General features: G+C 54.7%; 3 protein-coding genes across 3 annotated transcripts; 2 read left to right on the forward strand and 1 right to left on the reverse strand.

The window, feature by feature from the left end:
- The first annotated feature begins 6712 nt into the window (after positions 1-6712).
- Positions 6713-13083, forward strand: Sirt6 (sirtuin 6). Its single transcript, XM_090340860.1, has 8 exons — positions 6713-6835; positions 8192-8319; positions 9237-9419; positions 9615-9674; positions 11681-11776; positions 11852-11932; positions 12313-12436; positions 12522-13083. Exons 1-8 carry the CDS (start codon positions 6770-6772, stop codon positions 12840-12842), a joined length of 1059 nt encoding a protein of 352 aa, XP_090196986.1. The 5' UTR covers positions 6713-6769; the 3' UTR covers positions 12843-13083.
- A 1106-nt stretch (positions 13084-14189) lies between these two features.
- Creb3l3 (cAMP responsive element binding protein 3 like 3) lies at positions 14190-22078 on the reverse strand. Its single transcript, XM_090340887.1, has 10 exons — positions 21885-22078; positions 21205-21336; positions 20565-20859; positions 19290-19396; positions 17617-17754; positions 16547-16653; positions 15898-15966; positions 15042-15126; positions 14859-14955; positions 14190-14775 (listed from the first exon to the last, which is right to left on the reverse strand). Exons 1-10 carry the CDS (start codon positions 21909-21911, stop codon positions 14462-14464), a joined length of 1371 nt encoding a protein of 456 aa, XP_090197013.1. The 5' UTR covers positions 21912-22078; the 3' UTR covers positions 14190-14461.
- A 15820-nt stretch (positions 22079-37898) lies between these two features.
- Positions 37899-58075, forward strand: Map2k2 (mitogen-activated protein kinase kinase 2). Its single transcript, XM_090340901.1, has 11 exons — positions 37899-38257; positions 41526-41736; positions 48326-48472; positions 51402-51479; positions 52079-52130; positions 52214-52338; positions 52460-52673; positions 53854-53918; positions 56299-56360; positions 57045-57090; positions 57833-58075. The coding sequence occupies exons 1-11, from the start codon at positions 38166-38168 to the stop codon at positions 57941-57943; spliced, it is 1203 nt and encodes a 400-aa protein (XP_090197027.1). The 5' UTR covers positions 37899-38165; the 3' UTR covers positions 57944-58075.
- The last annotated feature ends 9888 nt before the right edge of the window (positions 58076-67963 follow it).

The following is a 67963-nucleotide window of genomic DNA, read 5'->3' on the forward strand; positions in this document are numbered from 1 at the left end:
GTCACAGGAATCGATGAGAAATGAGGGATCCATGAAAGACAGAAATCGGGTGTGATCTAAACACCCTACTACAGCAGAGTGACAAGGTATGTCACCCAGCAGGGAGCCTGGGGAGTCTGCACCAAGAAACCCCACCTGGCTGTGTGACCTTGAACAGGTCGCTTGACCTCCCTGAGCCAGCCATACTTCCCTCTTCTGTGAACCCAGGGCAAAATTCCAGTAGGAAGCCAAGCGCAGTGGCAGCTCAGGCACAAAAGAACCTGAGACTCTTAACTCCAATTAACCTCTAGAAAATGGGAAGTGGGGCTTGGCTCCAGGGGTAGGGCGGTAGCCTTGAGCTGAAGAGCTCAGGGACAGCGCCCAGGCTGAGTTCAAGATCCATGAGCTACAAAATAAATAAGTAAGTAATTGCATAGGGGTGATGGCTGGTTAATGGCAAGGTCTCCCCGAGGCTCTGTGCACATGGGAGCTAGGTTGTCTGTCCTCTGTGTGTTTGTGTGACCATGGCCTTGTAGGGTTCTCACCACTCAGCTCAGGCCTCAGATTCCCCACTGCCCCCTTACCTTGTGCCCCTGGACACTGTATGGCTTACACAGAACCCACCAAACTCACCAGCTGTGAGCCCACCACAGCCAGGGCTGGCCCCCAGAAGGTTCCGATCAAGTCACCCCAATCTGTTACCCCACACCCCATATAGATGCCACCCTGCCATCCTATAGAGGTCGCCTTGCCCTTCCCTATGAACCCCAGGGTTGGACATGTCCCCACCCCCGCCCCGGTCCCCACCTCTGTCCTTGGCCTTCTCCAGCCCCTCACGCAGTCTCTAGGGACTCAACTCACCATAATGAACCCGGCTCACAGACCTGCCGCCCGTTCTGGCCCAGCTCAAGAGCTACGAATGGCTCCGAGCAATCGAGGGCAGGGTGAGCAAAGGAAAGAAGACTTTAAGAGGTGTGCACACCAAGGCAGATGCTCATGTCACACCCCCAGAAAGCCCGGCAGGGTCAGAGCTGGGCCCCGACACCGCAGCTCACTCAGTGACTGATCTCCACAGCTGAAATGGAAAGCGGATGCTACGGCCCCAAACCAAAAATATCCCCAGCCTGCGCCTTTGTGAGAAGCGCTCAGCCTTTGCTTTAATCCATCCTCTGCCCCCACCCCACCCCAACGCCCACATGTGTCCCCTTTTGATCAAAGCCATCCCAACCCTGAGAATCCTTTTTAGTGCTTAAATTGCCTCTTGGTGCCTCCTCCAACTGGGCAGAATTGGGTCCTGAGGTTCCAGCTGTGTCCTTCTGTCCTCTCCAGATGTCCTCACACCCTTCCTCCTCTCTCTCCCTCCCTCAGTCTCTCTGTCTCTGCTTCTCATGTTTTTTTTTTTTTTTAAGCCCAGTCCTGGGGCTTGAACTCAGGGCCTGAGCGCTGTCCCTGAGCTCCTCTTGCTCAAGGCTAGCCCTCTACCACGTGAGCCACTTCCGGCTTTTCTGAGGAATGGAACCCAGGGCTTCATGCATGCTAGGCAAGCACTCTACCACTAAGCCACATTCCCGGGCCCTGTTCATTTAGTTTTGAAACCCAGCAGTGGTAGCTCATGTCTGTATTCCCTACTACTCAGAAGGCTGAGAAGATCTGAGAATCACAGTTCAAAGCCAGCCCAGGCAGAAAAGCCTGTGAGACGCTTATCTCTAATTAACCATCAAGATGCCAGAAGTGGAGCTGTGGCTCAAGTGGTAAAGCATCAGCCTTGAGCAAAAAAGCTCGTGGACAGCTCACAGGGCCTGAGTTCAAGTCTCAGGATACACACACACACATACACACACACAAATTGATTTTGTTTTTTAGCAATACCAGGGTTTTAATTCAGAGCCTCCAAGCTTGACCAGCACTCTATCTACCATTTGAGTCAGGCATCCAGTCTTACTGTTTTGTTGTCTAATGGAAATGGAGTCTCTCTTGGACTTCCCTGTCTGGGCTTGATTTGGGGCCTCAGTCCTCCAGATCTCAGCCTTCCTGATAGCTGTGATTCAGGTGTGAGCTCACAGTGCTTTTGAGAACTTGCCGGACGTGGATGCAGTGGCTCATGCCTGTAATCCTAGCTACTCAGGAGGCTGAGATCTGAGGATCAAGGTTCAAAGCCAGCCGGGGGTACAAAAGAACCTGAGATGTAGCTCCAATTAACCTCTAGAAAATGGGAAGTGGGGCTTAGCTCAAGGGTAGGGCAGTAGCCTTGAGCTGAAGAGCTCAGGGACAGCGCCCAGGCCGAGTTCAAGCCCCAAGACCCCACCGCACACACACACACACACACACACACACACACACACACACACACAAAAGAACTTTAAAAACTGGGGTGTTGTTCAGTGGTGAGCATTAACTTAGCATAGTGATGCTCTGGGCTGCATATTCAGCATTAATAATAGTAACAATAATTAATTAAAAAGGAATCATAGATAGACACACCCACAGACATGAAGACACACAGGGATATCCTTGAAGTTTCCCAAACTCTATAAGATTCAGCCTTTCCACCAGTGGGATTTTCTGACATCTGAATTAAGTGCAAAGGTCGACCAGGGTGTGGATCTCACCAGACCAGGTAAGTCCCACCTGTGAGGATGAGGAAGGCAGGATGCGTCATCCGCTCACCAGCGCCACCTAGCTGAGATCGCAGGGCACTGCCATAGGCCCGGCTTGCTCACGCCCGCCACCTGGTGGAGCTGGATGGTCATGGCGGGTGGCCCTGCTGCTCCCTAGCCCCACCTGGTGGTCATTGGGAGCCACACAGGCTCAGTGGTGGCCGCAACCTGGGACTTAGAGGCCTTGGGAGCTGCGGCGTTGGTGTTCGCTTTCTTCCCTCGGGGCTGCTGTACAAAAGCTGAACTTGACTCTGTCTGAGGCTTGGAAACCAGAGAAGGGCAAGGAAGGGAAAGGAGGGGATGGACAGGTGCAGGGCGAGGGGGGGACAGAGGACCAGGCCTCCCGCTGAGCCCCCCTGCCCACCTTGACTTTGATCTTGCATCAGAGCTGCATCACTCCATCTTGTAGGCAGTTACTTTTCCAGTTTCTCCTCTCCCTCTTCTGTTGTTCTGTCTCCCCTCCCTCCTCCCTCTCAACTCCCAAGGCAGCTGTTTGACCTTGGGGAACTTCCTTCACCTCTCTGAGCCTCCCTTCTTCACCTAATAAAGACTCTCAGAAGGCCAGGAGTGTGGCCTAGTGGTAGAGTGTTTGCCTGGCATGCACGAAGACCCAGGTTTGATTCCTCAGTGCCACACACACAGAAAAAAGCAGGAAGTGGTGCTGTGGCTCAAGTGGTGGAGTGCTAGCCTGCTAGCCTAGAGAAAGCCTAAGGACAGTGCCAAGGCTCTGAGTTCAAGGCCCAGGACTGGTGGAGAGGAGAGAGAGACAGAGACAGAGAGAGACAGAGACAGAGACAGACAGACAGAGACAGAGAGACAGAGAGAGGGGGGAGGGAGGGAGTGGGGCGGGGAGGGTGTTCCAGGCACAGAGGCTCCTGGGTCAACAGCTGAGGGTTAGGGAGGCAGTGTGAGGATGGGTGGCCAGCAGAGGGCAACAGAGAGCTAGGGACAGAGGACAGAGACCCATGTGGCTACTTCCTCCTTTCAAAGTTAACAAAAGTTGAACCTGGTGAGAGTTGGGGGAAGGGGGGTCACTGAGGAAAGCTCTGTGCCCTCAGTCACCCTGAGACTCACCTCCGGCTTCTTAAAGCGTGCCCTGAGGGTCTTCATAGCCCGGGCTTGGTGTTTCTCTATACCCCAGGGCACCTGGGGAGGGTGGGGAGAGGAGATGACACCCCAGCTGGTGGGCCAGCTGATCCATCCACTGCCCTCCCCTCCTGTAAAACACCACCTCCTTCTCCCTGGCACTGGGGAGACACAAGCCACCCCCCCTCCACCTACCCACACCGCATGAAACGTACTTCACCGGGATGCGAAACTTTACTCTGTGCAGTTATGACTGCCAACCCCGCCTTAAATCATGTGTGCCAGGCACTGGTGGCTCATGCCTGAGTCCTAGCTACTCAGGAGGTTGAGATCTGAGGATCGCAGTTCAAAGTCAGCCAGGGCAGGAAAGTCTGTGAGGATCTACTGCCAGTGAACCACCAAAACACAACAACAACAACAAAAAACAGATGTGGAGCTGTGGCTCAAGTGATGGAGGGCTAGTGTTGAATGGAAAAGCTCTGGGACAGCGCCTGGGCCGTGAGTTCAAGCCCCAATACCAACACACACACACACACACACACACACACACACACACACACACACACACACACACACACACTTCCCTGGTGAACTCCTACTCATCCTTCACATCCCAGGTCCTAAAATCCTAGGCCTGGTGCTCTACACTGAACCCCTCCCCCCTCCCTGCACCCTGCTCTGTTCTCCTGGTCCCCAGGGCCCAGGCAGTGTCTGTTGGGTCTTTGGAGAGAACAGGACGACCACAGCACCTTTCCCACTCTAGGGTAAAGGTGGGGCAGCTGCGTGACCACATGGGTCCAGAGCACTCGCCCTCACACACCGTGCTGGGTTGTGTCCAGTGCCCTGTGGGTGTGGTACCTGGCACAGCAGCCCTGGGGAGCGGCTCTGTATGACTCCCAGCTCTGAATGGGGGGAGGAATGGCTCACCCACCCCGCTGAGGAACGGGGATCACCTTCCCCTGTTCACCAGCCTCCACCCTGTCTTCCTCCCCAACTCAGTCCCCACCCACACCCACCACCACCAATTCCACTAAGGCCAGCCTCACTCTCCCATCTCCTACCTGCCCATCCACACATCCACTCCCCCCCATGCTTCCACCCATTCACCCACCCACCTATCCATCCACCCACCCATCATCCATCTACCCATCCTTCCATCCATCCACCCTCCCATCCATTCACCCTCCCATCCATTCACCCACCCACCCATCCATCCATCCACCCACCCACCCATCATCCACCCACCCATTCACCCACCCATCTATTCATCCACCAACTCAGCCAGCCACCAACCCACTCATTCATTCATCCAACCCATCCACCCACCCACCCATTCACCCACCCATCATCCATCTACCCAGCCACCCACCCAGCCACCAGCTCATTCAGCATCCATCCACCCATTCATTCATCCTCCCACCATCCACCCACCCACCCACCTATCCATCCACCCATTAACCATCCATCCATCCATTTCTCCTACCGCCATCTCTTTCCTCCCACCTAGCTTTCTCTTCCCCCTTCCCTGTCAGCTCAATCACACCTAGAGCTATTCAGAAAGACACTTGTGAGAAGAGCCCCCCAGTTTTCTGGGCAGGAGGAACGTGGGTGGGATCGAGGTGAGGGCTGAGGGCAGTGGTGGGGGAGGTGCGGGCTGGCAGGCAGGAGGTGGGGGCTGCACGCAGGCAGGACGAGGACTGGGGTGTGGACAGTGTGTGAGTGCATGTGTCTGGGGGTTGGGGTGCTGGGGTCTCCCCAGGAGCCAGGGTCCAGTGTGCCCTTCCTGCCAGAGAGGGGGACGACCCGACCCCAGCCTCCCTCCACCTGTCCTACCTCCTGCAGCACGGGCCCCTGGTGCCCACAACAGGCTCCAGTTACCAGCACCAGCTCACACCAGCAGCGCCCAGAGCTGACATCCGATCAGCCATGGACAGGCTGGCGGGCGGCAGCCCCAGGGGGCCGGGAGGAGCCAAGGGAGGAGACAGGCTGGCCATGGCAGCCTTGGGCTGGAAGGCCCAGGGGAGGAGTGGGGTTCACCTGAACTCTTCTTCTCATCTCTGGACTGTTTTCCCTGTCTGGACAGCTCCCAACTCTGCCTTCTTCCTGTCACCCCAGTTCCTTCTTCCAACTCATTCTGACTCCTCCAGGAAGCCTTCCAGGATGAGCACAGCCCAGACCAGGGGCCTTCTTTGACCTACACACTTGGTGCTCCTTCCCATCCTCAAATCTCACTGTGGCACTGTAGCCAAACCCCAGGGTAAGGATGGCTGGAGTCCTAGACATGTCTCCAGCTGGCAGCAGGGCCTCTCGGCACATGCCTAACCTCTGGGTGTTGCTAGCTAGCTAGGTAGACGCTCCACTGCTAACACACCCCCCCAGCCCTTGAGGGTGTTCAAGACAGGGTCTCACTTCCTGCCCAAGTGTCTGTCCTGGACTCTGTCCACCTCCTTGAGGCTTCTCCACACACCCGGGGTGACACCCAGCTGTGGATGGTGGGGGGGGTTCCCGTGAATTTTTCTGTCAGGTCTGGATTAGAACCTCAGGCGCCCAATCTCCACCTAACCCAGTAGTTGACAGGTAACAGGGTTGAGCCAAGGGTGCTGGCCTCACGCAGGCCTCTTGGAGGGAGGTCTAGTGACCGCCAGCCGCTTCCCTGGGCTCTTGATGGGCTCAGGGAGCTGCGTGGCGTTCCCCACCCTGCTTGGATTGCGGTCCTGGGTCCCTGCTCTATAGCATAATCCTCCATAAAGTTCCCAGATAGCCGGAGACCTCTCAACACCATTTTTTTTCCCGCCCGCCCGGATCCCCATCGTGATCATTCTCCCAAGCCCCAGAAACCTAAGAAAGCAGAGCTCGCCGGGCTCTGCCAACACTGAAGATGGCGCGCCGGGCGTCGGCCTGGCGCGTGCGCATGCGCGCGAGCGTGCGCAGAGGGAAAGGCACGTTGGCTCCTCCCACCTCGCCGTCCCGCCCGACTTCCGGCGGAAGCGGCCGCAACAAGAGAAACTTTATTGTTCCCCGTCGCCGGGGCGGCGGCTGCGGCGGCGATGTCGGTGAATTATGCAGCGGGGCTGTCGCCCTATGCGGACAAGGGGAAATGTGGGCTGCCGGAGGTGAGCGTGTCGGGGCGCGGGGGGTGGGGGTCTCAGGAGCCGGAGGGGAGCGGCGGGAGGCGGCGCCCCGGGCCCGGGGTGGGGGACGGGGCGGGCGGCGAGCGTCCCTGGGCGGTGGCACCCCAGGGGGACGCGGGGATGGGGAGGCCGCGGAGCCCGGCCGGGAGGGCGGGGGCCGCCCTCCCCACAGACGGTGGGACGTGGGGTCCCCATCTGTACCTGGAGGGGCGGGGCGGGGTGAGGGCTGGCTGCCTGCGGCCCGGCCCAGGGGCTGCTCCTCGGCTTCTTCCACGGCCGGCCGGTGCTCTCCTACCTACTTAAGCCTCGGCTCCAGTCCGGCTTTGGGGTGGTGAAGTGGAGCTGAGGGTCTCTAGGAAGCCAGCGGCGGGTGACTCACTCCTGTCATCCTAACGACTCTGGAGGTTGAGATCTCACTCAGATCGCGGCTCGAAGCCAGCCAAGCCCCCATGAGGCTCTATGAAAAAAAAAAAGCCACAAGTGGGGCTCTGGGTCAAGTGGTAGAGCCCTAGCCTTGAGCACAAAGAGGCTCAGGGACAGGGCCCAGGCCCTGAGTTCAAACCCCAGGACTGGCAAAAAAGAAAGAAAAAGAAAAAAAAAGTCTCATGGAGTTTATTCCCCAGCTGGGTTCCAACCCCAGTCCTCAGATCTCAGCCTCCTGAGTAGCTAGGATTATAAGTGTGAGTTCTGGAGCTTGTTCTCAGGTCCTGAGCACTGTCCTTGGACTTTCTCAAGGCTAGAGCTCTACCTCTTGAGCCTCAGCACCACTTCTGGTTTTTTCTATGTATGTGGCACCGAGGAATCAAACCTGGGTCTTTGTGCATGCCCGGCAAGCACTCTACCACTAGGCTAAACTCCCAGCCCGACAAACTTTTATTAAAACATCTATTGCTGATTGAATCTCCTCCCCTCCCCACACAAATGTCAGAGACCTAAGGGATGCATTGAAACCAGGAGTCTGAGAGGCACCAGGAAGGTGATACAGGAATCCATACCTAAAAGAGTGAGGGAGCTATACAGGTGTCTGTGGGGAAAGCATCTGGTGCAAAGGCCCTGAGACAGGAGGGAAGCTGGAATGTTGAAGGAGCAGAGTGAGAGGAAGAGGGAGGGAGGGAACAGGATGGGTCCTGCTGGGACCTGTGGGCTTCCAGGGGTTCTTGGGCTGTGACCCGGAGGGAGCTGGGTACCATGCAGGACTCTGGCTGAGGGGTGCCAGGACAGCAAGCCACCCTGTCCAGTCCTTGTCCTCCCATGAATAAGGTGGGCACAGTGTGGCTTCCGCCTGTGGCCCTGGAGGACGCACCTGGACCAGACCCTCTCCCTTCTCTCTCTCCATAGATCTTTGACCCCCCGGAGGAGCTGGAGCGTAAGGTGTGGGAGCTGGCACAGCTGATGCGCCAATCTTCCAATGTGGTCTTCCACACGGGCGCCGGCATCAGCACCGCCTCTGGCATCCCTGACTTCAGGTCTTTGGGTTGGGAGGGGAAACTGAGGCAGGACCTAATGTACCACCAGGGACTTCCCTGGGACCCACAGACACCCAGTCTAGGAAGTTCATCCTGTTGTCATCCTCTTAGGTTTCAGGGGTGAGGGTGAGGGGGGGAGCCCTCTGATTCCCCAAAAGTCCATTAAAATCACAGCTTTCACTTGGCCCTACTTCACTGGCTAGAGCCTGGTCAGGTGCCCAGAGTTGGCTGCAAAGTAGACTGGGAAATGTAATCTTTAGGGCGTGTATGCAGGCCTATCCTGCTGTCTTCCTCCTGGGAAGCACTGGGTCCTGGAAAAGCGGGACAAACGTGGATCCCCCACATTCTGGCCCACTCCATGGTCCAGAGCATGATCACCCGACTACAGCTAGCTGCAAGGGATGCTGGGAAGTGTAGTCTTTAAGTGGGCATGTCTGGCCGCCACACCTGGGAAGGAGACTTCTTAGGGACAGTTTGCTTCAGAACCACTTGCAAATAGTTTTCTGTCCCTAGGGTGTGAGAACAGCCACTGTCTCTAAATTCCATTATGTCCCTTGGCCTGTAGGAGATAAATCTTGTTCCCCCAAAAGCCAGGGTCTTTCACTGGTGGCCTAGGTGGTTCCTACAGATAGCACAATACATTGTATTTCTTTCTTTTCCTGCGGCCTCTTGCCCCACAGCCCAGGGGCTTACTGTGTCTGATTCCTCTTTGAAGGAGGAATGTAAAAATTCTCCAGCACAGCCGCCTCCCCCTGTAGGGCCTCCTACTACCACCCAGTACAGCGTTCAGAGTGACAGAAACAGTCTGCCAAGTCTCTCCCTTTATCCTCTGCCTTTCTCCATTGCTGATTCTTTCTTTCTTTTCCGGTGCCCCCCCCACCCTGCCCTGGTTTCTCCCCACCTGCTGCCCCACCCAGAGGTCCCCACGGCGTGTGGACCATGGAGGAGAAGGGCCTGGCCCCCAAGTTTGACACCACCTTTGAGAGCGCGAGGCCCACCAAGACACATATGGCCTTGGTGCAGCTGGAGCGCGTGGGCTACCTGAACTTCCTCGTCAGCCAGAATGTGGACGGGCTGCACGTGCGCTCCGGCTTCCCCAGGTACCCGCTGGCCTGGCCCACCAGGATTTGGGCCACTGCCTGAGGATGGCTACCCACTCAGTGGAAGCCGCAGGCCTTGGAGAGGTCATGGGTGCTGTAGACAAGATGGCCTTTGGGAGGGCGGGGGGGATCTCAGGACCCGGCTCACAACCTGGGGACCCAGGGAGGGGCCCCCAACCTCTTCTCCTCCCACAGGGACAAGCTGGCAGAGCTTCACGGGAACATGTTTGTAGAAGAGTGCAGCAAGTGCAAGACGTGAGTGCGGGTGTAACCTTCCCCCCCCCAGTGGGAGTGAGCTGGACTCGTGTGTATGAGGGTCTAGGTGTGTGGGTGGGGCCTGTGGTTGTGGGTGGGACAGGACTGTGTGTGGGGACTGAGTGTAGCTGGGGCCTGGGTGTGAGCAGGACCCATGTGGGTGGGGCCTGTGGTTGTGGGTGGGGCTCCAGGTGGAAGGTGGTGGTGGGGATTTGTGGGTGGAGGCTCCTGTGTGTGAGGGCTTGGGTGGGTGACCTTTGGCTGTGGGTGTGGCTGTGGGTGTGGGTGGGGATGTTTGTAGGCAGGGATTCCTATGTGAGGGCTCTGGTGTGGACCTGGCCTGTGACTTAGGGCACGGCCCAACCCTCTGCCCCAGGCTCTCCCCTGCTGTCTCAAGTTCCCAAAGGCCCAGGCAGCACAGGGAGGCCTTCAGGGGTATAGACCTGTTCCCTGGGGTGGGGGGCCCTCATCACACAGAAGCACGAACAGGTGATGTCACACCGCAGGGTTACCCTCCACAGTCTTGGAGACCAAAAGTCTCACACCACAGGGCCTGAGCGCCCCTCCTGGCTGCTGCAGGTGCTCCTGGGCCTGTGGCGGCCTCATGCAGCCCATGTCATTGCCCTTCTCTCTGTATCCTACATTGTTTCTCTCTCTCTTATATGTGAGGGAAGGCTTGAACTTAGAGCCTTGTGCTGTGGTAGGCAGATGCTGTAGCACGTCAGGGTCTTATTGTTTTGCCTGGCCTGGACCTGGACCTTCCCCCCCCCCTTGTTTTTTTTTTTAAGTAGGTTGTAGGGCTTGAACTCTGGGCCTGAGCTTTGTCCCTGAGCTCTTCAGCTCAAGGCCACCGTCCTACCCCTTGAGCCTCAGCGCCACTTCCAGTTTTCTAGTGGTGAATTAGAGAGTCTCAAGGATTTTTAGTGCCCAGGCTACCTTTGAACCGCTGTCCTCAGATCTCAGTGGCATGAATCCTCCCGTTTATACCTCCAGGCAGGCATCACCATACCTGACTGGATGATTGAGATGGGGCTGGGGGAGGCTCACTAATCCTTTATCAAGGCTGTTCTTGAACCCAAATCCTCCCATCTCTTAACCTCTCAGTGCTGAGATTACAGGTGTGACCCACCACGCAGCACAATGCCTGCATTTCCAAATCAAGTCACCTTTGAGTTGATATGGGCTGAAAACTTCTACTTTGTGGGGGAAGTGCCTAATTTAACAAACAGCATTGGGGAACCCCCCCTAACTTCCCTCTTCTGACTTCTGGGTGCTTTCGGACCAGGGTGCAATGATGCCACATCGTTTTCTTGTCATTTTTCTCTTTTTACTGTACGGAAAAGTCACAAGAACCATCAGCTAATGCTTTTCCTGCACCAGGCCAGGGCCACCTCACATTCTGTAAGGACCAGAGTCAGTGTTCCCAGGCCTGTGAAAACCTCCATAGACAACATGTAAACCAGTAAGATCGCTCTGTGCCAATAAAGCTTTATAGATAACACAAGCAAGGGCCAGATATGACCCAGTGATTGTGGTTTGGCCTGTATTTGTCTATTGTTAAAATTTCATACCAATTTCCCTCCTTCCTTTCTTTCCTTCTTTCTTTTTTTTACTTTGTAAGTCATGGGGCTTGAACTCTGGGCCTAAGCGCTGTCCCCAAGCTCTTCAGCTCAAGGCTAGCGCCCTACCCTTGGAAGCACAGCCCACTTCCAGTTTTCTGGTGGTTAATTGGAGATGAGTCTCACATTCTTTAGTGCCCAGGCTGGCTTTGAACCATGATCCTCAGATCTCAACCTCCTGAGTAGCTAGGATGACAGGCGTGAGCCTTTTTCTTTTATTGCCAGTACCAACCTTTGAACTCAGGTTCTCTGCCACTCAGCTCATTTGCTCATCTGGCCCTCCCTTCCCCCTCACCCTCCCCCCTCCCTCCTCCCTCCTTCTTTCCTCCTTTCCCCCCTCCCACCCTCCCTCCCTTCCTCCCTCTTCCCTCTCTCTTCCCCACACAGGCAGTATGTTCGGGACACAGTCGTGGGTACCATGGGCCTCAAGGCCACGGGCCGGCTCTGCACTGTGGCCAAGGCAAGGGGGCTTCGGGCCTGCAGGTGAGCGCCCCATCCCACCCCGTCCCGCCCCCAGGGCCTGACCCCTCTGCTGACCCTGCAACCTCTGGTCCACAGGGGCGAGTTGAGGGACACCATCCTAGACTGGGAAGACTCTCTGCCGGACCGGGACCTGGCTTTTGCTGATGAGGCCAGCAGGTGTGACCCCTCCGGAGGACTCAGCGTGGGGGGCAAGCATGGGAGCCAGGCAGAAATGTACAGCGCCCCCCCACACACACACACAGGACAGGGAGAAATCCAAAAGGCTCCTGGAAGAGGTGGCAGGGCTTCGTGGCTCTGGTCAGTTCTGTGGAGGAAGGCATAAGTGGGGAGACTGAGTCCATGTTCAGTGCCTCCCATCCTGAGGGTGACGGAGCCCAGATCCAACCCCAGTCTGGCTCCAGGTCAACGCTGGCTCTGCCTCTGGGGCCTGGGAGCGGGTGCAGAGGTGGGCAGCTGGGCCCTGGGGACGTCTGGACAGGAAAGGAGGGCTGCCATGGGACCGGCCTTAGCTCCTGTGCTCCCCGCTGCCGTCCCAGGAACGCTGACCTGTCCATCACCCTGGGGACCTCTTTGCAAATCCGGCCCAGTGGAAACCTGCCCCTGGTCACCAAGCGCCGCGGGGGCCGGCTGGTCATCGTGAACCTGCAGCCCACCAAGCACGTAGGTGGCCCCTGCCCCGTCCCCCACACAGGACCCCCACTCCCACGTGCCCCGCCCCCACCTGAGCCCCCCCCCTGCCTCCCAGGACCGCCACGCTGACCTGCGCATCCACGGCTATGTCGACGAGGTCATGACGCAGCTCATGAAGCACCTGGGCCTCCAGATCCCCTCCTGGGACGGGCCCCGCGTGCTGGACAGGGCCCCGCCGCCCCTGCCACGCCCCCCGAGCCCCAAGGAAGAGCCCTCCACGCCCGCCGACTCCAAGCTGGAGCCCTGTGGCTGGCACCCCAAAAGGGAGGGGCCTGACAGCCCTGCCCCGCACTGGCCCCCCAAAAGAGAAGAGCCAGACAGCCCTGCCCCGCACTGGCCTTCCAAGAGGATAAAGGCCGAGGCGGCTCCCAGCTGACCAGGGTGTCATGGGGGGGGCTTTTGTAGAAACCACAGACTCGCTCTTTTCTACTGTCTGTCACGTGTGGGTATGGATGTAGATGTGTGTCTGTCCCCCAGGCCTGGGGGGGAGGCGGGGGCTGAGCTAGGCTCTGGCCCCAACCCCATCTCCCCTGAGTGCCAGGGCTCTGGGTGCACCCCAGCCTCTGGCTCAGGTGCCTGCAGGGCACCCCTAGCCCCTCCTCAGATCAGGAGGCCGGGCTGGGGAGACGGGAGGATGTGCAGGGCTTCATGAAAAGTCTGCAATGCAATAAATCAGGATTCCTTTACTGCAGGACTGGTTCACCTCCCCACATGCGCGCTGTGCAGCCTTAGCACTCGCGATGACTGTGGGCATCATGGGTGGTGGACTCGGCCTGGGCGCTGTCCCGAGCTCTTCAGCTCAAGGCTGCCACCCTACCTTGAGCCACAGCGTCACTTCTGGTTTTCTGGTGGTTCATTGGAGATAAAGAATTTCACTTGGCCAGGAGTGTGGCCTAGTGGTAGAGTGCTTGCCCAGCGTGGACAAAGACCTGGGTACAGTTCCTCGGTGTCACCTACATAGAAAAGCCGGAAGTGGTGCTGAGGCTCAAGTGGTAGAGCTCTAGCCTTGAGAAAGCCCAAGGACAGTGCTCAGGCCCTGAGCTCAAGCCCAGGACTGGCAAAAAAAAAAGAGAGAATTTCTCAAACTTTTCTATCCAGGCTGGCTTCAAGCCGCAGTCCTCAGGTCTCGGCCTCCTGAGTAGCTGGGATGACAGGCGTGAGCCACCAGGCTCCCTGCTGGCATGTATTTCTTGAGCCCTTGATTTGTGAGCGATCTGCTTTGTTAGTTTTTTTTTTTTTTTTTTGCCAGTCCTGGGCTTGAGCTCAGGGCCTGAGCACTGTCCTTGGACTTTCTCAAGGCTAGAGCTCTACCACTTGAGCCTCAGCACCACTTCTGGCTTTTTTCTATGTATGTGGTACCGAGGAATCGAACCCGGGTCTTCGTGCATGCTAGGCAAGCACTTTAACCACTAGGCCAAACTCCCCTCCTGTTTGAAGGATTTCTTTGTTCCACATCTGCTCTGGATTCCGAGGCTGGGTGGTGGGGGGAGGTTGTGTCCTGGGCTCTGCCCCTGTCCCCAGCCTTGACTCTGGGCAGGTCACCTTGTCTGCCTGAGTTTCCTCATCACAGTGTCATCTTTGCCTTGTCCCCCAGAAAAGGCACAGGCTGGAAATCTGTCCCCCACTCCCTGCAGCCCCGCTGTCCAAGGTGCTGAAGCCATTCAGCTAGTGCCCCTCCCCCACCACCCCCAGGCCCAAGCCCCACTGTGCCCACTGCCACGCGTCCTGGGAAAATACTTTATTCAGAGTCATGGCAGTCTTAGAAAAGGGACAGCCGTGCACTGCAGCCACCCAGAATCCACACATTCTCCGGTGTCTCGGGAGCCAGGGGCGCGCCTGTCTTGTCTACTTGTGTCTGGGTCTGCGGGTTTCTCAGCCCTTGTGGACCCCCCCCCTTTATTTAAAAGTCAGTCCAGAGGGAGGTGCTGCTGCCCACTGCTGAGCCCCCTCGGAGGACCCTGGACAGAGGGGTCCGGAGGCTCCATCCTGGGGGGCTCACAGCTCCCCCACTGCCTCCATTCCTGTGAGCCCCGCGCCCAGCACGGGGTCGGGGGCCACCCAGTCCAGCAGGGCGGCCCGGCCCAGCCCCTTGGTGGAGTTACTCAAGGCCAGGGTGGCACCGTCCAGCTCCTCTGCTGAGCCGCCCTGCCCTGGCACATCCAGGAAGCCCCCCCAGTCCTTCCCCACGCCACCAGGGGCCACTTTCTGGGGGGTCCCAGTGTCGGGCCAGGGGCCTGGGGCCTCGGAGCCTGGCGTGGCCCCAGGGGCCACACGGGAGGCAGCGTCATTGTGCAAGGTTCTGGAAAAGACTGAGCAGAGGTTGGGGGTCAGGCAGGGTGGGGTGCAGGGTTGGGGTACGGGGGGTTGGTTTGGAGGGAACCACAGCACCTACCACGCATGGGTGTGAAATCGCTGGGGCTCTCAGCCTTGCCGGAGGCGAAGGGGCTGACGGAGGGCAGGACGATGAGGGCGAAGGACAGGAGGAGGACCTGCAGAGGAGGAGCGGTCACCCCTCCTCCTGCCCGGACCCCAGGGGCCCCCTCCCCCACCCTGGCACCAGGGGCCCGAGCCTCACCGCGATGCAGGTGCCGGTCTGCACAGACTTGCTGGTGGACTGGACCACGAGGGCCTGGAGTTTCTTCAGCTGCTCCAGCAGGGACCTGGGAGGAGGGAGCAGCCTCTGCTGAGCCCTCAGCATGGCGTCCTGCCTGGGGGAGGGGGTCCCCTCCTCCTCCTCACTAAAGTCCCACAAGCTCTGCAAGTGTGAATCTGCCTCCCTCCTCTTCCCTGTAGCCCATGGGGCCCTGAACCACCCAACCTGCCTCCTTCCTGCCCTCCCCTCCCCTCCCTCTCCTCTTCCCACCTACCAGGCTCCACCCAGCCTCAGGGCCTTTGCACAGGCTCAGCTTCCCCCCCCCCAACTTTTCCAGCTGGCTCTTCAGGCCTCATTTCCAGTGATCCCACATGGGAAGCCCTCTGTGACCTTTCTTCCAGCCCTGCAGCCCCCACCCACCCATGACTCTCACTGTTCCATGACACAAGTCTGTTCCCACTTCCACTCCCAGTGGCCCAGAACAGATGACAAACTAACACAGATGAAATCTCCTGACAGAGGCAGATGTTGTTCTCCAACGCCACCTCTGACTACAACATCTGTCCTCTCTAACATTGACTATGCCTTGATCCTAACAGACTCTTATGCATCCCTCAAAGCCCTACATTCAAATCTCCCCTTTTATACAGCCTGCCTCCTTTGTAGAGGGAGCCCTTGTTCCTTGATCCTTTCAGCTTTTTGCCTTTCACCCAAAACACAGTCTCAGCCCTTTACCTCTCCATCCCATAAAATACACTGGGGCCACTCGCAGGTCCTGCCTGCCAAGAAACAAAAACAAGAAACTCCCCTGTGCCTGCTCTAGCTGAACGGAACTCACAGGTTTTGCTTCTCCAAGTGCAGGACTTTCCTGTGTAGCTCCTGATTTTGCGCAGTGCACGCTGACATCCTGCAGTACAACAATGGGGAGACTGAGAAGGAGCCTGGGGCCAACTGTCCCTGCCCCTGCCTCCGTGTTCCCAGGACAAAGGAGGGGGGGGGGTGACAGGAAACACTTCCCAGGCCAGCAGGGAAGTCTGAAATAAGACTTGATGGATTCATTTTCCACTTGAGCCCTTGCTGCATCACCTGGGCTGGCCTTGAGCACCTGGCCTCATGCCTCAGCTTCTGGAGGAGCTAGAATGACAGGCACGAGGCCCACGCCCCTGGCTGGCTATTAAAGATTAAAAGAGTGGGCACTGGACACTGGGTGGCTCACACGTGGCATCCTAGCCTGCCAGGAAGTTGAGATCTGGAGGATAGGGTTCAAGCCCAGCCCAGGGGAGAAGAGTCTGTGAGACTCTCATCTCCACCCAGCCAGCACGGCTGGAAGTGGAGCTGTGGCTGGGAGTTCCAGTCCCAGTATTGGCACAGGCTCCCATGTCACTCCCCGAGAGGGAACACCGTTCTGCTTTTGGCACGTGGGCGGCGTGCGCTGTGCCTCAGTTTCCCCTGTGAGTGTGACACCAGCCCCACCTCCCCGGCCTCACCGGGTCTCCAAGCCATCGATGTATTCTTTCTTCTTCCTCCTGCTTTCCTGGGCCGATTGTTTGTTTCGGATTTTCCGACGGACCTTCTTCAACACCCGTTCCTCATACTTGGGGGGAGGAGCACAAAGAGGGGGGACTGCTTGGCTTTTTCCTCCATTCTTAGGAGACCATGCTGGGAGACCCCGAAAGTAAACAGCTGCCTGCCCAGCCTCCACCTTGGTGCCCCCTGGTGGCCATGTCTGGGAACTGCATCTTCTCCTGCAGCCAGGCGGAATGGAAGCCCTGAGGACTGGCACACCCCATGGGGTTGGGTGGGAAGCCGGGGGCCAGAGCTTTCTTAGGTGAAAACTCCTGCTCAGAAAGGGGTGATACGGCAAGGCCGGCCAGGGCAGGCCTGACTCCTATCACCCCAAGGGACTGGGATGACAGAGCAAGAGGACTCAAGTTCCATGTGAGCCCAAGCAAAGTGTTAGCAATACCTCATCTCCACCAACAAGCCTGTCGTGGTGGGTCGTACCCACAGACCCAGATTTATGGGGACCCCAGTGAGGAGGAAGGTATCCCAGGCAAAAACCAAGCAAGCAAGCAAACAAACTGCAAGACCCTACTTAGAAAAATAACTAAAAGCCGAGCGCCAGTGGCTCCCGCCTACAGTTCTAGCTACTCAGGAGGCTGAGAGATAAGGATCAGAGTTCAAAACTTCTCTCCAATGAACCATCAAAAGCCTGGAACTGGTGCTGTAGCTCAGGTGGTAAATAGCCAGGCTTGAGCACAAAAGCTCAGGGACACTGCCCAGGCCAACACACACTCACACACACACACACACACACACACACACACACACACACACACACGAGTTCTGGTGACTCATCTTGTAATTCTGGTTACTCAACAAGCTGACACGTTAAGGTTTCACTTCTGTCATTTTTGGGGTTTTTTTGTAGGTTGTGAGACTTGAACTCAGGGCCTGGGCGCTGTCCCTGAGCTCTGCAGCTCAAGCCTACCACCCTACCCCTTGAGCCACAGCCCCACCTGTGGTTTTTCTACTTGGAGAAAAGAGGGTCACCTACCTTGGTGAGGGGGAGCTGTGTGGGCAGGGTGACGCCTTCCTTGGCCAGCAGTTTCTTCTCATCCTCTGTCAGCATCAGCTCCTGGCAGTGCCCGGGCCCAGGCCGGAGCAGGTGTGTGGCTGCCGGATGGTGCTGTTGCTATGGGAACCCAGAACCATGCAGTTGGAGGCCCAGAGACCCCACGGGTGAAATCTCTACCCACAGAGTCAACAAGGCCCTGGGGGTAATCAGCAGCAGTCAGTCCTCTGACCCAGGACTGAGCCTTAGTTACCCTCAGAGTGCAAAGAGGAGGTTTGCGGGGCTTTTCGATAACTGTTTTCAGAGTATCCACTCTGTGCCAGGACTGCGTGCCAGCCCAGGACTGCAGATGAGAGAAGCATCCAGAAAACAGGACAGGGAAACTAAGGCTGGCTTGTCTGATCAGGGGCAGAATTATGCACAAGAGAAGAAGCATGAGACTTGCCATGAGAAAGGATCATGGTAAAAAGTAAAGGAGAGGGGCTGGGAGCGTGGCCTAGTGGTAGTGCTTGCCTAGCATGCATGAAGCCCTGGGTTTGATTCCTCAGTACCACATACACAGAAAAAAGCCAGCACTGGCATGTGGCTCAAGTGGTAGAGCTCTAGCTTTGAGAAAGTCCAAGGACAGTGCCCAGACTCTGAGTTCAAGCCCCAGACAGACCAAAATACAAACAACAAAAAAAGTAAAGGTGGCTGAGATCTGAGGACTGTGGTTCAAAGCCAGCCCAGGTAAAAAAGTCCATGAAACCCTTTTCTCCCATGAAGCACCAGGAAACTGGAAGTGGTGCTGTGGCTCAAAATAGTAGAGCCCTAGCCTTGAGTGAAAAGAGATTCAGGGGCAGCATCCAGACCCCAAGTTCAAGCTCTCTGACTGACAAATTAATAATAATAATAATAATAATGTGTGGGCTGTGGTAACCATGATCCCAACACTGGGGGTGGGGGAGACAGGTGGATGGTAAATCTCAATATTCCATCAAAAAGATCCTGCCTCCGGGGCCGGGAGTGTGGCCTAGTGGTAGAGGGCTTGCCTAGCATGCACAAAGACCTGATTCCTCAGTACCACATACATGGAAAAAGCCAGAAGTGGTGTTGTGGCTCAAATGGTAGAGTGCTAGCCTTAAGAAAAGCCCAAGGGCAGTGCTCAGGCCCTGAGTTCAAGCCCAAGGACTGGAAAAAAAAAACAACCTTGTCTCCAAAATTAAAACCAGTATAACATGAATTCAAATGAAATACGAGGGAATGAGCAAAGTAGTGTCACGTGTGGTGCTAGAAAGAGGAGGAAGAGGAGAGGGAGAGGGGGAGGAACCCCAGAACACAGTTCCTTGCTGAACTCAAGCCTCATGCCCCCCCCCCAGCCTGTCCTCTACCACTTGAGCCACAATGCCACTTCCAGTTTTCTGGTGGTTCATTGGAGATGAGAGTCTCGGGAGACTTTCCTGCCTGGGCTGGCTTTGAACCTCGATCCTCAGATTGCAGCCTCCTGAGTAGCTGGGATGACAGGCGTGAGCCCGGCACTTGGCTGGACTTTGTCACTTCTGCCTGGCCCCCTCTCCCTGTCCCTGGACTACCTCTCCTCCATCAACTTCACACACACACACCCCTGTTCCACTGCAGCCGTGAAATGGGGGCACCGGGGCGTGGGCGCTGCTCACCGAGTCTCCACCGCTGCCTGACAGCAAGAGCTCCTTCACCGAGAGGCTGAAGCGGGAGGGCGAGCTGGCCTGCTCCTCTGTATACAGGCTTCCTGAGCTCCACAGCTCTGGGGACAGCAGGACGGGGATCAGGTGGTGAAGCCACCCCCAGCCCACCAATAATGGGTGACATCCAGGCCCCGCCACCACCATGGCCTGGGTTGACACAGACAGCCCTGGCGAGGGCCTGGCTTCCTCCTCTGCTACAGACTCTTCTGGGCACAGCTCTGATTATCGGAAGTACAAGAGGCCAGGTACTGTGGCTTCCACCTGTAACCCCAGCCACACTGCAGGCTGAGACTGGGAGGATAGAGGTTCAAGGCCAGCCTGGGCAGTCCTGGAGCTTGAACTTGGGGTCTGGGCACTGTCCCTGAGCCCCTTTACTCCAATTGTTCATGGCTAGTGCTCTATCACTTGAGCCACGGTGCCACTTCTGGCTTTTTTTTGGTGATTAATTGGAGATAAGAGTCTCAGCGACTTTCCTGCCTGGGCTGGCTTTGAACTGGGATCCTCAGATCTCATCGTCCTTCGGAGCTGGAATGACAGACATGAGCTACTGGTCTGCACTTTAATAAGTAAATAAATTTTAAGAACACTTCAGGCAATTTGAAAAATACCTAAAAGCAAAGAGGACTGGAGATGTAGCTCAAGTGGTAGAGTATCTGCCTAGCAAATATAAGGCCTGAGTTCAAATCCAGTAAATAAAGCTACAAAGAAGATGGAAGGCTGGGAGCATGGCCTAGTGGTAGAGTGGTCGCCTAGCATGTACAAAGCCCTGAGTTCGATTCCTAGGTACCGTATATGCAGAAAAAGTCGGAAATGGCACTGTGGCTCAAGTGGCAGGGCACTAGCCTTGAGCAAAAAGTGTTCAAAGACAGTGCCCAGGCCTGGAGTTCAAGCCCCAGGGCTACCAGTCCAGATCAGAGCCACTAGTGTCATAGTTCAGCCAAGCCTTATCTCCCCCATGGGGCAGGGACCGGGTGTGAGTCACCCCCTGACCCTGGCCCTTGGGGTCCTTTGCACAGGGTGGGCTTGAGGTGTCTGCTGACTGGGTGGAGCTGTGTGACCTCAGGTATGTAAGTGACTTCACCACTCTGGCTTGCCCCAGGTGTCAATCACTGATTATGCAAACCAGTCCTGAGCCACCGAGGGCGCCCTCAGGTGTCCATTCCAGGAACTGCACCAGAAAGGAGCCAGGCCCCTCCCTCGGACACCAGCCACCAGCCCTGAACTCACCCAAGTCGATGGCTACCGATGTCTCAAGTGCTTGGGTCCCCGGCTGCCTGGCTGGGGGACAGGGCGGACTGGGGACAAAGGCAGGACAGAGCTCCTGGCCAGGCTCAGAGGGAGGACCCCCTGCCATGGTGGCAGGTGGTCCCTGGTGGGGAGGGGTGTCCTGGGGGTCAGAGGGCAGGTCCTCAGAAATGCCACTGTCACTGGCAGCTGGGGACCAGGTCGGAGAGCTGGGAGCTGAGTCTCCAGGGACCAAGAAGCAGTTCAGGAAGCTGTCAGAGCCTGTGCCTGGCAGCGCCTGTGGGGAGAACAGAGGCAGGGGGTGCTGGGTGAACCCCCACCCTGGTCCTCTTGAGTCCTTGCTGTGTCCTTTCTCTCTCAAATGCAATGGGCACTCAGTCAGTGAGCTGAGTGTGAGTTCACACTGGAGACTGCTGTGTGGCCTTAGGAAAGCACCTAGCCCTCTCTGACACTGATCTTTCCATGCGTGCAAAGGGAAACGAATGGCCATTTTGTGCGAAAGGAGCACTGAGAGCGGCCCTGCGCTGGTAGGTGGGGCCCCCTGGGTTTCCAGTCACCCCACTGGCAGCTCTGTGGCCCTTAGCTTCCTGGAGGGATAGGCGGGGAGGGGCAGGGGGCTCACCTGGTCCTCGGTCGTGTGACCCCAGTCCTCCCCCAGTTCCACATGCCTCAGGATGCCATCCTGCTGGTCAAAGAGTAGGTCCAGAAGCTCAACGCTGTCCACGGGACCCATGGCACAGGCTGGGGAGGCCATCTGGGGGGAGGAAGGCACAGGGGTGAGCCCACACCGACCCCCAAGTTCCAGCTTGCTGACAAGCAGTCCCCCCTCAACTCAGGCTCCATCCACATAAGGACAGTGGGACAGAAAATCAGGGGAGGGGCCAGCCCTGCACTGATGGCTGTTATCTAGCCACTAGGGAGGCTGAGATCTGAGGATCCAGGCTTGAAGCCAGCTAGCTGGGGGCAGGCAAGTCCATAAGACTCTTCTCTCCAATAAACCACCAAAAAAAAAAAAAGCCAGAAGTAGAACTGTGGCTCAAGTGGTAAAGCACCAGTCTGGAGCATATAAAGCTCAGGGACAACACCCAGGCTCTGAGTTCAAGCCCCAATACTGGCACAAAAAAGAAAAGCAGGGTGGGACAGATGGGGACAGCAGAGTGGGGACAACACCCCACCCCTATCCCAGTAGCCTTCACTCCTCGGCGCCCACCTTGCCATCCGGCTGCGTCTTCCTCCCAGCCTGGCACTTTGTGGACCAGTTTCCTGGCACCAAGGCCTCCTCTAACCTGAGACAGGACTCACCTTTCCGGCTATTAAATCCCCATCCATGGGCCCGGCAGGCTGTGTTCTTCAGGCCTTTCTGAAATGGGTCCCCACTTTAAGCTGGGAGGTTCCCACCTGGCTTGAATGCTTCTCCCCAAGTCTCTGGTCCTGTCTCTCTCTCTCAATGCCAGGTCAACACGGCCCCCCACCACCCCCTAAGAAATCTTCAAATAGTGCCCTGGAGCTTAAAGCTCAGCCCCTGGCTGCTGATTGGCAGGTAGGACAGATGGACAGGGAGAAGGGCCAATGGGACAGTGCTGTGCTGAGTGGTAGGGGGAGGGGAGGGAGAACCGTTATCTCCCTGTCTCCTTTGCTGGGCCAGCCCATAGCGGGCAAAGGCTAAAGTCCGGGGTGTCTCAGCTCTGCCATGACTTCTCCCCTACTTTCAGGGACTCGGTTCTCTTCGGAGCCACTGGATCTTGGGACCCACACAAGTCTAGGGTTCTAAGATGGGGTGCTCTTCATTCCCAGGACCAATCAACACATGTAGGAGGCAGCTCATACTGCAAGGGGGAGCACCCATCTCTGCTGGTGCCTGAGGCCCTGCCAGGCCACCTCGCCCCCCCTCCCACCTCTCCCCCTGCTCCATGTCCCCCCACCCAGTGGAATGCATGCAATCAATTCCTCTTAGCATAATCTAGCATTCATTTACCCAGCAAATATTTATCAGGTTGAACTTGTCCTACCTCAGGGTCTTTGCAAATGCTGTTTCCGCAGCCTGGATCACCTCCTCCCAATTCTGTGTCATTGTGTTGGTATTCTAGTGACAGATCCTTGTTTATGAATCAGCTTAGAAGGCTTGAGAGACCAATTTTTTTCCACCAAAAAAATCTTGGGGCTTGGGCCGGGAGTTTGGCCTAGTGGTTAAAGTGCTTGCCTAGCATGCATGAAGACCCAGGTTCGATTCCTCGGTACCACATACATAGAAAAAAGCCAGAAGTGGTGCTGAGGCTCAAGTGGTAGAGCTCTAGCCTTGAGAAAGTCCAAGGACAATGCTCAGGCCCTGAGCTCAAGCCCAGGACTGGCAAAAAAAAAAAAAAAAAAATCTTGGGGCTTGAACTCAGGGCCTGGGCAACTATCCCTGCACCTCATTGAGCCACAGGTCCTCTTCCTCGGCTTCCCACTTTTTGTTGATTAATTAGAGATAAGCGTCTCCTAAACTTCTCTGCCAAGGCTGGCTTTGAACCATGCTTCTCAGATCTCAGCCTCCTGAGTAGCTAGGACGACAGGCGTGAGTCTTGGCTGCCCAGCTTCGTAGCATCATGAATGAAGAATATAAACCAGCCTTGGAGAAAACAAAGAGAAGAATGCTTTGTATCCCAGCCATGGCTTTGGGGTTCAACTGAACATGATCTATCAGAGGAGCAGTGAAGAGGTGGCTGGGGTGAAGGGAGACAGTAAGGAGAGAGAGAAGGAGAGAGAGAGGTGGTGGGGGAGGTCTTTGGGCACTTGATTCTAGGGTATGCTGGAAATAAAGGACAAGGTCTTATTGAGAGTGCGGGTTGGGGGGGACACTAAAACCCCTGTGGGAACTGGGCACAGTGGCGCATACCTGGAATCCCAGCTATTCAGGGGGCTGAGCTCTTAGGATCACAGTTCAAAGCCACCAATGAGCCATCAGAAAACTGGAAGTGGTGTGGTGGCTCAAGGGGTAGGGTGGTAGCCTTGAGCTGAAGAGCTCAGGTTCAGTGCCCAGGCCCAGAGTTCAAGTCCCAGGACTGACTAAATAAATAAATATTAAAAAATGAACCCCCTGTGGGCCCACAAGAAGCTCACATCCCATTTGTATTTCTCAAGGGACTCGTTCTTATTCGTCCACTCAACACAAAATTCAAAGGTGGCTTTCTGCCCGCCGTGACCACCTAGGTGCTTCTTCATTCTATGGCGGGCCTGGGCAAAAACACTTGCATTGTGGAGGTTGCCTTGATGGGGATTCTCAGGTGACTCTGAGAACATGTGTGGCTGTTAAAATTGGGGTGCTCCTGCCATCAAGTTTGGGGGAACACCCCCTGGGCCCCTAGAGAAAGAGCCAACCTGTGGGTACCATGTTGTGGGATCCCTGATCACGTGATCTGCACGTGGACAGTGAGTGGTGACCTCATCCTCAGCCTCCAGATTTTCTTCATTTGTTTTTTTTTTTTTTTTAGTGGCTTGTGTGGTTTAGAGGGAGAGGAGTCATATAACCATGACTGTGTTTACCCAGCCTTCTGTGGTCCGTGGTGGCCTCATGCTGCTCCCATAGGAGTGGCCTTGGGACCCCACCCCCTCATCAAGGTTCTGATCCCACCATCCTGGGGGATCAGAAGCTCCTGGAGGCTGAAAGAATAGGATGGGGAGTGCCAAGCCAGCAGGCTGCGGAGCGAGAGCCTGTCTCAAAATAGAACACTATGCCAAAAGCATAGCCTAGTTGTAGAGGGCTTGCCTAGCATGTATGAAGCCCTGGGTTTGAGTCCTTGGAACCACATACACAGAAAAAGCTAGAAGTGGTTCAAGTGGCAGAGCGCTAACCTTGGGAAAGCCCAGGGACAGTGCTCAGGCCTAGAGTTCAATCCCCAGGACTGGCAAAAAATAAATAAATAAATATACATATACATATATATATATATATGGGTTGGGAGTTTGGCCTAGTAGTAGAGTGTTTACTTAGCATGCACGAAGACCCAGGTTCAATTCCGCGGTACCATATACGTAGAAAAAAAAAAAGCCAGAAGTGGTGCTGAGGCTCAAGTGGTAGAACTGTAGCCTTGAGAAAGTCCAAGGACAGTGCTCAGGCCCTGAGCTCAAGCCCAGGACTGGCAAAAAAAAAAAAAAAAATATATATATATATATATATACATATATGTACACACACACACACAAATAAAACAATAAGGAAGGGGCTGGGAGTGTGGCCTAGTGATACAGTGCTTGCCTAGCATATACAAAGCCCTGGGTTCGATTCCTGGGTACCACACACAGCAAAAGCTGAAAGTGGTGCTGTAGCTCAAGTGGCAAGAGTGCTAGCCATGAGCAAAAAGTGTCTAGGGACAGTGCCCAAGCCCTGAGTTCAAGCCCTAGGACTGGCAGAAAATAAATAACAATAAGCTGTGTGCCAGTGGCTCACGCCTGCAAACCACCTACTCAGGATACTGAGATCTGAGGATCCCAGTTCAAAGTCAGCCTGGGCAGAAAAGTGCCTGTGAAACTCTAATCTCCAAGGAACCACTCAAAAAACAGAAGTGGAGCTGTGGATCAAAAGTGGTAGAGAGCTAGCCTTTAACAAAAAGAGCTCAGGAAGGGCCAGGAGTACGGCCTAGTGGTGAGTGCTTGCCTAGCATTCACTAAGCCCTGGGTTCGATTCCTAAGTACCATGTACACAGAAAAAGTTGGAAGTAGTGCTATGGTTCGCTCAAGTGGGATAGAGGTCAAGCCTTGAGAAAGCCAAGCCTAGGCCCTGAGTTCAAACCCCACAACCAATAATAATAATGATAATAAGGGTAATAATAATAAGATAATTAATCCAGGCATTGGTGACTCGCGGCTGTAATGCTAGTTACTCAGGAGGATGAGATCTGAGGTTTGAAGTTCAAAGCCAGCCTGAGCAGAAACATCCTTGACACTCTTGTGTGTGTATGTGTAGGTGTGTGTGCACGCATGTGCCAGGAGCTTGATCACAGCCTGGACACTGTCCTTGAGCTTCTTTTTGTGAAAGGCTAGCCCGCTACCACTAAGAAACATTCCAGCCCCCCTTTGACACTCTTATCTCCAGTTATCCACCAAAAAGCCAGAAGTGGGGCTGTGGCCCAAGTGGTAGAGCACCAAGTTTGATTGAAAAAGGCAAGTCAGAGCTGTAGGCTCTAAGTTCAAGCCCCAGGATTAGTAACAAAAAATAAAATAAGAGCCGAGGTGGCTCAGGCCTGTAATCCTAGCTACTCAGTAGCTGAGATCTGAGGATCAAGGTTCAAAGCCAGCTCGGGCATAAAAGGATCTGAGACTCTTCTTTCCAATTAACCTCTAGAAAACGGGAAGTGGGGCTTGGCTCCAGGGTAGCCTTGAGCTGAAAAGCTCAGGGACAGTGCCCAGGCCGAATTCAAGCCCCACAACCCACAAAAATTAAATAAATAATAAATAAACGAACAAACATAAGAAAATGAACACTAAAAGGGTTTCTACACTTAAATGAGATTTCTTTTTTATATATATATTTTTTATTGTAATTAATAAAAGGGTTACATGATATTTGCCATATAGAAGGTGCATTAATTCACATACATTGATACCCTTTCACATGTCTTGGTACCCTTTACCCTCCCCCACCGCACCCCCCCTTAAATGAGATTTCAGTATCACAAAAAAGATATACAGATAAGCAGTAAAGGCCTGGGGCGTGGCTCAAGCAGAAGGGGGCGTGACCTAGACCTCTTGGCTCCGTGCCGTGGGCGTGGCTGGGCGGAAGGGCGTGGCCTGCGTAGATGGGTGTGGTTTGAACCTCCTGGTTCAAGAGCAAGAGCAAGACAGATGGGTGGGGCCCCAGGTGTGTGGGCGGAGCACAGGCTGTAGAGGGTGGGGCTCAAGTGGAAAAGCTTCTCCTTCCCAAGCAAGAGGCCAAATCCTAGGTCCCCCGAAACAAATAACTAAAAACAAAGCAAAGCTGGACAGTCCAAGGTGCCCAAGCACAATGCCCTGCCATTGCCCAGCCTCATTCTGCTGTCCCCATGAGGTCACCCAGGGGAGGCTCGCGTGTCACCTTTACACCAAAGTAGCCAGAGGCTGGTGGCTCAGGCCTGTCATCCCAGCTACTCAGAAGGCTGAGATTTGAGGATCACAGTTCCAAGCCAGACCAGGCAGGATAGTCCATGAGGCTCTTCATTCTAATAAACTACCCCCAAAAAGCTGAATATGGACCTGTGGCTTAAAGGGTAGAGTGCCAGGCTTGAGCAAAAACGGCGCTCACGGGCAAAATCCAGGCTCTGAGTTCAAACCCCAGGACCAACACACACACACACACACACACACACACACACACACACACACACACACACAAAACCCACCTGTTTTAATTCAAATTTTGTTATAAAACTGGAGATGTGGGGCGGGGAGTTTGACCATTCCTCAGTACCACATACATAGAAAAAAGCTGGAAGTGGTGTTGTGGATCAAGTGGTAGAGCTCTAGCCTTGAGAAAGCCCAAGGACAGTGCTCAGGCCCTGAGTTCAAGGCTCAGGACTGGCAAAAAAGCAAAACAAAACTGGAGGTGGGACTCCATGTTAAAACAGGGTAGCATATCCCTGACCCCAGGTTCCATCTGGAGCAACAAATAGAAATGTACAAAAACAGTTTGATAATTTGATACGTTGAACATTGAGAATTGAGTCAGAGATCGAGTCTGGCTCTGAAATCTTGGGCTCAAGTGATACCACTCCCAGCTTCTTCTGTTGAGATTGAGTACATTTTTTTTAAAAATCCGAGCTGAACTAGCTTAGAACCTTGATCCATCTGATTTCAACTTTCCAAGTAACTTGCATGACACCTATGAAGCCACCACATCAGCTTGATTACTTTACATTAATGGATAACGTATATACCAAAAAGGGTTTTTGACATAAACCAGCTGTGTGTGTGTGTGCATTGATACTGGAGCTCAAACTTAGGCCCTTGCATTTTCACTGGACTTTTTCTCCTCAAGACCAGGGTTCTACCACTTGAGCCACAGCTCCACATTGCGCTCTTTTGGTGATAAGACTCGTAAGGACTTCTCAGCTTGGCTTTGAACCGTGACAATCAGATCTCTGGCTCCTAGGTTCCTAGATAAGAGCAACCAGCACCCAGCCTCATTCCGACAACATTTCTGTGTGTGTGCTGGTCCTGAGGCTTAAAGTCATGGCTGTCCCCGAACTTTTGTACTCCAAGCTAGTGCTCTGACACCCTGAGGCACAGCTCCACTTCTGGCATTTTAGTAGTTTAGAGTAGGTGAGAGTCTCACAGCCTTTCCTGCCTCGGCTGGCTTTGAAACTTGATCCTCAGACATCAACCTCCTGAGTAGCTACTAAGGTCATAGGCGTGAAACCGCCTGCAACCCAGCTTGCCAACAATTGTTTATGCTGAGAATATGAATTGTTTTGCCTGACCTCGGTGTTGAACCCAGGGCCTAAGCTGCCCCTGAGCTTTATTTTTACTCTAGGCTTGGTGCTCTACCAACTGAGCCACAGCTCTACTTCCAGCTTTCTGGTGGTTCATTGGGGATAAAACCTTAGGGACTTTCCTGCCCATGCTGGCTTCAGACTGTGACCCTCAGCTCTCAGCCTCCTGAGTGTGGAAGATTATATAATCAGGAGCCACAGTCAGTTAACTTACCAATGACAATTTTTTTTTTTTTTGCCAGTCATGAGACATGAACTCTGGGCCTGGGGGCAGCTATCTCTGAGCATCTTTGGCTCAAGGCTAGAGCTCTACCACTTGAGCCACAGCACCACTTCAGGCTTTTTCTGTGTATGTGATACTGAGGAATTGAACTCAGGGCTTCATGCATGCTAGACAAGCACTCTACGTCTACGCTGCATTCCCAGCCCCTAACAACACTGTAAGTTGAGAATGTGAATCGTGTGTGTGTGTGTGTGTGTGTAACTAAGTTTTCTGAACTCCAAATGCCCATGGATATTTACTGCTGTCAGGGTAGTATCTGACCTCACTTGTGCAATAAATTGAATCATACTAGATTTCAGATGTGTGGCTTGTTAAGACCGTGAACTATCTCATTAATAATCTCTATACTGGGGCCAGGGGTGTGGCTTAGTAGAAGGCCCTGGGTTCCATCCCCAGCATTCACGTGCGCGCACACACACACACACACACACACACACACACACACACACACACACACACACACGGCCTTCACATCTTTCTTATTGTTTCGTTCAGCTGTGGGGCGTGAACTCTGAGCCTCGGTGCTGTCCCTGAGCTTTTCAGCTCAAGGCTAGCACTCAACCACTTTGAGCCACAGGGCCACTTCCAGTTTTCTGGTGTTTCATTAGAGATGAGTTTTACAGACTTTTGTGCCTGGGCTGGCTTTGAACTGTGATCTTAAGATCTCAGCCTCCTGAGTAGCTAGGATTCCAGGCGTGAGTGACTGGTACCTGGTAACCCCTCACATTTCCATTGGCCAGAGCTCAGGTTTGAATCTTAGGCCCTGTGTTGTAGGACTTCAAGCAAATGACGTCACCCTCTTCCTGCCTCAGCTTCCTCATCTGCTGGTGGGATTTTAAGGCATTCCCCATGATTTCATCTCCAAAGCTGACTGTCTGAAAAGCCTGAGGAATGGATAGGAAAAGCAAAGCAACTGTGGCCAGTAGCTCCTTCTCCTCCTCTATCTTCTACCACTGCCCTTCCTCTTCCTCCTCCTTGGTCCTCCTGTTTCTCCTCCCTCCTCCCCTCCTCTTATCCCACCCCTCCCCACCCTCGTTGGGGCCCCAGCCTGGGTGAGCAACAACCCTCGTGATGGGTGGGGGCGGCCAGGGCGGCCACTGGAGACTGATTCTTGGGCACTGGGGTGCTTAGCACAGAGACTGTGTGGCGCCCTCTGTCTTGTGAGCAAGGGACGCAGGCCTCTGCTTTCTAAAGAAAGGGGACTGGGAGACCAGGACTGGCGGCTCGGGCCTGTCATCCTAGCTACTCAGGAGGCTGAGATGGGAGGGTCTAGCTTAGGCAGGGCCATCCATGAAACTCTTTTTTTGTTGTTTTTCTTCTTTGAGCTCCTCAAGGCTAGTGCTTTACTACTTGAGCCACAGTGCCACTTTCAGCTTTTTTTCTGTGAATCATTGCAGGTAAGAGTCTCATGGACTTTTCTGCCCAGGCTGGCTTTGAACCATGATCCTCAGATCTCAACCTCCTGGGTAGCTAAGATCACAGGCGTGAGCCACCAGTGCCCTGCCTCATGAAACTCTATCTCCAAGTAATCAGCAAAATAGCAGGAAGAGGAGCTGTGGCTCAAGGACAGGGCCCTGGCCTGGTGTGCAAGTCCTAGTACTAGCGCGCGTGTGCGCACACACACACACACACACACACACACACACACACCCCAAAAGGAGGGAGGACAACAGGCCTAGAACTTCACATTTTTTACCCCCTCATTTGTTTTCTGTCCTAGGCAAGAATGTGGGAAGCGCATTTGAAGCCCTAGGAATTGAGAGTGCAAAGGCCCTGAGGCTGGAGGAAGGAGAAGGAGCACGGAGGAATGGCTCAGGGAGGTGGTGCCGTGGAGAGAAGGTGGGAGATCACAGAAAGGGTCCCCAAAGGGTTCATCGGACCATGGCTACAGCCTGCCTTTCCCCACCCCCTGCTGGCCAGCTCTGGAGAGACAGCCTGTCCTGAGGGAAGTGCCAGGATCCCAGCCTCGGTCTGTCTCCTGCTCCCTAGCCTTCTGGCATGTACCCAGCCCTACATGTCATAATTGTTTTATAGGTCCTGGGTCCAAGGGTCCCAGCAAAGCCCTGGCCAGCATGTCAGGGGAGGGGCTGAGAAAGAAGGTGACATTCCAGCTCCTGCTACTGTTAGGGTCTCCTGTGGCTGGGGAGGAAAGCCACGTCATTCTCCCCTGGACCCCGGAAGTGTGACTCACTGGGGACCTCTGTATGCACAGGTTTTATTCCCTGTCAGATTCAGGAGGTGAAAGATCGAGGGTGCAAAGCAGGTCTGGCCCCCCCCCCCAGATCTCTCCTCACCCCCCCCACATTCCGTGCCAGTGTCTTTCCCATTTTTATAAGGACACTGCATTTTGGGAGGCGGGGCAGGGCTTGGGTCTCATTGTATAGTCTAGGCTGACCTGGAACTGGAGATCCTCTCGCCTCTGCCTCCTCAGTCAACACTGGGGTTACTGGTATTTGCCACCACACCTGGCTGAAAGGAAAATTTCAAAGTCAGTTTACCAACACTTTATAAGGTATTGGGCAATAATGATGCCTAACTACCAGGCTGGATCCTGAGCATAGCATGTGTCCAAGTTGGCACAGGGGACATCTGACAGGAAGTCCTGACAAGCAAGGACAGGGCCCTGGGCCTGGGTGCGAGGAGGGAGATATCTATTGTGTTTGTCTTACTTTGCCAGTCCTGGGGCTTGAATGCAGGGCCTGGGCACTGTTCCTGAGCTTCTTTTGCTCAAGGCTGGAGCTCCACCACTTGAACCACAGCACCACTTCCGGTTTGTTCTGTGTATGTGGTACTGAGGAGTGGAACCCAGGGCTCTGTGCATGCTAAGGGAGCACTCTCCTGCTAGGCCACACTCCTGGCCCTACTGGAGTAAATTTTAAAAAATGAAAACAAAACAAAATCCCACTATCTGGTATCCAGTAAAAATACAGATTACAATGCTACTAGCTTCTAGGGAGCAACTAAAACCGGTGAGGGCCGACACAGTGAATGACGGGATAAATAGAGAGCCATGTATGGTGGAAACCGCTTCTAACTCTAACCACCAGGGAGGCTAAAATAAGGAGGATCACAGTTTGAGGCCAATGCTTCACTATCCCTTCTAGTTCCAGTGGAAAAATGGCTAGGACGACAGGGGTGAACGAGCTGTATCTGCCTAAAACATGTCTGTTTTAGGAAAATTTGAGGACTCTTGCCCTAATCTCTGAAGGGAGACCATCACCAAGAAATTCCAGGGTTAGTTGGTTCAGGGCCCAGGCTCCACAGCAGGTTTGAGTCCTGGCGCGCCCTCTCGTGGACATGACCTGTAAGGGCAACCTGGCTTCCTGTCCCCAGTGACAAGGAATGGCCTGTGGAGTGTCGCCACAAAGACTGCAATGAGGATGAAGATACTGCTACTTTTCCAGGCCTTTCACAGATGGGCCTGTTGTAAGAGGGTAGGGGTGCTGTGTGCAGCCCCAATAAGGCCTACCTGGACTGCCAGGTCCCCAGGCGAAAACTAAGCAAAAAAAGCTAATGTCTCTCTGCCTAGCGTATGGATACTCAGTAAATGTTTGTGGAATGAATATTTACACATTGATGAAGGACTATCTAAATTCTCCAGTGTATCAAGGCAGTGGTGTGTATCAGTCATTCAAAAGTTTTTTTTTTAAGGGGCTGGGAGTTTGGCTTAGTGGTAAGAGTGCTTGCCTTGCATGCACGAAGACCCAGGTTCAATTCCTCGGTGTCACATACGGAGAAAAAGCTGGAAGTGGTGCTGTGGCTCAAGTGGCAGAGTGCTAGCCTTGAGAAAAACCCAAGGACAGTGCTCAGGTCCTGAGTTCAAGCCCCACAACTAGCAAAAAAAATTGTTTTTTAAATTTTTATTATTTTTTGCCAGTCTTGGGTCTTGAACTCAGGGCCTGGGCACTGTCCTTGGGCTTCCCTCAAGGTTAGCACTCTACCACTTGAGCCACAGCCCCATTTCCGGCTTTTTTCTGTGTATGTGGTTCCAAGGAAATCAAACCTGGGTCTTCGTGCATGCTAGGCAAGCACTCTAGCACTAGGCCAAACTCCCGGCCTCTCAAAAGGTATTTTGAAGATGATTTTGAACACTTTTTCTGCCCAGGGAGGCCTTCAACTGTGATCCATTGCATCTATCTCCTGAACAGGCAGGATTGCAAGCTTGAACAACCATACCCTGACTCGTGTGTGTGTGTGTGTGTGTGTGTGTGTGTGCGCGCATATGTGTGCATCGGTCCTAAGGCTTGAAATCCAGCCCTAAGTGCTGTCCCTGAGCTTCTTTGGCTCAAGGCTAGCACTCTACCACACTGAGCCATCACAACACGCCACTTCTGACTTTTTCTGAGTAATTTATTGGAGATAAGAGTCTCAGGGACTTTCCTGGCGGGCTGGCTTTGAGTTGAGATTCTCAGATTGTTTTCACTCAGGGTTAGAACTTGTTTGTACAATTAATTTATGCTAATAAAAATAAGTGAATTAGCCTGGCACCATGACTCATGTCTATAAACCTTAACTACTTAGGACTCTGAGAACATGAAAGTTTGCAGTTCAGAGCTGGATCAAGCAGGAAAATATGCAAGACTCCATCTATTGTTTGCCAGCAAAAAGCTAGACTGGGGGCATAACCCAAGTGGCTAGAGCACCATCCAAACAATTAACTGGTCCTGCATTCAAATTCAGGTACTAGGAAAAAGTAACTATTATTTTGGATTTCCCAATGTGTTTAATCCCAGGCAGTAGACAGCATTCACCACCTTAGTCATTACCTTCAGTCAATCCATGGCCCAGATAGGCACAGTGAAGCAGGTACATTATTACTAGCTTGTGCTCAAGCCAGATAAGAGTCATCTCAGGTTGGACCTATCAAGAAAGCCATTAGCTATTTTATTTCCTGGGTGGGGAAGCTTAGGCAACAGCCAAGTGTCTGGAGAAGGGACAGACAACCTCAGAAAAATGTTATTGAAACTTACATGATAAGTTGAAAGATACAGGGGGTGGGGGTGAGGCGAGGCATCAGAACAAAATGTCCTGTGTGGTCGAGATAGAGGAGACAGGGGGCAAGCGGCCGCCCTGTGACCCCAGCCATAAAAGCTTCTCTCTGATAATATGTTCTAAGAACTGAAAGCCGGAACGGTCCCCTGTGGACTGGAACACCCAGTCCTTCCATGACATGTCATCCATCATCCACCGTTCAGCCGGTGCCCAGACTCACGCCTGTCATCCCAGCTACTCAGGAGGCTGTGGTTGGAGAATCATGGTTCAAATCCAACCCAGGAAGGAAAGCTCGGGAGACTCTCCAATGAACTAGCAAAGTGCTGGAAATGGAGTTATGACTCAAAGAATACAGTGCCAGCCTGTGCAAAAAAGCTCTTGGACAGTGCCCAGGCCCTGAGTACAAGCCCCAGGACTGGCACAAAAAGGAAAGAAAGAAGGGATGGGCTGGGAGTTTGGTTTAGTGCTTGCCTAGAAAGAAGGGAAGGAGAAAGGGAGAAAAGGAAGGAAAGAAGGAAAAATAGCTGAGAGCCAGTGGTTACACCTTTAACCCTAACTACTTGGGAGGCTGAGATCTGAAGATCTCAGTTCGAAGCCAGCCCAGGTAGGAAAGTCTGAGAGATTCTTTATCTCCATGTAAACTCCAGAATACTGGAAGTGGCACTGGGGCTCAAAGCTCTAGGTTCTACTAGGAGATAGGTCTAGGGGAAGAGCGCAGGCCTAGCATACACAAAGCCCTGCGTTCGACTCCTTGGTACCACATGCACAGAAAAAACCAGAAATGGTGCTGTGGCTCAAGGGGCAGAGTGCTAGCCTTGAACAAAAAATGCTCAGGGCAGCACCTAGGCCCTGAGTTCAAGCCCCACAACCCATTAAAAAAAAAAGTAAGCAGAAAAGAACTGGTGAAAATGTCTATGACTCATAGTAACACAGAACCCATGTGATTCTCAGCCCCAAGGTGTGTCCTGAACTCTGTGATTGAGAGAAGCTTTCTGGGGCTTGGAGTTTGGCCTAATGGTAAAGTGCTTGCCTGGCATGCACAAAGACCCGGGGTCAATTCCTCGGTACCACATACATTAAAAAAAAGTCGGAAGTGGGGGACCAGGAGTTTGGCCTACCATGCACAAAGACCCGGGTTTGATTCCTTGGTACCACGTACATAGAAAAAAGCTGGAAGTGGTGCTGTGGCTCAAGTGGAAGAGCTCTAGCCTTGAGAAAGTCCAAGGACAGTGCTCAGGCCCTGAGTTCAAGCCCCAGGACTGGCACAAAAAAACAAGAGAGAGAAGCCTCTTACAGTGCTTTGTGCTGTCATCTCAGCTACTTGGGAGGCTAAGATGAGAAAGATCCTCATACCATCTCCAGGTCTTTGGTGCTTTCCTTTTTTCTCTCCTTTAAATAAAGACTTACCAGGCAAGAAAAGTGAGACAGAGGTAATGCTCATTTAAAAAGTGAAAGTCTGGCTGGGAGTTTGGCCTAGTGGCAGAGTGCCTGCCTAGTATGCACGAGGATGCAGGTTTGATTCCTCAGTACCACGCACATAGAAAAAAAAAAAAAAGCTGGAAGTGGTGCTGTGGCTCAAGTGGTAGAGCTCTAGCCTTGAGAAAGTTCAAGGATGGTGCTGAGGCCCCGAGTTCAAGCCCTTGAAATGGCGAAAAAGGAGAAGGAGAAGGAGAAGGAGGAGAAGGAGAAGGAGAAGGAGAAGAAGGAGAATGAGAAGGAGGAGGAGGAAGAGAAGGAGGAGGAGGAGGAGGAGGAGGAGGAGGAGGAGGAGAAGAAGAAGAAGAAGAAGAAGAAGAAGAAGAAGAAGAAGAAGAAGAAGAGGAGGAGAAAAAGAAGAGGAGAAAAAGAAGAGGAGGAGGAGGAGGAGAAGGAGGGTCCCAGCACCCCTTACCACCAAGGGATCAGCCTTCGACCCCTGTATAGGTCTGCTTCTGGGCCGTCAGGAACAAAGCTTCCATTGTCCTTCTAGTCTTTTCCCCTTTCTGTCTCTCTCTACATCCCAGATCTGGGAGGGGGGGTGGGAATTAGGGTGAACTCCCCACATCTCACGTAACAAGCCTGGTGCTGTGAATTTCTGTCATTCCAGTGTCTCCGGAGAATGTAAGGAAGAAGAGAGCAGGGCCAAACTGTCCAGACCAAAATGAAAATAATTTAAAATAAATCTTAGACCTTCCCTGTGGTTGATGTCATTCTGCGCAAGCTCACTGTTTTGCAAATGTACTGTGAATATTTATACCAGAGAGATGGATGAATGCTACAGAAATGCATACCTCTCCCTCACTCCTCTGCCCTTCTGCTGCTGCTGCTCCTTCTCCTCCTCTTCTTTTTTTTTCCAACAGCCACAGGGCTTCAACTCAGGGCCTAGGCACTGTCCTTGGACACTTTTTGTTCAAGGCTAGCACTCTGCCCCTTGAGCCACAGCACCATTTCTGGCTTTTTCTGTGCATGTGGTACCAAGGAATCCAATGCAGGGCTTTGTGTATGCTAGGCATGCACTCTTCCACTAGACCCATCTCCTAGTAGTATCTAGAGCTTTAGCCCCTATTCCAGCCTTCTCTGTTCTTGATTCTTAGTGTTGTTGTTTTATTGTTGTTGCTATTATTATTATTATTATTATTAGGACAGTCCTGGGGCTTGGACTCAGGGCCTAGACACTGTTTTTGGACACTTTTTGCTAAAGGGTAGTACTCTGCCACTTGAGCCACAGTGTCACTTCCGGCTTTTTCTGTGTATGTGGTTCCAGGGAATCGAACCCAGGACTTGGTGCATGATAGGGGAGTACACTACACTAGGCCATGCTCCTGGCCCCTTTATTATTATTAATGCTGATCCTAGTGCTTGAACTCAGGGCCTGGGTGCTGTTCCTGAGCTTTTTGTGCTCAAGGATAGCATTCTATCACTTGAGCCACAGAACCACTTCTGACTTTTTGGTGGTTAATTGGAAATGACTCTGAAGGACTTTCCTGCCCAGGGTGGCTTTCAACTGTGATCCTCAGATCTGTTTCACAGATAGCTAGGATTACAAGCATGAGCTCTGATCTTAATTTTTACAGAGGTCATTGTTTTAACATTTCCCAGAGGTGGGGAGAGGACTAACTGAAAAGATAGGGAGGAAGAATGCCTATGGGTGGAGGCAATTGTGAAAGCTCAGAGCGTGGAACATTCAAGAACAGGCAATTTATCCTATGTTCAGTTATAGCTCAATAAAAAGATTATAGAGCCAAAGGTAAAATAAAATGAAGACAAGGTAAACCAGGCAGGGGTGAGGGGGAGCAGCCACACATCTGAACTAGGAACATGTCTACTTGTTTGATTCTGGTTGAGTCATCACCTCAAAGGTGGGTGGATTCAGGGTCCAAGAGGGGGAAAGTAATACCAGGATTTGCATTACAACATGCCAACTATACTCCAGCAGATAAGCAAAAGAAAAATATCCAGAACCTGTGACTCACACCTGTTACCCTAACTACTCAAAGTCCAGAGGACTAGGGTTCAAAGTCAGTTCAAGTGTGAACATCCTATCTCTCATCCTCAAAATAACCACCAAAAATTACACTAAATATATATATATCACTTATTTATATTTTATATTACATATAATAGATTACACACCTATCTGTGACATATTTATAAGCATTTTGGGGGGGGGTCGGTCTTGAGCTTGGACTCAAGGCCTGAGTACTGCCCTTGGGCTTTCTCAAGGCTAGAACTCTACCATCTGAGCCGCAGCACCACTTCGGGTTCCCCCCGCTCCCCATGTATGTGGTCCCAAGGAATCGAACCCGGATCTTCGTGCATGCCAGGCAAGCCCTCTACCACTGGGCCGACCTCCCTGTCCCCAGAAGAAGTTTTTCTAGCGTGACTCGGGTCTGATGACAGAAGACACCATGCCCGTGTCTGAGTGTGCGGGCCCGGGTCTCGAACTCAGGGCCTCGACACTGTCCCCGTTCCACCCCAGGCTGGCGCTCTACCCCTTGACTGAACCACAGTTCCACGGTTCCAGCTTTTTCTTTCTTTTTTTTTTTTTGTCGTGAGGCTCCCACTCCGGGCCTGGGCGCTGTCCCTGGCGCTGTCCCCGGGCTCTTCAGCTCCAGGCCCCCCGCCTCGCTACCCCTGGAGCCACAGCGCCGCCCCCCGCTCGCCGGTGGTTCACTGGAGATAAAGCGTCCCAGGACTTTCCCGTCAGGGCTGGCTTCGAACCGCCATCCTCAGGTCTCGGCCTGCTTGAGTAGCTAGGATGACAGGCGTGAGCCACCGGCGTGTGGAAGCTGATATTTCGAGGTGATGGTCACACTGGGCGTCTCCGACGCGTCCTGGCGGTCTCCCCGGCTCGCCCGGTCCGGTCCGGCCTCTCCCCGCCCACCTGTCCGCGCTTAGCCAATCCCCTGCTGGCTCAGAACCCAGGCGCATGCGCACTTCCTCGCACAGCCCGCGACGCATGAGTGCGCATGCTCCGGACACCGTCAGGCCTCGCTCTTCGTCCTTTCCCATTTCCAGAGGCCGGCTGGGAACGACTGCGCAGGCTCTCGAATCCGGAGGGGCGTGGTCTCGTGCGGCAAACTTGCTCTCGCGAGAAGCCGGCGCGTGATTTCGTGGCCGCCCCCTCCCTTCTGCCGGTCTCCCCGGTGCGGCTGCAGCGTCAGCCAGCCCCGTCCCCGTCCGGACCTCGGTGGTGGCGGCGTCGGTGGCTCTTTGGCCTCGGCCCCTGCGCCCCTCGGCGCCCCTGACCGCGCCGGTCCTAGGCCGCGGCCGCAGCCCCGGGGTCGCGTCGGTGCCGCCAGCCCGCGGCCCGCCCCCTATGGGCCCCGGCTAGAGGCGTCGCCGCCGCCGCCGCGTCCGCCGCCGCCGCCGGCCCGCGGAGCCCCGATGCTGGCCCGGAGGAAGCCGGTGCTGCCGGCCCTCACCATCAACCCCACCATCGCCGAGGGCCCGTCCCCCACCAGCGAGGGCGCCTCCGAGTGAGTGCGCGGGGTCCCCGGGGCCTGCGTCCAGCTGTGGCGGGGGCGGAGGATGGCGAGTGACGAGAGAGGAGGGGAGGCCCTCGGGGGTTCCCGAGAGCACACGCTGGGGCGGAGTCGTCCCCGTAGTGAACCAGGCTGCCAGGTCCTTCAGTTACAAAGTCAGGGTGCCAGGGATGCCAGCGAGGCCGCCCCTCCCTAAGAATGATGAGCTCGAGGTGGAGGGGGTGCAGGGGAATGATAGTGAAGTCAGTAGTGGAGGGTTCGGGATGGGGAGGCCTCGGGGGAGGTGACTGGGAGACCATGGAATTATGGGAGAGATGCTGCTAGTTGGGGTGAATGGTGAGCATCCCCCATAGAGAGAATGGAAAACTGGGAGTGTGTGTGGGGGGGGGTGTGATAGGGTAAATGACCTGAAGTGGGAATTGCTGGAACCCCTCAAGCAGATTCCAAAGCAAATGGATTAGAATTGCCAGGAGGGAGGGGCGAGGTGGGAAAACAGAGATCGTTGAGGGGGCTGGCAGGAGGTCTTGAGGGGTTCTAGGAAGCTGAGGGATGGGAGCAGACCAAGGAGCATCCCAGAGAAAGCCGAGGTGATGGATTCACTGAGTGGCAGAATTGCCAGGGAAGCAGCTCCAAGGGCTGTAGGAGTACCAAAGCAGTAAGATCATGCTGTGACCTCTCCACTTCTGTGGGGAGGCTGAGGGCATCGACCTGGGGCCAGGCTACAGGTTTTATTTCATCATTCCCATCCTTCCTGTAAGGGAGCTCTTCCCAGAGTCTTTTTTCTTGGTTTATGATGTGCACCCCTCATGAGTGCCTGGGCTGAGTACGCCAGCTTGGAGTCTTGCATGTGTGCACGTGTATGCACACATACTTTACTGAGTTTCTGTTATATTTAAGGCAGGTTGACAGGGTGCACTGGAGATGGCACAGGACAGTTTTCCGGAAATGCCTCTGCAGCTCCACAGGGCACTCCTTCATTCATTCACTCTTTGCTTTGCTTGTGCTTTCCCTCCAGTGTGAGTCTTGCCATCATATCATCTGGCGTTTTCTGCAGCAGGTACACAGTAAGCACCTGCTTAGGGCCCCAGTCCTGGCTCTAGAGGCTTCCTTTTGTCATATGACCTGCAGTAAGGTACCCTCCAGGAGCCTGTTTCTCCTGCTTAGGTTAAGATGATGCAGCCCAGAAAAGTTGAGACATCCAGTTACCCCTTCACCCCAGGTGAACACACCTCGAGGACCGTCAGCTTTGGCTTAGACCTTCGGAACCTGGAACCCAAGGCTGCCTGAGGATGGCTGGAGGTGACATTCTCCAGATACTTCTATGATTGCTGTCTGTCCAGGGCAGTAGCCCCTGGCTACAGCCAGACCCCAAAATGTGACATATCCAGTGTCCCAGAGCCAAAGCCCTACTATGAGAAAACATAAAGTTAAATAGTCATTATATACATCAAAAGTGATCTTCTAGCCAGGAGCCAATAGTTCACGCCTATCAGTTTCTCAAGAAGCTAAGCTCTGAGGGATTGCAGTTCAAAGTCAGCCCAGGCAGGAAAGCTCGTGACACTCATCTCCAATTAATCACCAAAAACCAGAAGTGTTAGAGCTCTAGCCTTGAGCAAAAAGTCTTAGGGAAGAGTCTCAAGTCCTTTTGTGCTCGGGCTGGCTTGGAACCTTGATCCTCAAATCTCAGCCTCCTGAGTAGCTAGGATTACAGGCATGAGCCACTGCACCCAGCAGGGTTTTGATCTTTAGCTTAGACCAGCCTCGAACTCAAAATCCTCCTACTTCAACCTTCCCTTTCCTGGGATTCGAAGTGGGCAGCACACATAGCTAAAATACAGTATTAAAATTAATGTCGGGGAGTCAGGAGCATGGCCTAGCGGTACAGTGCTTGCCTAGTATACAAAGGCCCTGGGTTTGATACTTGGGTACCACATACACAAAAGAAGCCAGAAGGGATGTTGTGGCTCAGGTGGTCGAGTGCTAGCCTTGAAAACTCAAGGACAGCACCCAGGCCCTGAGTTGAAGCCTCAGGACTGGGTTATGGGACAGCCTGGGCCCTGTCCAGCTCTTCAGCTCAAGCCTAGCTCTCTACCACATGAGAGCCACAGCGCCATTTCCAGTTTTCTGGTGCTTAATTGGAGATTAGAGTCTCATGGACTTTCCTACCATGGCTGGCTTTGAACTGTGACTCTCAGATTTCAGCCACCTGAGTAGCTAGGATTACAGGTGTGAACCACCAGTGCCTGTTTCCTTGTGTTTTTTTTGGAGGGGGGTCGATTGTGGGGCTTGAACTCTGGGCCTGGGAACTATCCCTGAGCTCTTTAACTCAAGACTAGTGCTGTACTGCTTTAAGCCACAGCACTACTTCTGGTTTTCTGGTGCTTAGTTGGAGACAAGAGTCTCACAGACTTTGCTGTCCAGGCTGGCTTTGAATTGTGATCCTCAGATCTCAGCCTCCTGAGTAAGATTCCAGGCATGAGCCACTGACATCCCGGCTATCTTTCAGCTCCTCCCCCCTCCCCCCACAAACAATCCTAAATTTAAAATTTTCATTTTTGTGGTGCTGGAGGTGGGATCCGGAGCCTGATCTGTTTTGTTTCTCTTGGACAGCATCGAGGCTAAACTCATCTTCCTGCTACTAGGGATGGCTCTTTTTCCTTGGGGTGAGCTTCAAAGTCAAGGCATTCACACAATTTGTTATTAAATACTTTGCAGAATCCTTGAGTTACTCAGTACATTGACATAGACATCTTTGGTCCCAAGTACCCAAGTTCAGGGCTTCTGTAAACCTGAAGTTTGCCAGGAGCTGGCAGGGCCCCAGTATCAGGGTGCCAGGTGCATGGGGTGCCCTGAAGCTGTGCACACAGTTTAGAATCTACCCTTCCACTTCCAGTCTTTAATTCACATCAGTCAAATGCTCATACAATATAACCTCTACTTTGAAACTAGGATCTGCTGCCTGAGTTAGAGATGGGTGTCCTGGCCCCAGGACTCGGCTCACCTGGCCAAAACTCCTTCATCCCTGTCTGATGTGGTCTGAGCATCTCCTGGGTCCCTTGAGCTGATGCTTTTCCTCAGGGTCTTCTAAGTACTGATAGCACCGATCAAGACCAGGCCCCCTGGCAGGATTCTTTCCTCCTAGACAGGGAGTCTGGAAGGGCAGGCAATACCCATGCCTCCTCTTTATGTCCTTGCAGCCATTGTAGCTGCTGCTGGCCACTCCTGATTTCCTTGCTGACCCTTGCCTTGGGGGTCTTCACAGGGCTAACCTAGTGGACCTACAGAAGAAGCTGGAGGAGTTGGAACTAGATGAGCAGCAGAAGAAGCGTCTTGAGGCTTTCCTTACCCAAAAGGCAAAGGTTGGCGAGCTCAAGGATGATGACTTCGAAAGAATCTCAGAACTGGGAGCTGGCAATGGCGGGGTGGTCACCAAGGTCCAACACAGACCATCGGGTCTCATCATGGCCAGGAAGGTGAGCCAAGGCCCCCAGGTGGCTTGGGCAAGGACAAGTACCCAGGACATAGTGAGATTGAAAAGACAGACTGTTAGGCTGTTAGCTACCCCTGTGTTACCACAAGCTGTCTTTAGGGCCTCAGTGCTCTCATTGGCTACCTGCAGGACCTCTGTGCTCCCATTGGCTGCCTTCTGGACTGTAGGTCCCAGGAAGTTACTTCTAGTTGGAGTGTATCCACATAGCTTTCCCCTTTCATGGCTAACTGTTGCCTCAGGGATGGCTTTGTGTGTGTGCGCGCGTGTGTGTGTGTGTGCGTGCATGTGCTTTCGTGTGTTTTCCCCCTCCTGTTGGGGGGCTTGAACTCTGGGCCTGGGCACTGTCTCTGTGCTCAAGGCTATAGTGCTCTACCACTTGTGGCTAGTGCCACTTTTGGTTTTCTTTTCTTTTTTTTTTTTTTTTTTGGTTTAGTCCTGGGCATGAACTCAGGGCCTAAGCACTGCCCTTGGATTTTCTCAAGGCTAGAGCTCCACCACTTGAGCCACAGTACCACTTCTGTGGTACTGAGTAATCAAACCTGGAGCTTTGTGCATGCTAGACAAGCACTGTACCACTAGGCCAGTTTTCTGGTGGTTCATTGGAGGTAAGAATCTCAGGGACTTTTCATGCCCATGCTGGCTTTGAACTGTAATCCTCAGATCTCAGAGTCCTGAGTGGCTAGGATTACAGGTGTAAGCAACAGGCGCCCAGCTTATTTTGTGTTTTTGTTCTTTTCCAGTCCTGGGGCTTAAACTCAGAGCCTGGGCTGCTTTTGCTTTACCACTTGAACCACAGCTCTACTTGCAGCTTCTTGGTGGTTTATTAGAGCTAAAAGTCTCTCCGAGTCTTTCCTTCTTGGGAAAGACTCAGGCCCAGCCGCCTGAGTAGCATGAGCCACCAGTACCTGGTTACCTTCAGGAATTTTGTTTGTTTGTTTGTTTGTTTGTTTGTTTTGTCAGTCGTGGGCTTGAGCTCAGGGCCTGAGCACTGTCCTTGACTTTCTCAAGGCTAGAGCTTTACCACTTGAGCCTCAGCACTACTTTTTGGCTTTTTTCTATGTATGTAGTACCGAGGAATCGAACCCAGGTCTTTGTGCATGCTAGGCAAGCACACTACCACTAGGCAAAACTCCCAGCCCAGGGATTTTTTTTTTGCTAATCCTGGAGTTTGAACTCAGGGCCTGAGCACTGTTTGCTAGAGCTCTACCACTCGAGTCACAGCACCACTTCCAGCTTTTTCCATGTATGTGGTACCCAGGAATGTTTTCTGGCTCTTCTTGCATGCTAGGTAAGCACTCAACCACTAGGCCAAACTCCCAGCGTCCCTCCCCCCCTCTTTTTTTTTTGTCAGTCATTGGGCCTGGGTGCTGTCCCTGACATTTCAGTTCAACTCAAGGCTAGCACTCTACCACTTGAGCCACAGTACCACTTGTTTTCTGTTTTGTGGGGGTTTTTTTTGGTGGGTTATGGGGCTTGAACGTGGCCTGGGCACTGTCCTTGAGGTCAGTGCTACCACCCTACCCTTGAGCCAAACCCCACTTCCTGTTTTCTGGAGGTTAATTGGAGATAAGAGTCTCCGGTCTGGTCCTTTTGTGCCCAGGCTGGCTTTGAACTTTGATCCTCAGATCTCAGCCTCCTACGTAGCTAGGGTTACAGTTCTGAGCCACCGCACCTGGCTCACTTCTGGTTTTTGGTGGTTATTTGGAGATAAGAGTCTCATGGATTTTTGTCCCTAGGCTGGCTTTGAACTGCAGTCCTCCAGATCTTAGCTTCCTGAGTAATTAGAATTGCAGGTGTGAGCCACCAGGGCCCTGGATTCTGTCCTCAGCACCATGAAAAGAAAGACTCCCATGATCTAGCTGGCTGAGTAAGTGTTGTACTACTGAGCCACACCCCAGTCCTAGGGAGAATGTTCTGTTTGGAGTTTTCTGAGACAAGGTCTCCCTGCAGAGCTCAGGCTGACCTCAAGCACGCTGTGTAACTCAGCCTTGCCTAGAACTCAAGGTTCTCGTGCCTCAGCCTTCATAGTGCTATGACCCTTTCGGTCACAGGCCTGGCGACCACGCCCAACTTGGAGTGAGCTTTAGTTGAAGGACTTGGCTCACATGACTGTGAAGTGTGGGACTGATTCTGAGGTTTGCTGGGCAAGCTGGAGCCTCAGGAAGCAGTGGTATTTCTTCTCAAGTCCAAAGGCCATCTCAAGACAGAATTCTCACTTCCTAGGCAAACACAGATTGCCTTCAACTGATTAGGTGTGGCCCTCCCACTCTACAGAGTGGCCTGCTGTACTCAGAGTCTGGTGTAAATGTTCAGCACATCTAAATACTGCCTTCCCTGCCACACTTAGCTGGCACGTGAGCAAATTTGGGGGCCACATGAAGTTCTCTATCACCCCTTAAGTGGGACTTTTTCTTTTTCTTTTTTTTTTTTTTTTTGCCAGTCCTGGGCTTGAGTTCAGGGCCTGAGCACTGTCCTTGGGCTTTCTCAAGGCTAGCATTCTACCACTTGAGCCACAGCACCACTTCCAGCTTTTTCTAGGTATGTGGTACCCAGGAACCGAACCTGGGTCTTTGTGCATGCTAGGCAAGCACTCTACCACTAGGCCAAACTCCCGGCCCCAAAATGGGACTGTTTTATCCAGTTTGCCAGTCGGGACCCTGTGGCGCAATGTAGCCCTCTGCTGGGTGTTGGAGAAGAGGCCTGAAGAAGTATAAGGAGTTGAGACTGGCAAAGGGGTTGAGACATTGTGGGACCTAAACCTATACATAGAATCTGAGGACTTCGTGGACATCTGTTCTGCTGTGGAGAGTAGCATCACCCCGAAGCCCACCATGCTGAGTGAGTCCTGCATACAGGCCTCCCGTCCTGTGGTAGCTGCCTTCCCATTTCTGGGTTTCTGTTCTGTCTTCACTCTGAGCTGTTTCTTCTCACATCTTCAGCCCAGAGCCTTCTGTTTCTGTCCCCTTCCTGTCGGCAGCATTTTCCAGTAGCTCCCTGGCAATGTCTGGCCTTCCTCACCCGAGGCACTGACCATGCAGAGGGCAGGGTGCCAGTCAGGAACACACATTCCCCAGCAGCGCCTGAGCCCATGCACCTGTGCAGAGCCCCAGCAGGCGTGGGGCAGCTGTGGGGCTCCTGCAGACCTGTGCACCGGGCCACCCAGGTCTTCTGGGTCTTCCTGGCATGGTGCCATGCCAGCAGAGCTGCACCCAGAAAACCACTCCCTCCATTTATGTGGCTCTGCAGGTTTTGTAGATGTTTTCTTTTCTTGAGCACAGCCTTGCCACCGCCCTCGCAATCCCTGAGCTGGTTGGGATCAGTAAGGACCCTTGGACACCGGGGCCCTCGGAACGCCGTTTATTATCAGAGGGCTGCTTTTCTGTCCTTGAGCTGGGATGCTTCCACTCCAGCCGAGCCTTCCCTAAGGAGCATGTCATATGAGGGTCACCTGTGGCAGACTCCGCTGGCTCCTCACAGGATGAAGGCCACTTTAGCTAAGCCTCCAGCCTCCCCACCCCCCCACTTTTTTCCTCTGGTCATAGGGCTTGAACTCTGGGCCTGGGCACTGTCTCTGAGCTCTTTAGCTCATATCTGGCACTCTACCACTTGAGCCATAGCACCACAGCCAGTGAATATGCCCTTCCCCCTCTCTGTGCCCCCTCCCCCGTCTTCTAGCTTGCATCCCATATACTGCTGGCTCAGCCTCCTCATCCTGCAAATTGCCCTCAGCTCACCCTCGGGGCTGGGCGTCTGCTGTGATGCTTCCCTGTCAGTCTTGCAGCCCTGGCGCCCTGCAGGCTCTGACGCCTCCTGAGGCCAGCCCCGTCCTGACTGTCCTCAGTGTCACGGTCATGCCTGCACCCAGCTGCTCACCGGGCTTCCAGAGGCTGCCCTGACTGCCCGCGGCAGTTGTGGGAGTGGCCGGTGGCCGGGTGGAGAGCTCTCCTCTGTAGCTGGCACAAGTTAGGCGATGACCCTCCCGGGACCTAGCACCTCTGCTCTCCTTTCCTGGAGGGCTTCGAGTCCCCAACCCCCAGGGTCTGCCCGCCCTCCTCTGTCTCTGCGCATGCTTCCACCCACTCCTCCCTGCTTCTCACACAGCAGTCCCTCACACAATTTGTCTGCACAAACACCAGGTTTCCGAGGGTGCTGTGTGAAAACATCAGTGTTACTATTTCCTGAGTCATGTTAAATTGGATACAAAGTAGAATCCAAGATGGAAAGTTCCAGGCCAGCCTGGGCTTCCTATCTTGTTTCAAAAACAGATACAGGTAGAGAATCCCTATAGACAAGGTGGGTCAGAAATGTTTCCCCTTGTGGATTATTTCCCCCAGATTTGGAATATTTGCATTCCCTGCTCCAAAATCCAGAGTCTGAAATTCTCCACAAGCTTTGTGTGTCTGGATTTCTTGGGGCTCCGAGGAAACAAGGGGCTCAGCTCAGCCCGGGACTCCAGCCCCAGCTGCAAAATGGAAGACATTGATCTTGGGAAGATTTGGAGTTTTGCATCATTAGATACAGGGCGCCCAGGCTGTCTGTGAAAATGTGGGTTTGCCGGTTCTGTTGTTGGCTTTGTAGCAGGGCCTGCGTGGCAGGCAGTTAAACAGAAGCTCGTTTTATATTCCCTTGCACAGTGCTGCCTGGTTCTTTGGTTTCCTCCTCTGCCTAGACAAGTATTCATCCAGATCTTGTGGCATGTGAGTGGGTGCTGTCCTCCTGGGGATGAAGCAGCCCTTAGGTTTCTGGGATTCCATGTCCAGACCCCAGGGGCAGCACAGGCCAGGTGGATTGCAGAAGAGAGGGGCTAAGCAGCAGGCCAGGCCCATGAGGTTCTCAAGGTCACAGGCTCCCAGGTCTGCCTTGCTGTCCCTGAACCTGGCATACTGCCCTTCAGGGCCCAGTGCCGTCCTTTGTTCCCACTGGAGCAACCTGTCCCGCCTCCTCCTTCCAGGCCCAAATCCAGTGTCACCTTTGGGCCCAGTGTCACCTTGCCACCATTTCCCGAGCCCCTCTACACCAGGGGTTTATATGAGGGTTACCTCTCCGCTGCCCACCTCTGTCTCCTCCCAGAGGGGATCTTCTTAGTTCCTCCTCTTTCTCCCTCCTCTTGGCCTGCCCCACCACACCCTGGGTTTTACCTGGCCCAGTGATGGTGAGAATGTGGTAGCTCTGATGAGTGAGCCTGGAGTTCAGTGGGGTTTGTGGCTGGGGGTCTGGCCAAGGTGTCTCTCTGCATCTTATCTCCTCTCTCTCCCTCCCCCCCTCTCTCTTTTTTTTTTTTGGCCCCTTTCTCTTTCTGGCCCCGCTCGCTCCGGCCCTGCTCGCTCCGGCCCGGCTAGGCCCCCTTTCTAGCTCAGGCCCCGCTCGCTCCGGCCCTGCTCGCTCCGGCCTGGCTAGGCCCTCTTTCTAGCTCAGGCCCCGCTCGCTCCGGCCCCGCTCGCTCTGGCCCGGCTTGCTTCCGCCCGGCTCGCTCCAGCTTGCTCTTGGCCCCGCTCGCTCCGGCCTGGCCCGGCCCTGCTCCTGGCCCCGCTCGCTCCGGCCCGGGTCGCTCCCGCACGCTCCTGGCCCCGCACGCTCCTGGCCCCGCTCGCTCCGGCCCGGCCAGCTCTCGCTTGCTCCTGGCTCTGCTCGCTCCGGCCCCTTCTCGCTCTGGCCCCGCTCGCTCCGGCCTCGCTGGCTCTGGCTCGGCTCGCTCCCGCACGCTCCGGTCCTGCTCACTCCGGCCCCGCTCGCTCCGGCCACCACTCGGTTGGGCTCTGTTCACTTCAGCTCAGCTCGCTTCTTTCGCTCTCTGTCACCGTCGCAGTCTTGTCTCTGCCACTTTTCCGGTTTGGTTGTGTCTCGTCTCTGCCACTTCCGGCTTGGTTGTGTATGTGGGATACCGAGGAATCGAACCCGGGTCTTTGTGCATGCTAGTCAAGCACTTTAACCGCTAGGCCAAACTCCCGGGCCCCCCTCTCTCTTTTTTTTGCCAGTCCTGGGCTTGAGCTCTGTCCTTGGGATTTCTCAAGGCTAGAGCTCTACCACTTGAGCCTCAGCATCACTTCCGGTTTTTTCCTATGTATATGGTACCGAGGAATCGAACCCAAATCTTCGTGCATGCTAGGCAGTCACTCTACCACTAGGCCAAACTCCTGGCCTCTTTCTTTCTTTCTTTTTATTTTGCTAGTTCTGGGGCTTGAACTCAGGGCCTGAACACTGTCCTTGGGCTTTCTGAAGGCTAGAGTTCTACCATTTGAGCACCACTTCTGGCTTTTTCTGTATATGTGGTCCTGAGGAATCGAACCCAGAGCTTTTGTGCATGCTAGGCAAGCACTCTACCATTAGGCTATGCTCCTGGCCCATTGTGGGGCCTTTTGTGTCTTCTTTTGTCACAAGGACCCTCCATGCTGGACCCTCCATGTGGGTCAGAGCCTCGTCCTGTTCCTGGCTGCATGGTGCTCCAGCTGGAGTGCAGTCGCGTGTGTGCTTGCGTGTTGGTGCCCCCTTTTGGGGCTGTGGAGCATGATGTCGTGGTTGAGGTGGGCATCCCCGCCTGTGGTGGTCCTGACGGTGTTCTGGCTCCATTGCAGCTGATCCACCTAGAGATCAAGCCTGCCATCCGGAACCAGATCATCCGAGAGCTGCAGGTGCTGCATGAGTGCAACTCCCCGTACATTGTGGGCTTCTATGGTGCCTTCTACAGCGACGGGGAGATCAGCATCTGCATGGAGCACATGGTAAGGATGGGCGGGGCCTGCTGGGACCTTGGGGTGCAGATGGGGTGTGGCAGTACCTTTGCCCTTGAGTTCCACTGTGGGTGTGACAGTACTGTCTCCCATCTGCCCTTGCGGGAGCCCGCGGCATGATCCAGTGGGGGTGCCTGGAGCAACAGGGCAGCGGAAGCTGCTTATGCCCCTTTCCAGACAGCAATGGGCAGCGCAGCTCCTTGCACGTAGCAGCCGTGGAGAGCTGTGCATGGAGAGCTGTGCAGGCAGCATCTGGGCCTACAGCCCACCCAGCCTGGGCCCAGTCTCACCATGGTCCCGGCCAGCCCAGTGCGAGCGAGCTGGCCAGGGGTGGGGTAGATGCTCTGGTTTCCAAGCTCAGACGTGGATGGGAAGGGGTCACAAAAGCAGAAGTGGTCAGAGCTGTAGGTCGTGGAAGGAAGTGACCCCCAGCCACTGCTCCAGGTACCAGCTGCCCACAACAGGCCCCCTTGCAAAACCAGGCTTCATGGCATGAGGGCTCACTTGTGCCCTGTGGACACATTTTGACTGTCAGCATTGTGCAACAGGACAGGAAGTGAATTAGAGCAAGAGCCCTGGTGGTGTCTAAGCAAGGCTGTGCTGCCAGGAGCCCCTTCCCCACCTGCTCTACCTTGCCTGGTACAGGCAGGGGTCCAAGGTGGGAGACAAGCCTCTGCCCACGGTGCTGCTTCCACAATCTCCAGCTTCCCCTGGGGTGGAGGCCTCATCCTGCCCCCACTCTGGGAGACAGAATCCAGGGGTACCCAGAGCAGCCCTGGGCCTGTGGGCTCTGCACACTGTCAGTGGACACATGAGGACAGGTAGATGGGGTGCAGGGATGGACTTACAGGGTGTGACCACACCACATACCACACCCCACTGACAGACAGCCGTGTGGAGGCCACTGAGCGTGAAGTGTGGTATTCCTTGACAAGCACCAGGGCCCAGGGAGCAGCAGAATTGGGGTGCATTGGTCACACTGGTGCACAGAACGTGCTCCATCCACTGCCTCCCTAGGAAGACATCTCGGCTAAGGTGAGGGTCAAAGTCAGGAGCCAGGCCTGGGTTTGGGGTTCAGCCCACCATGCATTTCTGCTGTGAGGCTCAAGCTGGGCTGTGTGTGGAATGGAGGAGTGTAGACTTGCCAGGTGAGGACAAGGCTGAATCTGGGGTGCCCTGCACCTGCCAGGTGCTGACAGTGGCTGTAACCCCGGTTTCAGAGGCAGAGGCTTACCAGGACAAGAGTGTCTGATGGCTGTGCTGAAGGCTGTGTGCGTGGGGGTGGGGGCCCATCGAGCAGGAGCAGAGCAGGCGCAGAGCAGGCGCAGAGCAGTCGCAGAGCACAGGGGCTGCTTGCTTTGGAACCAGCCCTTGCAGAAGCCACGTCGCTCCACCACAGCAGCCATTGGGTCTTCCCACCCCCTCATGCTGCTTGCTGCCTGCCAACAGGACTTAGCCTGCTCCCAGACTCCAGCCATACCCCCAACTGGGTACTGTCTGGTCGTGTGACGTTAATATGGTAGTGTGATTGGTCACAGGGCGTCTTTCTGTATATGCATTTATATGTATATGCGTGGCTTTCGGATGCCAGGCCGCTCTGTGAAGAGGACAGGTCCGGCTGTGGATCTGTGCTGGGTTCCCAGTATGATCTGATGGCCTCATTGCTTTTAAGCCTGTCACCACCCAGAGCAGGGCTGGGACTCCTGGGAAGCAACACCTGACTAAGAAGTAACAGCGAGGAAGAAGACGGCACTCCCACAGTCCCCTTTGAGGACCCACTCCACCTCCCTCTAGACCCTGCCTCTTAAAGGCTCCATCACCACCCTGAGCACCAAGCTGGAGGCCAAACCTCCACCAGACCCATGTACCTTTGGGGCCCCTGCAGGTGTGATGGCACGCCTGAGCAGCACAGGTCTACTGCCCGAAGCTCTCTGAGGCTGAAGCCCTCACTGGAAACAGATGACTGTGCCTGGCACCTCATGACATTTTCAAGGCAGGGTCCAGGGTATGGAGCTATGCCCTCCCTTGCGTGGTGATGCCCTGCATCCTAGACAATGGCAGAATGAAGCCAAACTGAGTGCAGCCACAGGTGCAGCACTAGGGGCTGATGGGGCACACAGGCGGGCAGACGTTTGTCTAAACTGCTGACACAAATGGCAGCTGGGACAGTCTGAGAGACCTCAGTCCCATGAGTGGGCTCCGTCATTCCCTGCGCCCTGCCTGCTAGCTTGCAGAACCCAAAAGGTGGGAGTCGGATGACACAGACACCAAAGAAGTATGTTGGTCCACCCCATCCAGCTGCCCAGGCAAGGTCCCTTGCCTGGCTGTTCCAAGTAGAGCCATGTGACCCTCCAGAGATGAATGGCAGGTATTCCAGGTGACCCTGCGACTGTACCTTCTTCCTTCATAGGTGTCCTTGTTACAGGACACAGTACCACCTCCCCCAACCCCCTTGAGAAATGCTGGGGGGGCATGGGACAAGTGCCCGGAGATGAGGGAGGCAGCCCACCTCCTTCTGCCTCCCCTGAAACATTTTATGTCACCCCCTTGTCTGTCATGCCTTTGTCCCTATCCCTACCAAGTCTTGGCTCAGCATCTATTGAGCTTCTAGGTCTGGCGGCCTCCCTTGCTGCCCAGGTAGGGTCACATGGGACACTTGGGGCCTTCCATTGACCTCAGGCAAGCAGACAGCCCAGCAGGCAAGACAGTCCACTCTAAGCCCTAGGTGGAGGACATGCTGCATTCTGGGACTTCCTGTCTGCTGCCAGGGCACCCAGCCTGGAGCCCCCAAAGCCAACAGAGTCAGGAGTCCCTGCCCTTGGCCAGGAATGGGGTAGGGCTCCGGCAGGGAAATAAGAGCATGGCCCCCCGGGGGCTGTTGCCCACCCTTCCCAACCACGTACTCCCCCTTGGCCTGTAGGATGGTGGTTCCCTGGACCAGGTGCTGAAAGAAGCCAAGCGGATTCCCGAGGAGATCCTGGGGAAGGTCAGCATCGCGGTGAGTGTCGCCCGTCCTCACACAGCCCCGTGGGCCAGGACTCCTTCCGCAGCTGCCTGTGGAGAGTCGCCAGTGATGTCCCTTATGTCCAGTTCAGGCTGTTAGGATCCTCTACCCTCCCCTGCTGGCTGGGACACCTGCCATCTTGTGGTGGACCACGCTGACCCCGGGCCCTCAGATCGTGGGGGTCTGAAACCACACTGCAGGGGAGCACTGGCAGTAGTGCCAGGCAGCAGGGGCTGCACTTGGCTGAGTGGAACATGGTGCACCTGCCCCACAGGTGTGACTGAGCAAGACCGGCAGCTTAGATCCACACCATTATCCCTGCGCCGCCTTGCAGTCTTCCGTTTCCTGGCCTCTGCTCTCCAGGGTGGCTTGGCCACACAGCATCACCCTGCCCACATGCTCCACAGACAGTGCCCGTGGGGCTGGCACAACCCAGGGCGGCTGCCATCAGCTGCACACACCTTCCGTGCAGGGCCTTCCTCTGTCTCTGCCACCATGGGCCTTGGCATTCCCGCAGACACTGCGGCCAGCTGGGTCTCCCCTGGGCCGGGGCCCTCCTGGCTCCATCCCGCTCACTGCCCCGTGGTCCGTAGGTGCTCCGGGGCCTGGCCTACCTGCGGGAGAAGCACCAGATCATGCACCGAGGTAAGGACTGGGGCCTCCCAGCTGGGTGGGCAGGTAGGCGCGCAGGGCGCCACGGGCCTCACCCCCATCCATCCCACCCCCAGACGTGAAGCCTTCCAACATCCTCGTCAACTCCCGAGGGGAAATCAAGCTGTGTGACTTCGGGGTGAGCGGGCAGCTCATCGACTCCATGGCCAACTCGTTCGTGGGCACCCGGTCCTACATGTCTGTAAGTTTCCTTCCACCACCAGGGCTGCCTGGCGCCCGTGCCAGCCAGCTGTGGATCAGGAGCAGGGTGGGGCAGTCCTCTGCCCAGTGTCTCCCAGCTACTCCCTCCTCTCTCCCGACAGCCAGAGCGGCTGCAGGGCACCCACTACTCCGTGCAGTCGGATATCTGGAGCATGGGCCTGTCCCTGGTGGAGCTGTCCATCGGGAGGTACCCCATCCCCCCACCGGACGCCAAGGAGCTGGAGGCCATCTTTGGCCGGCCCGTGATGGACGGGGCGGAAGGAGAGCCCCACAGCATCTCGCCCCGGCCCAGACCCCCCGGTCGCCCCGTCAGCGGTATGCCCCACAGCTGTGGCTTGGGATGGGGCGGGGGAAGAGGACCCTGTGGGCCCTGCTGTGCTGGCAGCCGCCTCCCCCCTGGCTCTCACTGCGCCAGCTGTCCCCAGACAGAGCGAGCTGCGGTCAGCCGTCCTCAGATGGTCCTGGGGTTTCTGGGGACAGAGCTACAAGCAGTGTGTGCCACAGAGCTCTCCGGCCCGTGGCGGCTGCACCTGTTGCCAGCAGCAGACAGGATCCAGAGGCGGCCCTCAGCCAGGCCACGCTGGTGCCTGGTGTTCCCAGCATTGTGTTGTGGAAACCTTGCGTGGGGGCTGGGCTGTGGCCCAGTGGCACACAAGGCCCTGGGTTCCATACCGAGCACCACAGGGAGAGGAGAAGGAAAGCTACCAGCAGCCAGGGGGATGACAGTAGTGTCCTCTGCTTCCATGTCAGGCTGACACCATCCATTTCTAGAACGTTCCATCACACCGAAGGAAAGCCCCATTTCCAAGAGCACCACCCTGGCCCCTGGCCACCACAAGTCCTCTCCCTGTGTCAGGGAGACAGTTTTGTTTTGGATCTTTCCTATCAGTGGAGCCACACTGGGGCCTTTGTGTGTCTCCTCACTGAACATGGTGCCCTGGGGCCTCTCCACACTGTAGCCTGGTCACAGCCTCTCCTGGCCCATGTACTGCCGCTGCTGCAGTGTGGGGATGGCCTCTCTGTCCAGGTGACCTGGGGCGGCTTCCCAGGCCCCTGTCCTCAGCATGGCCCCCGTCCCTCCCAGATGGAGTCCCAGCCCCACCCGGTGGGAAGGAACATGGGGGTGTGCTAGGCACCTTGCCATATGCCAACTCAGCCTGGCCAGCTGAGCCTTGGGCAGGGGTCAGCCAAGCCTGCCACTGCCCGGCAAAGCTCCTCACGAGGTCACATTGCCCCCTTGGTCGTAGGCGGCCCCCTCCCTTGCCCGGCTGGATTGTCTTTGGCACTGTGGGGCAGCATTGTGGCGCCAAGTGTGTGACTCCTCAGAGGATACCCGCGTCCATTTTGGCGCTCGCTCCAGTCTCTGAGTCACGGAGGCCCCAGACAGAAGCTGTTTCCCTAGGGATGGCAGGTGCTGCCCGTGTCCCTCTCACACCTGCTCCCGGGGGAGGTGACCTCCTGGGGGCAGAGGCTCACCCACACTCACTGCCTGCAGGTCATGGGATGGACAGCCGGCCCACCATGGCCATCTTTGAGCTGCTGGACTACATCGTGAATGAGGTGGGTGCCTGGACCTTGCCTGTGCTTTTCAGTACTGGGGGTCAGGGGTCACAGCTGTTCCTCCCTCACTCTGGGGGGCTTAGGAGCCCTCTGTCTTGCTCAGGGCTTTGTTTTCTTTACTAGGTTGGTCTTCCACCACTTGAATCACAAACTCCTTTTTTGGCTACAATTATTTTTTGAATAGCATCTACAGTTTTGCTTGGGTCAGCCTCAGACTGTAGCCCTCTTACTTGGGCCTCGCATGTAGTCAAGCTGACAGGTGGAACCTGCACACCCAGTTCATTTGTTGACATGGAGTCTTGTGGGCTTTTTTTTTTTTTTTTGGTGCCAATCCTGGACTTGAGCACAGTGCCTGGGCACTGTCCTTGGGCTTTTTCAAGGCTAGAGCTCTACCACTTGAGCCACAGCGCCATTTCTGGCTTTTTCTATGTATGTGGTACCCAGGAATCGGATCCCAGCCTACAAGCATGCTAGACAAGCATTCTTACCACTAGGCCAAACCCCCAGCCTCTCCTCCTGTGGGCTTTTTGCTCAGATTCAATGTGAGCCATTGTACTCAGCTACGAAGGTTTTGGGTTTTTGTTTTTTTTTTTAATGAAGATATACTCAGAAGTTGGCACCTGTGTCTCATATATTTCTGGCTACTCAGGAGGCTGAGCTCTGAGGAATGTGGGTTGAAGCCAGCCTGGGCAGGAAAGTCTGTAGGACTCTTCTCTCCAATAAACTACACAAAGCATCTGAAGTGGGGGCCAGGAGTTTGGCCTAACGGTTGAGTGCTTGCCTAGAGTGCATGAAGACCCAATTCCTTGGTACCACATACATAGAAAAAAGTCAGGCTGGGTGCAGTGGCTCGTGCCTATACTAATAGCTACTCAGAAGGCTGAGATCTGAGGATCAAAGTTCAAAGCCATCTCAGGCACTAAGGACTGTATGACTCTTATCTCCAATTAACCATTAGAAGACTGGAAGTGGCTCTGGCTCAAGGGATAATGCCCAGGCCCAGGGATAGGGCCGTAGCCTTGAGCTGAAGAGCTCAAGGACAGCGTCTAGGCCCAAAGTTCAAACCCCACGACTGACAAAAAGAAAAAGCCGGAAGTGGTTCTGTGGCTCAACTAGTAGAATGCTAGCCTTGAGAAAGCCCAAGGCCAGGCCCTGAGTTCAAGCCAGAATTAGCACAAAAAAAAAAAAAAAAAAATTAGGGCGGGCCGGGAGTTTGGCCTAGTGGTAGAGTGCTTGCCTAGCATTCATGAAGACCCAGGTTCAATTCCTCAGTTCCACATACATAGAAAAAGCCAGAAGTGGTGCTGAGGCTCAAGTGGTAGAGCTCTAGCCTTGAGAAAGCCCAAGGACAGTCCACTCCTCATGCCCTGAGTTCTTTTGGGTGCTAGAGGTTCATGCCTGTGATCCTAGCTTCTCAAGAGGCTGAGATAGGAGGATTTTGGTTCAAAATGAGTTCAGGCAGGAAACTCTGAGACTTATATCTCCAGTCTATGCAAAAAAGCTGAAAGTGAGCCAGGTACAGTGGCTCACGCCTATAATCCTGGCTATTCAGGAGGCTGAGATATGAGGATCACGGTTCAAAGCCAGCTCAGGCCCTATATTCAGTGAAACTTACCTCCAGTTAATCTCTAGAAAACCAGAAGTGTAGCTGTAGCTCAAGGGGTACAGCAGTAGTCTTAAACTGAAGAGCTCAGGGACAGCGCCCAGGCCCAGAGTCCAAGCCCTACAACCCAAAACAAACAAACAAATAAAAAGCCCCACAAAACTCAGTGTACCCAGAATCCCCCAGGAAGCAGATCCCTGAGCTCAGCAGATGACAGTGCAGGGCCCAGGTGCCCTGGTCTCTGGATAGGGTCATCCCACGAGCAGTAGCCTTTTTGTGGTCCCTCTTAGTGACTGCCCATGATGTGGGCTTGGTGGGTGACTGTCAATACACAGGCACAAAAGCCACGTGTAAGAGGCCTGTGTGCAGGAGTCATCATCACCACTGCCCTCAGTCGTCCCTGGCAGAGCCAGTCCCTGAAGCCAGGCAGAGCCAGGTGGCAAGCTGCCTGCCTCCCTGAGGTTGGACAGCAGGGTGTGTGGCCCAGTGATAGAGCCGACTCTGCCCTAGCTGTGCTGCCCAGCCTCAGCAAGCCCATCCTCCCTGGAAGGCCTCTGGCCTCCACCCTGAGAGGCCCTGCAGAGCAGCTCTCTGCCCCTTGGTGTACCTAATGCCCACCAGGGGAGGTGGCAGCCCAAGGTGTGTCTCCTGTCTGCCCACCCACACCTAGGACCAGCATGGCTTGTAGGGGCTGGGGATTGGGGAGCCATGGCCTCAGGACAGGTGAGAATTCCCCAGCCCACCCCCGGGTGACCCTCCCCTCTGTTTCCTCCACAGCCACCTCCTAAGCTGCCCAGCGGGGTGTTCAGCCCAGACTTCCAGGAATTTGTAAATAAATGGTAAGGGGTATGCCATGATGGAGGTGCCCACCTGAACCCAGCTGCTGCTGAGCTGACCACATAGCTTCCCCATGGGTCCCAGTGGCCTAGAGAGACAGCTCACCCAGGAAGCTGGGACTATTTCATGACCCAGCCTCGCACTCAAACCCAGGGCAGTCTGCCGGCAGGAAGCGGGGAGGCTCTGCACAGTTCTAGCTACTCCTTGCTTGCTAAACTGCCCTGCAGGTGTCTGGAGGAATTGTCAACCTCGCTTGATTCTCCTGACCCCTGGGACCTGTCACACCCTTGACAGTCCTGCTAGCATTCAGGGTAGGGTGCCCTGCATCCCAGTTCCCCGTCTTCCTCCCCGGCCCCACATGTCGCAAAGAGCACCGCAGGCCTAGTGAAGGTTCCGGCGTGCGTCTGTGCTTGGAGGTCCCCTGTGGCTTGAGCAGCCGCTTCTGCTTTTTTTGAGGGATAAAGGCTGTTTTGAAACCAGGACCCCTAAGTGTGGGGTTTTGTATAAAGTGAGCTGGCTGCTCTTCCTTCCTGGAGGGCATCAGCCCAGAAACCCGAGGTCAGCAATGGAGCCCTTTGTCCATGCTGGCAGGCCCCTGCCCAGCCTGGCACCAGTGTCCCAGCCATGTCTCTCTCCACACCGGTGTCCCCAAGCCAGGGACTAACAGTCCTCTCCTCCCTGTCCAGCCTCATTAAGAACCCAGCAGAGCGAGCGGATCTGAAGATGCTCATGGTGAGTGACAGGAAGGACTGGGACCTGATCAGGGGGCGTGGCCTGGAGGGTGGTGGGGCGTGGCCTGGCACTCCAAGGAGGGGCCTTTCCTGGGATCCTTGCAGAGCCTCCAGACTCAGATTAGCCAAGGCTGAGAGGTGTGGCTGGGCCCCTGCTTCTCCAGAGCTCTGCACATGTGTCCATGTGCATGTGTGTGTGTGACACAGTCATGTTCTCTGTTAACATGCAGACACACCAGTCATCCTAGCACTGAGGCTGAGGCAGGATGATGGCGAGTTTTGGCCCAGCCTATAGTACATTGACACCTGTCTCAAAGGACAGAAAGGGCGGCACAGTGTTTCCCACTGTCCTCCCTTTCCTCTGTCCAGAGACCCATTTGGCACTTCTCTTCTACCTGAGCCTGGAGCCATGGGCAGGGCCTGGGCTCCCTTTCCTCCCCACGGAGCCCCTCAGCAACATTTTAGGGTTCTATGGGACAGAGACCCCTCACAGGGCTTCCTGGTCTCAGGGGACCCCGGTGATGCCCATGTGTGTGGCTGACACAACTAGGGGTGTACCTAGGATAGTCGTTGGGGCAGCGGGCACCCCAAGCCCTGTTCACCTCTCCCTACCTGACAGCCCCTCCTATGAGTGCCTGCCTGGGAAGGCCTCCTCCCCCCGCCCCCCCCCCCCCCCGCGCCTATCCCTTCCCTTCCCTCCCCCTCCCCCTCCCTCAGCTCCCTCTGGCTGCCTTCCCTTCCAGAACCACGCGTTCATCAAGCGGGCAGAGGTTGAAGAAGTGGACTTCGCTGGCTGGCTGTGCCGAACCCTGCGGCTGAAGCAGCCCAGCACACCCACACGCACGGCTGTGTGACAGCCACATGGCACGCGTGTCCTTGTCCCCACACCATGTGCTGGCCTCTGGGGAAGGTGCCGCTGCCCACCCGTTTGTCATTGGGAGCCTGCTTCCTTAGGTTTGAACAACAACATGAAATGCAGACAAAAAGCCGCCGTGGCGTGGTCCTTGTCACGCTTGGCTCTGGGCAATGGCCTTTTCTCCCTGGGGAACTGCACAATGTCTGCTGGGAAAAAGCCCCAAGCTTGGGCCCTCGGGCCCTGGCCTCCACCTCCAGCTCCCTCCTGGCCACGTCCACGCAGTCTGGTCGGGGTCCTGCTGTCCTTGCCGGTCTCCTGTCCCCACGGGGCTCCTGAGCTGACGCAGCTCTGCGTACAGGAAGTCTTGGGTTTCCACACTTTCTGGTAGATCTGCAGATAAGGCTGCGACCCCGCCTTGCAGCAAGCCCCACAGAGGCAGTGGCGCTGTGGTCCTGCCCACCCAGCCGGTCGGAAGCTACCACCTGGCTCACTCATGGGTCCCTTGAACTAGTTCTTGGCCCCTAGGGGTTCCAGCAGACCCTCAGCCCTGTGCAGATTTGATGCAGCCTTTGCTTTGAGGCCACGTGGCCCCTGGGCCTGGGCCCCGGCCCCTCAGCCCAGCACTTCCTGATGTGGAAACAAGGAGGTAGATGCCCATCTCCGGCCATGCTGGGGGCACTGCCCCATGGGAGGCAGGGGCTGGCGTCCTGGAATCCCAGCCAGGCTTCTGGGAGACCTTCCACCCTGTTGTCTTTTCTCTGGACACGTTAGAGACAAGCTGGCCCTGCCTCCAGCCCTGAAGGTTTCTATCACTCTTTTTTGGCCATTCCTGGGCCTTGAACTTGGGTTCTGCACACTGTCCCTGTACCTCTCTGTGTTCAACATTAGCACTCTGCCATTTGAGCCACAGTGCCACTTTTGGCTTTTGCTGTGTATGTAGCACTGAGGAGTCAAACCCAAGGCTCCATGCATGCTAAACAAGCACTGTGCCGCTAACCACCTTCCCAGCCCTCTGTCACTTCTCATCCTCCAAAACGTGCCGCCCTGTGGGTGATCCCCCCTCCCCCTGAACCCTCAGGAGCTGAGGCGCAGGGTTCTCCTGGGTGGTGGGTGACACTGTGCCGTCACCAGAGTGCTTGGAAAAGCTGAGCTAGAGGTTCCCCTTTTCTTCCCATCCGACTGCTCCTGAGATCCCCCCCAGGCCTCCCCAGCTCCCCCCTTGGTGACCTCTCTATGTTACCACCTGCTCCCCCACTCATGAAGGCTCTTTTGTTCTGTTTGTTGTTGTTTTGCCAGTCCTGGAGCTTGAACTCAGGATCTAAGCTCTGTCCTCAGACTTTCTCAAAGCTAGTATTCTACCGCTTGAGCCCCAGCTTTTTCTGTGTATGTGGGACTGAGGAATGGAACCTGGGTCTTCATGCATGCTAGGCAAGCACTCTACCACCAGGCTAAATTCCCAGCTCCTGAAGGCTCTTTCATATTCAGCATTTCCATCCTAAGTCAGCAGCGCTTAGCCTGGGCAGCAGCCAGAACCAGCCTGACCCCAGTACCTAGGCAGCAGCCAGAACAGACACCCAGCATGCCCTTGACCTAATGGCCACCAAAATCACCAGCACCCCAGCTGGCTCCCTCAGCCAGCCACTTAGTAATGTGTTTGGGAGGATAATTTCTTGCTTTTTGCATTTTGTTTTTGCTGGACTTGTGGTTTGATCTCAAGGCCTGGGCTCTCCCTGAGCTTTTTCACTCAAGGCTGGGGCTCTGCTCCTTGAGCAACAGCTCCACTTCTTGCATTTTGCTGATTAATTGGAGATAAGAGTCTCAACAGACGTTCCTGTCCAGGCTGGCCTTGAACCTTGATCCTCAGATCTCAGCTTCCTGCATAACTAGGATTACAGTTAGGAGCCACCAGTTGGAAGCTAATTATTAATTTCTTTGCAGTGCTGGGGATGAACTTGGGGCCTCTGTACATGGCTAGGAAAGCACTCGCCACTGAGAACCCCTGATCTGAATACCTGGTTTCTTCATGAGTGCTGGACAGTTGCCAGCCCTCTGTGCCCTATCCAGTTCTCCCTGCATCAGCTTAGCTCACCCCTGGTCCAATAAAATGCTCCAGACAACCAGGTGAAAGACCAATAGGCCTGGGTTGTACCTCAGTAGTGAGTCCCTGCCTAGGTTCCTGAGGCCCTGGGCTCATCCTTGGTATAAAATAAACCCATAGGCTCAGTTTACAGGCCAAGACGGTCCTGCAGGAGGCACCATGCCAGCCAATGCTGGGCAGGCAACACATAACCCCCCCCCCAGAGTTCCTGTACCCTATTGTGAATGAGAGGAGGGGACAGTGACTGGTGGGATGCCACCTTCTTAGCTGTAAAACCAAACCACAATGACCAGAAGCAGTGTGGTGGTTACATTTTTATTCTGATGCAAGTCAGGAATCTTGGCCTCGAGACCAGCAACTGACACCAATGACTCATGCCTCTACTCCTAGCTAGCTACTCGGGAGCTTGAGATCTAAGGATCCCTAGGACAAAATGAGCCCAGGCAGGACAGCCTATGAAACACTTCTCTCCAGTTAACCACTGAAAACCAAAAGTGGAGCCATGGCTCCAGTGGTAGAGCTTTACCCTTAAGCAAAATGCTCAGGGACAGCATCCATGCCCTGAGTTCAAGCCCTGAGACTGGCACAGGAATGAAAAGCAAAAGACAAAAAGAGCAACTGTTAGGTGGAAACCACACAAGCAAGCTCTAAGGTCTCCCACCCCACCCCCTGCGAGCTCTGTCGTTGAGTGGGATGCAGGCCCAGGACACCCCAGAGAAAACCCCTGAGGGGGGGGGAACCCCGTTGAGAACAGCCTGAGGACCACCGTGTTTCCTGTGTAAGAGGCTGGGGTATGGGCAGGGTGTCACGGAACCTTCTGGAAGGCGGACTGCAGAACAGTGTTAGCCTAACCAGCAGGAAAACCTAAGGCCGGGGGTGCGGCCCAGTGATGAACCAGGAAGCAGCAGGGCTCCCCAGAAAGTGGGGTTCATGTGGGTGGGCAGAGCCCAGCCTCCTCCCAGGCCCCTTCCTGCACCTCCCAGCTGACCAGGTGTGCTGGTCTGGCCCCACCCAGAGCAGTGGGGCGTGCCCACAGGCCGTACCTGTTCCTCCCTGTGGCCATGGCTCCAGAAGAGGGAAGGGCACAAGAGACCTGGTTCTGGAGCCCAGTCTCTGGCTTCTAGGGCCAGGGGGTGAGGGCGGCCCAGGGCTGCCCCAGGGGAACAGCCTCTCAGGTCAGCCCAGGTGATCATGGGAGGTCTGAGCCGCTCCCCCTCTTCAGCCCAAACCCCTCCTCCATGACTCAGCCACTCACCAGGCCCAGGGGCCTACTGGTGGAGTAGCAGCTCACAGACCCAGGGTTTGGAAATCAGGGACCCTGAGGAAGGCCCTTCCCCCTGCCAGCCTCAGTTTCCCTACCTGCACAGGCTAAAGGACATGCCTCTGAGCATGTAGTGAGTGGGTGTTTTCCCACCAGTCTCTCAGCATTCCCCAGCCCCCTTATGCGGGAGCCCCATGTATCACCCTGGAGGAGACAGGGACTTGCCCCAGGTGCCATCTGCCCTCAGGGTGGGCCTTAGTCATCGCCTGGTTGTCTGGTGGAACACAAATATTTGGGGCTCTTAGGCAGTGGCCTGTGGAGCCTAACATAAAACCAAGCCAGGGGGTTGGGAGCATGGCCTAGTGGGAAGAGTGCTTGCCTGGCATGCACGAAGACCTGGGGTTCAATTTCTTGGTGCCACATACATAGAAACAGCCAGAGGTGGTGCTGTGCTTCAAGTGGTAGAGATCCAGCCTTGAGAAGAATTCAAGGACAGTGCTCATTCTCAGGCCCTGAGTTCAAGCCCGAGGACAAGCAAAAAAAAAAAAAAAAAGCCAGGCACTGTTGTCCATTCAAGAGACTGAGGATCGTGGTTAGAAGCCAACCCGCACAGGAAAGTCTTGTGGGCCTCTTCTGTCCACTGAACCACTACCAAAAAAAAAAATCCTAGACATGGAGCTGTGCCTCCAGTGGTAAAGTACCAGCCTTCAGCAGCAAAGCTCAGCGACAGTGCCCAAGCCCGGAGTTCAAGTCCCCGGGACGGTGCAATCAAATAAGAAAATAAAAACATAAGACTTTTCCTCTGTGAGAAGCCCCCTATGGAGAACAGCCATCCAGGTCCCCCCCTTTCCCAGCTTCCATAGCCACCGCTCCCTGTCTGCCCTCTCTCCCTCTGTACCCACTTGTGCCCACAAGCCCTTGTCTTCTATATATCTTACACCGTCACCTCCTCCTCCCCACCTCTGAGCCCCCAAGGCTGCCTCCCGCAGGGGCTTAGGCAGAATCGGGGTCCCTTGGTGCCCCACCTTCTGTGGAGGTTTACAGAGGGTTGCGGCTCAGCTCGGGGTGGAGGAGGGGGGCTGAGGGGGCAGCCCAGCCTCCCATGGAACAAAGGGGGAACAGTGAACCCTGAGGAGGTGTGCTACCCCACTTGAAAGAGCAGGAAGTACAAGAGGAAGCCCCAGCACACCCTCTGGCCTCCCCTCCTCTTCCCCTCCCTCCTCTCTCCTTCCCTTTTTCCCCTCCTCCCCTCCCTCTTCCCTATCTCCCTCTGTCCCTGTTCCTCACCTGCCTGGCTTGTGGGGTCCCAACCCACAAGGCCCAAAGTCACCCGAGGCTCAGGGGGCCCCCATGGTGAGACTTGAGGAAGAGGAAGGAAGGCTCGGGGCTCACCACGAGCCAGCCTGAGCTGGGGCTTAAACTTTCCAGAGTGACTCCCAGGAGAGTCCACCCAGCAGGGCCCTGACCAGCCAGGGGCGATGCCTCCTAGGAGGTGTCATTGTGTCCACACTGGAGCACTATGCAGCCAGAAACAGGACGAGCCACTGCCCTGTGCCTCAACATGGAGGGAGCTCCAGGCCACCGTGCTCACTGAAAGGAGCAGACACACAAAGTCCCCACAGTGTGTGGCTTTGTTAATAGGAACCATCCAGAATGGGCGGACCCAGAGAAAGGAAGTGAACTTCTGGGGTCCATGAGCTGAGAGAGGAAGGAGACAAGAGCGAACAGGAGGGTTCATTGAAGGGTGATGGAATGTTCTGGAACTAGACGGAGGGGACGGTTGCACATTGTGATAAATATACTCTAAAGCCCAGGGAATGGTATGTAAATAAGTGGCCCCAGATACAGTGCTCATACCTGTAATCCCAGGACATTGAGGAAGCCGGAGGTTCCAGAGTTCTAGGTCAGCCAGAACTCCATGGGGAGCCTCAGCCAACAAACCAAATAGATGAATTGTAAACGAAGTGAAGTATATCTTAAAGCCCCACCCCTCCATTTTCACTCACCTGGGTAATTTCCCCCTCGCCACCCCCCGCCTCGCCCCAGTGTATTACCCACACCCCATGAGGGGGGGTCCCCTGTCCTGTCTGATGGGCCCCCAGGCACCTGGACAGGCTTTTGTGGGGGTTCTGGGGATACCAGGTGAGCAGGCTGCAGTCCCTGCCCCAGTGGCTGCCTGCCAGCCTGAGCCAGGGCGTGTGTATCCCCAGGCAGGCCCTGCCTGACCCCACCTGCAGGAAGGGCCTTGGGTGGGGGTGGGGTGGGGCGGGGAGGACAGGCCACGCCTCCTGGGCCCAGGACAACCCGGGTTCTGGAAGCTGGCAGCAGGTGTTTTGGAAGCAAAGCTTAGGGCAGCAGCCGGGAACCAGCTGAGCCCCGGAGATCAGCCACAGCCACCAGGGCCAAGCCACAGCCTATGTACCCCCCCCCCCCGGGAAGAGTGGGGTCACCTCAGCCCTTAGACCAGGGCAGTGTGGAGTCTCTGTTGGGTGGATTCTGGGCCAAGGGTCCTTCTCTGGCTGTGGCGCCTGCTGGCCACATATCCGGTTCTGCTGGGGACCTTGCCCCGGCCCCTCCCCTGGGGACCTTGGGGAACTGGTCGGCCTGCCACTCCACCCGCCCCCCACCCCTGGGAGGGTCTTTTGATCTTGGGGGGGTTACCTAAGGGGAATACCACCAACCTTGGCCCCAGTTTGCCAGTGGAGAGAGGTAAAGGAGACTGAATGACCAGATTGCTGCTTTCCCAGCCAAGGGCCCCCAGGGAGATCCTCACCTTCACCCTTTGACCTTGACCTCCCCCTCCCCTCTCCAAGGGAGAGCAGGGACATGAAATCCACGGGGATGGGCCCAGGGCCTCTGGCTGGGGTGGGGAGGCGTGCCACCCATGTCGGCCCTGCACCTGCCACGGTCACCCCAAATATCTGTCCCTCCTGTGTCCCCGGCAGTGTCCCTCTCTGTCTCTCCTCAGTCTCTCTCTGTCTCTCTCTCCCTAGCCTGAAACTGAAACCTCATTACCAAAGTGAAACTGGAGCCAGGGCCCAGCAGCCAGGGCGGCCGGGGGCAGGCGGGCAGGCGGGTGGGGAGGCTGAGCTGACTCGCGGGAAGGCCCACGTGGCAGGCCGCTGGGAGGCCGAGGGAGGAGCCGCTCTAAATTGCGGTGATATTCAAAAAAAAAAAAAAAAAAGAACCCAGGATGGCGAGTCAGGCCAGAAACCCTGCCACGTTGTTCCCCATTCTACTGACTGACAGAGGATCCCCCAGGCTGGGTCTGGCCCAGCCCTGCATGGATGGGGGGGACTGCCCATGATGTCAGCACCCTGGGGGAGGTGGGCGTGGCTTCATTTGGTGACCCACACACACCATGGGCCATCCCCAGAGATGGCCCAGGGGCTCAAGACGGAGGGCAGCTTGCCCTAAAGGTGGTTTCTGCTGCCTACACTCCACTGTGCCAGAAGGTAGTCTGTCTATCTCTGTCTCTGTCATACACACAGAACACAAGTGATGGTTCTGACCATCTCAAGAGCTCCTTGCACACATACAGACTTCCCTTTTTCTTCCCAGCCACCCAGATCACGCACATCTACCCAACACTTGTCTTTTTTTCTTTTTTTGGCCAGTTCCTGGGCTTGAACTCAGGGCCTGAGCCCTGTCCTTGGGCTTTCTTTTTTTTTTTTTTTTTTTTTGCCAGTCCTGGCCTTGAACTCAGGGCCTGAGCACTGTCCTTGAACTTTCTCAAGGCTAGAGCTCTACCACTTGAGCCTCAGCACCACTTCCGGCTTTTTTCTATATGTGGTACCGAGGAATCGAACCTGGGTCTTCGTGCATGCTATGCAAGCACTCTACCACTAGGCCAGGCAAGCATTCTACCACTAGGCCAAACTCCCGGCCATGTCCTTGGGCATTCTCAAGGCTAGCACTATGCCACTTGAGCCACAGCACCACTTCTGGCTTTTTCTATGTGTGTGATAACAAGGAATCAAACCCAGGTCTTTGTGAGTGCTAGGCAAGCTCTCTACCACTACGCCAAACTCCCTGCCCCGCCCCACTTTTTTTTTGTACCAGTCCTGGTATAAAAAAGACTTGAACTCAAGGCCTGATCATTATCCCTGAACTCCTTAGGCTAGTGCTCTACTTTTGAACCACAGCACCGCTTCCAGCGTGTGTGTGTGTGTGTGTGTGTGTGTGTGTGTGTGTGTGTGTGTGTGTGATTAGAGATGAGAATCTCACAGACTTTCCTGTCCAGGCTGCCTTTCAACTGCTTGTGTTACAGGTGTGAGCCACTAGCAACCCAGACACCAACAGTTGTCTTTATTCCCATGATGCACAGGGGTGCCCAGGGCACTTGCCAATCATCCTAGAAAGTCTGCACTGCCTATGCCCTGGGTGTGGCCATTCTGGGCTAGCTCACCCAGTGTTAGCCACACCCATGAGACAGCATATTTGACCGAGACCCTGGGACTGTGGGATGAACAAGAAGGAGCCCTCATCACCCGGGATTCCACCCACAACCTGGCAGGACACCAACCAGGGGGCGGGGGGGAGCCTGATACTGCCAGCAGCCTACCTGGCCTCCTGCTAAATCTTGGTGAATTGTGGATTTATTAGGCACGTTTGGTTTGCAAAGATCACTGAGAATGTGCCTGGCCTGGGAGTTTGGCCTAGTGGTAGAGTGCTTACCAAGCATGCAAGAATACCCACGTTGGGCTGGGAGTTTGGCCTAGTGGTTAAAGTGCTTGCCTAGCATGCATAAAGACCCGGGTTCGATTCCTCGGTACCACATACATAGAAAAAAAAAAGCCGGAAGTGGTGCTGAGGCTCAAGTGGTACAGTTCTAGCCTTGAGAAAGTCCAAGGACAGTGCTTAGGCCCTGAGCTCAAGCCCAGGACTGGCAAAAAAAAAAAAAAAAGAATACCCACGTTCCATTCCTTGGTACCACATACATAGAAAAGCCAGAAGTAGGGCCGGGAGTTTGGCCTAGTGGTAGAGTGCTTGCCTAGCATGCATGAAGACCCGGGTTCGATTCCTCAGTACCACATACATAGAAAAAAGCCGGAAGTGGTGCTGAGGCTCAAGTGGTAGAGCTCTAGCCTTGAGAAAGTCCAAGGACAGTGCTCAGGCCCTGTGCTCAAGCCCAGGACTGGCAAAAAAAAAAAAAAAAAAAAAAAAAAGCCAGAAGTGGTGCTGTGGCTGTGGCTCAAGTAGTAGAGCTCTAGCCTTGAGGAAAAAGCCCAAGAACAGTGCTCAGGCCTGAGTTCAAGCCCCAGGACTGGCCAAAAAAAAAAATGTTCCTAGAAACAGAATAGCAAGTGTTAGTCCAGTGTTCAGTCAAATCCCAGTATACCTATAGACCCTTGAGGCAGGGTAATTGTAACCAATGTTTTGTGACAAATTCTCACTGTGTAGACCAAGCTGGCCTTGAATTCTCAATGTTCCTTCCTCAATGTCTCCAGTGAGTCTTCTGGACTTGTATAGGCAGGTGCCTCCATGCTCAACCTTTTTTTTTTTTTTTTTTTAACATTTGTTGTATAAAAGGCAGAACCCAAGGCCTTACTTTTAAGTCCTATAATGGATCCTGGCACTGGTGGCTCACATTTGTAATCCTAACTACTCAGAATGCTGAGATCTGGGGATCACAGTTCAAAGCCAAACTGGCCAGGCAAGTCTGTGAGACTCCTTTCTCCAATGAACCACCAGAAAACTGGAAGTGGAGCTGTGGCTCAAAGTAGGGTGCTAGCCTTGAGGAAAAAGCTTAGAGAGAGTGCCCAGGCCTGAAATCCAAGCTCCGTGCCCACCACCACCACCACCACTAACAAAAACAACAAAAATCCTTTCACTGAGTTGCACCCTAACTCCAAAGGATTTTTTTTCTAAGTCTATGTGAGGGTAAGTGTAGAGTAGACACAAATATATGTATCATTTTGTATGAGGAATGTGAGAATCTGTGGGTTTTGGCAGAAGCAGTGGTTCTAGGATTAAATCCTCCCTTTTGGATATCAAGACAATCCACTAGGCTGGGAATGTGGCTTGGTGGTAGAGTGCTTGTCTAGGCTGCATGAAGCCTTGGGTTTGATTCCTCAGTACCACATACACAGAAAAAAAAGCCAAAAGTGGCACTGCGGCTCAAGTGATAAAATGCTACCTTTGAGCAAAAAATAAAAAGCTCAGGGACTAGCCAGGTAGCACTGGCTCACGCCTATCATCCTAGCTACTCAGGAGGCTGAGAGCTGAGGATCATGGTTCAAAGCCAGCCCAGGCACCAAAGTCCATGAGACTCTTATCTCCAATTAACCACCAGAAAACTGAAGTGGTGCTGTGGCTCAAGTGGAAGAGCAAGTCCCATGACCAACAAAACAAAAACTGTTTCTCCAAAGTGTGTGTGTGGTTGGTCTTGGGGCTTTTACTCTGGGCTTGGGCACTGTCCCTGAGCTCTTCAAGGCTAGCACTCTACCACTTTGAGCCACAGCACCACTTCCAGCCCCTGGCACCTCTCTACATCCTACTTCCTTTGTCTGTGGATTCATTGCCTCCCAAGCCCTCTTGTGAGTGAGTCCTCTGGTGTGGGCCCTTCGTGTCTGTTCTCAAGTCCCTCTCTGTTGGAGCAGATCACACGATTCCTTTCCTTTTCATGGCTGAGTAATATTCCAGGGTGCGGCTGCCTG

This window comes from Megascapheus bottae, chromosome 1 (assembly GCF_031878675.1).
Source record: "Megascapheus bottae isolate mThoBot1 chromosome 1, mThoBot2.hap1, whole genome shotgun sequence".
NCBI classification, from domain to species: Eukaryota; Metazoa; Chordata; class Mammalia; order Rodentia; family Geomyidae; genus Megascapheus; species Megascapheus bottae.

Coding starts and splice junctions, on each gene's coding strand:
- Map2k2 (XM_090340901.1), top strand. CDS start 38,166: ATGCTGGCCCGGAGGAAGCCGGTGCTGCCGGCCCTCACCATCAACCCC. Junction 38,258..41,525: donor ACCAGCGAGGGCGCCTCCGA/GTGAGTGCGCGG, acceptor GGGTCTTCACAG/GGCTAACCTAGTGGACCTAC. Junction 48,473..51,401: donor GCATCTGCATGGAGCACATG/GTAAGGATGGGC, acceptor CTTGGCCTGTAG/GATGGTGGTTCCCTGGACCA.
- Creb3l3 (XM_090340887.1), bottom strand. CDS start 21,911: ATGGATGGGGATTTAATAGCCGGAAAG. Junction 20,860..21,204: donor GTCACACGACCGAGGACCAG/GTGAGCCCCCTG, acceptor TTCTCCCCACAG/GCGCTGCCAGGCACAGGCTC. Junction 14,956..15,041: donor AGACCGGCACCTGCATCGCG/GTGAGGCTCGGG, acceptor CCTCCTCTGCAG/GTCCTCCTCCTGTCCTTCGC.
- Sirt6 (XM_090340860.1), top strand. CDS start 6,770: ATGTCGGTGAATTATGCAGCGGGGCTGTCGCCCTATGCGGACAAGGGG. Junction 6,836..8,191: donor GGAAATGTGGGCTGCCGGAG/GTGAGCGTGTCG, acceptor CTCTCTCCATAG/ATCTTTGACCCCCCGGAGGA. Junction 12,437..12,521: donor ACCTGCAGCCCACCAAGCAC/GTAGGTGGCCCC, acceptor CCTGCCTCCCAG/GACCGCCACGCTGACCTGCG.